Source organism: Lathyrus oleraceus, chromosome 1 (genome assembly GCF_024323335.1).
Source record: "Lathyrus oleraceus cultivar Zhongwan6 chromosome 1, CAAS_Psat_ZW6_1.0, whole genome shotgun sequence".
In the NCBI taxonomy this organism is placed as follows: Eukaryota; Viridiplantae; Streptophyta; class Magnoliopsida; order Fabales; family Fabaceae; genus Lathyrus; species Lathyrus oleraceus.
In genome coordinates this window covers 205,862,543-205,934,631 of record NC_066579.1, presented here as the reverse complement: position 1 = coordinate 205,934,631, position 72,089 = coordinate 205,862,543, and the positions used below count along the sequence as shown (strand labels likewise).

General features: G+C 38.2%; 1 protein-coding gene across 1 annotated transcript; it reads right to left on the bottom strand.

Moving 5' to 3' along the window:
- Positions 1-33,568: 33,568 nt before the first annotated feature.
- Positions 33,569-45,580, bottom strand: LOC127127800 (uncharacterized aarF domain-containing protein kinase At1g71810, chloroplastic). The gene is made up of 21 exons (XM_051057088.1): positions 45,036-45,580; positions 43,750-43,794; positions 42,860-42,898; positions 41,958-42,128; positions 41,676-41,828; positions 40,828-40,863; positions 39,815-39,858; positions 39,023-39,113; positions 38,616-38,657; positions 38,397-38,505; positions 37,437-37,551; positions 37,300-37,349; positions 37,072-37,150; positions 36,375-36,425; positions 36,163-36,304; positions 35,952-35,996; positions 35,426-35,530; positions 35,291-35,332; positions 34,342-34,512; positions 34,067-34,186; positions 33,569-33,922 (listed from the first exon to the last, which is right to left on the bottom strand). Exons 1-21 carry the CDS (start codon positions 45,417-45,419, stop codon positions 33,818-33,820), a joined length of 2,139 nt encoding a protein of 712 aa, XP_050913045.1. The 5' UTR covers positions 45,420-45,580; the 3' UTR covers positions 33,569-33,817.
- Positions 45,581-72,089: the final 26,509 nt, after the last annotated feature.

The window sequence follows — 72,089 nt, the reverse complement described above, 5'->3', positions numbered from 1 at the left end:
TAATTATGGAAATTCTACGCGATTTATTATTTTCTTCTATGCAATATGCTATGCTTATTTACATGATGAATGCATAAAAAAAAATATCCCCCTCAAGGGACTCTTCTGGGAAGCACGAGACACTGCTGAGGAACTCGCCATTGCTCCAACTCCACCCTGCTGGGGAATAGCACTGCTGTTGGGAAAAGGTAACCCTTGCTGGGGGAAGAACCTCCTTTGCACCCGATCCACTCGAAAAACTGCTGGGGATAAGCACCACCAACGCTCTGTGGGGATACAACAGTCTTTGACTTGCTGAGGATATTGATCCCGACTCTGCTTTGGGGAACCCTCACAGATACCTGACGACTTTACTGGGAAATGCTCACAGATACTCTGCTGGGAAAACAGCAACCTCCAGGCCTGGCAACTGGGGAAGCATCGATCTGACGCCTGCTAGGGATAACCATCTTGACCCTGCTAGGGAAAACGAATGCTACTCCGCTGGGGACACCCATGCAATCCATAGGTAGAATCAACTCAGCTGGGGATGCAGATATCAGTCTGCTACGAAAACTCGTCCGATCCACTGGTAGGATGCACACTACTGGAGATATATTTCATTGAAACCCGCTCCACTCGGGGAAAGCAACCTTCAGGCCTGACTGCTGAGGAAACACCATTTACCCGCCGAGGATAACCATCCTGACTCGGCTGGAGAAGTCACAGATCTCGGATCTGCAGGGAGTTGGTCCTCCGATTCTACTTGGGGACCTCGCTGGGAAATGAGAAAAGTTGATACAGAACACCTGTCGACTCTTCAAACCACGGTATCCACCTCCCAATCTCGTATCAGCTTTCCACTTTTGAGAACTCCCAGACTCGTCTGGGCCTTTTCTGCTCCATCATCTTGTATCCCAAATCGCTCCGCGCTCGACGGAAAGCGTACTCCTGGGATTTATACAGAAATTTCAATCTTTCGACTTTGAAGAGTCTTCTTGATTAATTTCAAAGGTCGTCGTACGCCTCGACGTCTTTCTACCCATTCACTCGTCCCTGACCAGACTCTGCGGGGAATTTCTACAGACTTTCCAATCTTCCGATTTTGAAGAGTCTTCTTGATTAAAATCAAGGATCGGCGTACGTCTCGACGTCTCTTCGTCATTCCTTCATACATTCGTCCCTGATCGGACTCCCTGGGGATCTGTTACAAAGCTTCCACATCACAACCTGTAAGTGAGTGAGAATACCTAACAATTCCTGCAAAACAGATCGTTAGATAAAACCGTGCCCCAGGCGTGTCAAGATTTCAACACTTGGGTCACTCATCCTTCCAAATAAGATTTCAAGCTTCAATCTTATAAGCATGCATTGGAAGGGACCTGTATGTGTTAAAAATGCAACATTCTTTATCAAAAATATTGGATGTTTTTGCAATCAAAGCGGTAAAGAAAACAAAAAACAAAATTATTTGACTGAATATGCATTTTATTGATTTGAAAGGTGTGTGGCTCAAATGAGCAATACAAAGGAAGCAATTCCTGAAAAGAGGTAATCGCACAAAAGGAAAAATCTATCCTAATGGCAATGTGAAACCCGTGATCTCATCGAGTTCCAACTCGGTTACACCCCATATGTCCTCAGACTCTCCTTGCTTTCTGCCTTCTGAACAAGACGATTCTGACTGATCCCTACCGGGTATTATCCATGATGCTTTAACCAAAGCGCAAACGATCATGCTAGACGCAGTTGTTCGTTTCAATCCCTCTTTTGCCTGGACCGCCCTTTCGGGTTTTCAGTCCACCGGGATACCCTTTTTTGCCCAAGTCGCCTTTTCAGGTTTTCGACTTGCCGGGTGTACATTTTTTCATTTATATCCCTAATTTTTGCCCGAACCTTTCTTTCTGTTTTTGGTTCGCCGGGATGCCCATTTTTGCCTGGACTATTTTATTCTTTTCGTCCAGCGGGTCAATTCATACGAAGTATTTTTTAACTGCGTCCGCATTCACAGGGGACGGAAAATCTTCGCCATCCATGGTCGTTAACAACAAGGCTCCGCCAGAGAAAACCTTCTTGACCACGAATGGACCTTCATAATTCGGTGTCCATTTGCCCCTTCGATCGTTTTGAGGAGGAAGGATCCTTTTCAGCACCATATCACCTACGTGATACACCCGAGGTCGCACCTTCTTGTCAAAAGCACGCTTCATCCTTTGTTGGTATAACTGCCCATGACAGATGGCTGCTAGCCTCTTTTCTTCAAGTAAGCTCAACTCTTCATATCGGGTCCTTACCCATTCACCCTCTTGCAACTTCACGTCCATCAGGACTCTCAAAGAGGGAATCTGAACCTCAACGGGTAACACAGCCTCCATCCCATATACCAACGAGAAAGGAGTTGCCCCAGTAGATGTACACACTGGAGATCGATACCCAGGATACCAACTTCCTACTCAGTCACACCATCGGTGTATTCAAACGTTATCCGGGCAACAAAAGCTCATTCACCTTAACCTCCCCATCAGACATCAGAATCCGTTCGGATTCAGGGTCAGGCCCCTCCTCCAGGATCGGTTACTCTCAATCTTTCGATTGGAGCACCTCGAGATGTCCTCATCAGGGAACTCAAACTTCTTTGGTTGATAATCCTCAATGGGTTGCTGGGCGAGGTAATCAGACAATACACTCCCCTCGATTGCTTTCTGAGAGATATATCGAATATCGTATTCAATCAAAATCATTGGCCCTTTCGCAACCCGTCCGATCATTGCTGGCTTTTCAGATATGTACTTGATCAGATCCATCTTGGAAATCCACAAAGTGGTATGAATCAGCATACTGTCTCAGTCGGCGAGCAGCCTATGCCAAAGTACAGCAAGTTTTCTCGAACAGTGAATGTATTGTTTCACAGTCGGTAAACTTTTTGCTTAGGTAAATTGCATGCTCTTTTCGACAAGACGCGTCATGCTGACCCAATACACCTCGTAGACCCCTCGAAGGCTGTCAAGTACAGATTAACAGTCTCTTTCCATAGGAGGCATCAGAATCGGAGGCTCCTGCAACTTTTCTTTTATTCTTTCCATGCCCCTGGGCAATCATTATTTCACCTGACCGTTTGATTTTTTTTTCAACATCTTAAATATGGGTTCACACGTGGCTGTTAGATGAGATGTGAACCATGACAGGTAGTTCAATCTATCTATGAAACCACGAACCCCTCCTTTATGTTCGGTTCAGGCATATCTTTTTTTTTTTTTTTTTTTTTTTTTTTTTTCAGCAGGATCAACCTCGATTCCTCTCTGACAATGAACCCCAACATCTTACCGGATCGCACTCTGACAGTGCACTCATCCAAATTCAACCTCAGTTTGAATTGTCTCAATCGGTCAAACGACTTGCCCCGGTCTGCCAGATGCCCCTCTCTTGTCTGGGACTTTGCTATCAAGTCATAGCATTCGATTTCATGATGAATCATATCATGAAACAAAGTCACCATGGCTTTCTGATACAGGCATCGGCGTCCTGCTTCTCCAGAGGACAGTCTTCTCTCCATGGTAGCTTGTGCACAATGACATTGGTATCCGCCCTGGCATATCCTGACACGACCAGGTGAAGGCATCCACATGCTCTTTCAACAAGGCTACCATTCTGCTCTCGACTTGCCTCTGAAGCGACCCTAATTTCACTTCCTGACCTCGGCGGTGCTTGGAATAACAATCTCAATCCGCCCCGCATGCGGCTGAATCACCCTCTCCTCTTGTTTAACATCCTGGCTAATTCCAGCAGATCACAATCTTCTTCGCCTTCTTCTTCAGCCTGATTGCTCGGATTGTCGAAGTCATATGAGGGGTAACCAAATTGTTATCAACGAGATCCGGAGAATTATTTTTGAAGTTGGGACGAGACAAATCAAAAAAGAAAAATGAAAACAAACATTGCCATTTTTATTTGTTTTTAAACTGCAAAAATAAATGAAAAACAGGGAACACCGCTTTTTGACTGAAAAACATCCATTTATTAATGATGCAGAAAATGCAAATTAAAACATGAGGCGGCCCTTACAATGGACCATTACGTGTCGGGCAACACGTATGGCTTTCATGCAAATAAAACTGAAAACAAGAAATCATTACTCTTCTGGACGAGTGTCAGTGATGATCTTGTTTAGGCCTTCCAGCTTCCTGGTACGCACGGCTTTATTCAACCATCAAACTTGCAGTCACTGTCGTTCTCTCCACCCACCGCACAGACGTGATCTGAATCTTTAGTTATTGCACTCACCATCGCCTGACCATGTGCCGGCATGGGATTAGCATTAACATTCGGAGACGGTGCAAAGTTAATAGCCTTGGAGTCTACCAGATCCTGGACAACATTCTTGAATGCTCTACAGCCCTCAATATTATGCCCCGGTGTTCCAGAATGAAATTCACACTGGGCGTTCTCATCATAGTTAGGAGGCCTCTGATCTGTTCTCATCGGAACCATCGCCCTCGGCTGAACCAACCCAAGATCCATCAATTTCTTAAACAGAACAGCGTATGTCACAGGCGGCTTGTCAAAATGGCGATCAACCCCTTTTCCCCTCACCTGGTACCCAACTCTCTGTTGAGGTGGCTGACGTTGCTGTCGTACCGACTGATTACCAGCAGGGATGGTTACAGCAGCAGTGTGCTGGTAGTAACGATCTCTACCGTGTCCTCCCTGGGCATACACAGCACTCGATTCACCCTCATTCTTGCGCTGACCATTCCCAAATGGCTTCTTCGATCCTGATGACGAAGCATTACCTTGAATCTTCCCTATTTTCAGCCAACTTTCGATTCTCTCTCCGGCCACCACAATGTCTGCAAAGTTGGTTACCGGACAGCCCACCATTCTTTCGGCAAAAACCCCCTGCAGGGTACCCATGAAGAGATCAGACATCTCTCTGTCCACTAGAGGAGGTTGCACTCTGGCAGCCAACTCCCTCCATCTTTGGGCATATTCTTTAAACCCCTCGTTATTTTTCTGAGACATACCCTGCAGCTGGGTACGACTCGGGGCCATATCAGCATTGAACTGATACTGTTTAAAGAAGGCATCGCCCAGATCTTGCCAGCTCTTGATGTCAGCAGATTTCAGCTTGGTATACCATTCCAGTGAGCCTCCAGACAGACTGTCTTGGAAGAAATACATCCAAAGCTTTTGATTTGTAGTGTATGCAGAGATCTTGCGGACAAAGGCTTGAAGATGAGTTTCCGGGCAGGAACTCCCATTGTATTTGTCAAATGCAGGCGCCTTGAACTTTTGTGGGATCACAATCCCCTCGACCAGCCCCATGTTGGACATGTTGACAAACCCCGGAGTAGCATGGCTTTCCAGAGCCCTTACCTTCTCTGCCAGCAACTGAATTTCTTTGCTCTGTGGCTGGACACCATATTGACCGAATGGCTCATTGTGCATCGAGAATTGATCAGCTTCTCGGTCCTCCTCTCTGTCATCATCCACCCCAAAGAAAGGCGGGAACAGATTATCCTTCAGATTATGCCCCAGACCGGGCCCAGGTTGACCACCAGCACCAAAACCAGCAGCATTGTCATTCACCAAACCCACGGTTGCTCTTTTTTCACCATCTCCGGATCTACCTAGCCCCTGATTGGAGACACCATCCAGATTAACAACACTGTTAGCAGCTGAGGCCCGCTCAAGCTTCTCAACTTTATCAGCCAAAGCCTTCTGATCAACTGCAAAACCCTGCATGATGTTGATCAGCTCAGTCATTTTATCCTTCAGCTCAAGAATATCTGTGTTCGGGAGATCCATCAGTCTCGGAGTATTGCGTCTGGTGTAGTATCTGTGAGGACGGGTTGAGTGCAAAGGTACAGCTCTGCGAGCACGAGCAATGATTCCTGCAAAACAGCAAACAGGTTAATATGCATGAATGCAACGTCTATCCATATGAGAAAGCTTCTGTCTTTCGATTCTGGTTTCATCGAGACAGATAATATTTTGACAATACATTCTGAAATTCAAGATGCCTCTCAACCAGATTCTCAATCAATAATGCTCCCCATATGGCTAGACGTAGGTTTGGTGCAGATGAATGCAAAATGAGAATGATGCAGATGAATGCAATGCACTGTGCCATCCTCCAAGTCATCTGATCATCTGTTGCTCTGAATCACAGCCCTGATCTCTGAACCGATCACAACCATCTGAGGAATGTGTAACCACGAATCTGACCCCCGGGTTCTGAAATAAACGGAAGACAGATACATCATCATCATCATCAGTCTCCGAGCAGACCCTCACAACCATCTGAATCGGCCCGGGGAATCCTGAAATAAACGGATCCCCACTGATAAATAACTCGGCCCAGGGAATCCTGAAATAAACGGATCCCCACTGATAAATAACTCGGACAGCACTCCGGCGTCTCGTCAATAAATGGCCATAAATCCGACTTATAAATAGGACTCTGATCCACGGAACAAAAAGTCACCATCTGAGTCACCATCTGTACCTGTAATAAAGATCATTCCCTCCCCACTCACGGGTGTCATCTAGGCCAGGGTAAGGTCGAGAGAAACGCAGCATAAATAACCTTTCGCAGAATACCATCATATACACACCCGAAGTATGTAACGATAATATCCTACCAGGGTCTGAACTGCTCGTGATGTCAATGTTCCGCTAAGTGGCGCATACCACCCGCTTCCCATGAATCACTCTATTCCTAGGTTTCCTAGATTTCACTCATAGCCTGGGTATTGGGCCTTTTACCTCGAGTAACTCCCACCCCAAACAGTGGAACCACCTGTACAGAGGACGGCAACATGATAGTATGATGCATGCAAATATTAATGCAAATATATACACAGGTTAGAATAATAAATGCAATAAATAAAGCAAGACAAGCAACCTAAACTATCCTAGAACGCTAGAAAGGACTCGCTCAGGGACGATGGACCAGCGTAGGTCTACATCACCAGCATTCCCCAGCAGAGTCGCCAGTTGTCGCATCCGCGAAAAAACAACCGGCGAAGCTCAAATAAAAACACAACACAGAGCCGCCACTGCGCGTTATTTATCCCAAGATAGGGAAAGGAAACGCTCAGAGAAACCTGGAAAGGAAATGGTCTTGCGACCAAAGAGAAAGGGTAAGGGAGTCGGTTACGCAAGGGGAAGGTATTAGCACCCCTCACGTCCGTCGTACCCGACGGGATCCACGTTCTAAAAAAGAAAAGGTTGCTAAGACATCACACACACACACAGGGGAACGCAGGTGGGGTTAAGAGAAGGGAGCTCGATAGGATGTCGCATCCTATGCCTACATATCTTGTCTGGAACAAGAATCAGAGCCATTGTAGTTCGGCTTACGCACGCCAAACAACACAAAACATACAAACAAGCAAGGGTGGCAAACATGGAGCCCGACAACCACTGGATGGAATTACGTCAGCATCCGAACCAAAACACACTCAAAACGGCAAACGTGGAGCCCGACTGCCAATCACTGGGCTTACGTCGGCATCCGAACCAAAACACAAGAAGATACATGCAAACACACGCAAAAAAGAAAAAAGGTTGCCCGGAGTGGTCTCGCACGACCACCTGCCTACATACCTTGTCTGGAACAAGGATCAGGGCGATGTAGTTCCCCTGAAAGGGACTGAATTACTAGCCAGAAACCAGGGGAAGACACACTACTAGGGAGCTGGACTCGAGCCTAGTGTTGTCATGCATCGTTACCCTAAGTTCAGTTTTCTATCCTACTTGCATAAGCAAACTACTCCTATCCAGGAAAGAAGCAAGCATACAAGCATACAAAATAATTCAAGCATACATCAAATGAGAACGAGCATCTCAAACAGATATCCACATAGCACGCACTATAACCAAACAAGTGGCTCACACAATAGGTTTGACTGCCTCAGCAAGTCATCTGTACGGGCTGTGTTTGCTCTTAACCTAGCCATTACGAGGCTAAGGTGAAGCAGATGAAAAGGTGAAGTGAGGATCAGACCTCACAGCTCTTATCCCTGACCAGGGAGAGCTTCAGACAAATGAGCATGGGTCCAGAATGGGGGAACCCTTCTATACTCGGAGACTCTGACACAATGTGCACTGCACAAGATCTTGGGCTTGTGATCTCAATGCTACAACCATGTAATGGGAGCAAGGAGAAGACTCAACTGAATAGTGGGGGATAGATTGCATATCCCTACCTTCCACCAATTGCCTTGATTAAGGACTTTACCTGCTTAGGCACAATATTAAACAATCACAAACATTGCCTCTTAAGGAGGACTTCAGACAGTTTGCCCGGTCAAATAACAGACCGGGTCTCCAGACTACATGAAGTTAGGAAGTTATACCTCAATGCAAGTTGCTTAAGCAAAGCAAAGCAAAAGTTCACAAGGAACTGAGCAACTAAAAGTACCTGGAAACAGTCAAACACAGTTAGTACTCAGACAGGCAAAAATAAACAGCAAGTATTAATCAGTCAGACTATACAAACTAATGCACAACAAAGGCAAGCTATGAGCTCAAGCCCAAACTTCACAACCTACAAAACAAAGTTATGTTAGTGTACAAACATCAAACAACATCAATTGAATTGACTTGGATCATTCTCCATAAACATTGCACCTTTTCATCCTGAAAAATCAATCAAATGTTAGAAACTAGACCACTAGGCCAAGCCTAGGGTCCAAAGGCAAGAAAAATTCCTAAACAGCAAGGGATATCCAACCAAACTCAAATTAATGTCAAACAAAAGCCAACACAATTAATCCCATGTCCATATCATTCATCATGTTCATTTTATGCACAAAACAAATCAAACTAGTTCAAATGGAACACCAAACATCCAAACAGAACTATTGCATTCAATTCCATATCAAAACAATTCCAAAAAATCTCAAATAAATTACACCTAAACAGGACATATCCTAGGTCTAGCATGTCAAATTTTAGCTTAATTGGACAAAGGAAACCATGCCAATGAAAATCAACAAAAACAGACACAATTACATGCTCCAAATCACAACATCAACACATGCATTCACTTCAAAAATTCATAATTCAATGAAAACAATAAAGAAATGACTGGGACCAAAACAGGGATGTTCTATCATGTGTCTACAACATTCATACCAAATTTCATGATCATTCAATACCATATGAGCATTTCACACAAGATCTACCAACATATGTCACACAAGCTTGCACAATTGACCAACAGAGATGAAAAATAGCAATCAATTAGAAAATGCCACATAAAATTCCACAAAAATTCACATAGCATCTCAACATGTTAATGAACATTCATGCAAAATTTCACATCAATCCTACAAGTCTAAGTCATTCAAATAAATCCAGCAAGTTGACATAATGAGGTGTGACACAAATTGTCACACCTAGGTTCCAAAATTCATAACTCAAACACCAAGAATCAAAAATCCATGAAATTTACATGTAAATAACCATCAACCAGTCTACAATTACCACAAAAATTTTCAAACATTTATTTGTAACCATGAGGATTTCACAATGGATATGGTAGAATGTATCAAAAATGCACACAAGTGAAACAACCCTAGGTCAAACTAAAAAATCACCATGCACAACTTCAATCAATAGGTCAATAAAATTCTACAGTCAATTAGGAAGTCAACACAAAAATCCCCATATTTTTATGATTTTTTATCAATTTTTGGTGAATTTTCTAAGCTTGTATGAATTTTTAATAATTTATTTGAATTAAATTAATTAAATGAAGAGTTCAGTGGCAGATTTGTAATTTTCCAGTCCAATAGTCAAAACGCTGCGTTTAAGTTTTCCGGTGGAGGCGCGCGATTGGCTAGTTTTTCGCGGCAAACAGGATTTGAAATTTTGGCCTGGCAATCGATGAATCACACAGTGAAATTTCCAGCAAATCATCTTCTTCTTCGCACAGCCTGTATGTTCATCACCTTCCGATTCCGTTTTCCTCATTTCTCAACCAAAACTCACAAACAAATAGTCATTGGAAAGGTCTCATCACGCGGAGTATGAATATGTCCTCGATTCATCCTAAATGTTCCTATATTCTTCGAATCGAGCGAATTAGGTTTTCGCGTCCTTACTTCTAATCGACCTAACTCGAGCTACACTAATCCATTGCCTAAGCTAATCACATCACGACGATCTATGATAAACAAGCTACAAAACGCACATAATCACTGGCCAAATCATTAAACTCGAGTTCTAACCTTGTTTTGAAGGCAGTGTTGGAATCGGAGCTTTCAAAGTGTTGTGATGCGAAACAGTCGAAGAACAAGCTTCAAGGAGTAGCCTGGAACACGCAGGATCAATGGCAATGGCTTCTAGAAGGAGAAATTCGATTTCACCATGGAAGGACCTTGCTTGAACAGTCGTGAATGGTGGTGAATTTGAGGTGAATCTTCACAAACAGATGAGGTAGATGATGAATGAAGTTTGCAGCAAGAAGAATTTCGAAAGTTGATCAAGAATTGAGGAAGTTCTTGTCAATTTTTGGTTTTGGTGTTCTTGAGAATTTGAGAGAATTTCAAGAATTTGAGATCTGATTTTGGGAAATGTGTTTTTCTGTTATGATTAGATGATGATTATGAATATATATGATTGCTTAATCACCACTTAACCATGTTTAATTAACCAAACGGAATGTGTTAGTGAAATGGTTAATTTTCAAGTTAGGGACAAAATGGTACTTTCACATATAAGCCAATGCCAGCTCATTGACAGCTCACACACTCTCAAAATGACATGTGTGAGCTGTTGCAACTTGTTTCACTCTCATTGGATGCATATTTCTCATTTTCACTATGTGATTGCACTTTGTCCATTTTTGCAATTTCATTTCAATGGCCAATTTCCAAACCATGAAGCCTAGCCATGTTATGATGATTCCAACAACTTTCAAATACCATTTATGAGGTGTTGCAAAAATCCCCACTCAAAAATTCCAATTATTTCACAAGTTGGACAATTTTGCCCCTGGTCCATTTTAACTGTCCAGTTGAAATTTGACTTTTTGCATTGGCCACTTTTGAGAAAATCCAATTATGCACCATGAAAGTACATGTCAAATGGAGTTTGTGCATATAAAGAACTTGCAATTTGGACAAACCATGTGGAAATTATGGCCTCCTGATTATGGGTCATTTTTGAATTTCACTGAGCCCTAACTTGACAACCATACATGGGATTTTCAAGTTCTTGGACTTTTTGGAAAGGTGAGAACAAGATCTACAACTTTCATGTTTAACAAATTTCCATTTGAAGCTCCCTTGGACACGTGGTCTTGAGGTCAAAAACTTTCCATTTTTGGAAACTTCCATTACAAGTGACTTTCTATTTTTGGCAGTTTTTGCTCTGACTTGATTTTCTTCATTCTTAAGCTTTGAGATATCAAATAACACTTGTTCCAACATGAATGAAGTGTATCCAACTCATCTCCCCCTCCAAATCCATCAGATCATGTACAGTTGACCACAGTTGACTTTTCCAGCTGATAGATGAATCTGGCAATGCATTGATCAATCTAAGCCCCAATCTCCAACTGAAATGGCTCAAAGGTGATACCCTAGCCTCAATTAGCTCAAAATAACCATAGAATGAACCCCATAACCATCACAGACCCCATCTCCTGATTATGCCCTGCTTGGCCCAATGCAACTGATTAGGGTTGACCAGTGGTCAAAACCCTAATCTCAAGGAATCTGATCCAATCACTTGATGAAATCCAACCATGATGATGATGATGTATCACTTCAATCAAGATGAAGACCAATATCCTTTGAGAATCACAAAACCCTAATTCACAGCCCAATCCTCAGATGGCCAATGATCAGTCAATAAACCCTAGGCTTGCACTTTGACTTTCTCATCTTCTGATCAAGACTTGGGAGAATGACTTGCACAATGTAATCACATGATATGCAATATGCAATGCCTAATGACCTAAAATGATATGCAATATATGATAAGCTAGTCCCAAGAGAGGAGGGCAAATTTTGAGGTGTTACAATAGCATGCAATGACTAAGTGTCATCACTCTAGCACAAAAGCTAAAGACTTCAAATGCTCAAACACACAAGCAAGAGACTTCTGACTCTACAACAAACTATTAAGAGATTTGGGTAACAATTATACTTGATATATAATTAGAGGTGTAGACAAAATACAACTTAGATAGACTCAAAAATTTAAGAACTTCTAAAGTAAACAAGTGTTAAGATGTTCTAAGTCAAGCAATTTTAACATAGTAGCTTCTCTTTGAATGTCAATGTTTTAGAGTCTGTAGAAGAGTTGTATAAGCGTGTGGTAGTCTACTTCTTTATCCCTGCAACTCCTTATATATAGAGGGAGAAAAGAGATGTTGAATACTTTCACCAAAAGGTTAGGTTTGCTTTTGTACTTGATTAGACAGATCAAACAAACACCTTTCTACAAGAGGAATTGTTCGTTGAGGCTCAGGCATCCAAGAGAGATTTTTCCTTCAGTCTTCACGTGATCAAAAACTCTTTAAGTCTATCAGAGTTTCCTTGGTAGAAGAGCATTTGCTTCAGAGGCACGTTTTCCTTCAGACTTCACTCTTTAGAGGCTGATCACACCAGAGTCCGCTTATTGGCTTTTGTAGCTTCAGAGTCTCGGTCACCAGAGGCTGACTTTCTTCAAAGTTGCCTTCTTCAAAGTCTGGATCTCCATCAAAGGCATATTCTTCAGAAGTGGTCTTCATAGTCAGAGTATGATCTTCAAATTAAGATTCCTCAAGCATTTCTTCATTTGTTCTTAATGATATAATCCTGCATACTTAAACAAATGTTAGAACACCCAATTGTTCTTTAAATACTTTGTTATCATCAAAACCCAAGGGGTATTATTGTATTGACCAATTTGGTTCCAACAATCTCCCCCCTTTTGATGATGACAAACAATAGTATTTAAGAACAATGATGGTTAATTTAATTAACTTGTTGACATCAGGATCAGAGGTCTGAAAGCTCCTCTTTAGTCTGATAGTCCAGAGGGTGAGGTTTGTAAGCTCCCCATAAGTCCTATCCAAGTTAATTAAATTCCTTTTAAACATTCAGTCACACTAACATTTATCTTTAGAAACTAAGCATAGAGTGATCATCAAAATCATGTGCTTAAATACTTTTTATCTCTTCTTCTTTTTCCATCAACAAAAAGATAGAAAAGATGCTGAAGAAAAATAATGTATGGGATAAATAATTATGAATAAAAATGAGTTTAAAATTATTCTTTACTTTCCTTTAGCCAAAGAAAAATTAAAAGAAAATTGGCCAGTATGGTTGATAAAAGCATCTTCAATTTTCAAGATGGTCAAATGTCGGTTATGACAACTGAGCATAGGGGTCAAAACTATGGAGACATGATTGGAGACCAAGACCAGCTTCTTTTTCCATTGTTTACTGGAGCATAAAGATTAAGACTGACTATGCATTATCCCAAAAAATCTATAAAGAGCATATTTGCATTATCACCAAGATCACATTCCTCTTCTTCCAAACTCCTCTCTTTTAAAGAACTATGGGAAAGCCAAAGCAAGATAAGAACTTGAGAAAGGACTTTGCTAAGGATATTAGCAAGCTTATGAAGAAGCATCAGAGGGAAGAGAAAATCAGACGTGTTAAAGCTGTAAAAGCTCAAAAAGTTGTAGAGGTTGAAGGTTCAAGCACATCTGTTGAAGCCTCCAAGACAGGGGAGGCTCTAGAGACAACCATGAGGTACCCAAAAAGGAATAAGAAGCATGCTAAAGACATTGAGTATAAAACAGATGATGATCAGAATTATATTGACTTCCTCAGAACTTATTATGAGGGTGCATCTGTTGTCTTTAGAACCTGATTTTGAATCTTGTAATCCTTTTATTTGAATAATAAAGAAGATCCTTTTTCAAAAAGCTTTTTATATAATGCTTGTTAGCCAATAACAACCTTTGATTTAACCACTGATAAATAATTCTCAGATCCGTTTTCAACTAATTCAGCCAGAATTTTGAAAAACAATTGAAAAACAAAAATTGACTAAGGAAGAATCATGATATGGTTTTGTTTTACTATAATTAAAATATTATGTCCCAGTTAATATAGTTTAGAATATGAGAAAATAAGCACAAACTGAATACTTAACAGATATAGAACCAAGTCAAAATAATTTTCAGATTTGTGATACATAAGTGAACATCAATAAGAATGACTAGAAATGCCACTTATATGCCATCAGAAACAATCAATCTAGTTATGATAATTAAAGGATAAGATGCATCAGAGGTTTCTACTCATTACAAGTTGGTTCAAAGCTTCTAATCATGTCAATCTCGGATTCTCCATTCAGAAGCAAGCATTAATCTTCCACAAATGCATGTTCAAATTATTTTTAATAAAATCAAATCTATCTATTGTAAGAGGCTTGGTAAATATACCAACCCATTGATGATCTGTATCAATGAACTGTATATCTATTTCACCTTTCTGAACATAATCTCTAATAAAATGATATTTTATCTCTAGGTGTTTGGTTCTAGAATGTTGAACTGGATTTTTTGTTAAACAAATGGCAACAGTATTATCACAAAAGATGGGAATACTATTTCCACAAATATGATAATCTTCCAACTGATATTTCATCTAGAGGAGTTATGTGTAGCATTTAACAACTGAGATGTATTATGCTTCTGCTGTGGATAAGGCAATAGTTGTTTCTCTTTTACTAGCCCCAATTATTATGTTTTCACCTATGAATTGATAGTTTCCACTAGTGGATTTCTTTTCAATTCTATCCCCAGCATAGTCAGCATCATAGAATCCAACCAATTTATAATCTAGGGATTTTTTATAAAGCAACCCAAGATAGCTCCTTACTCTACCTAACAACTTCTGACAGACTTTGGAGCTTTCCTCTTCTTTGTTCAGATTGCATGTAGGATGTATATGAGTGTTCATAACTTTGCAGTCTTTAAGCTTGAACTTCTTCATAAGTTCCTTAGTATATTTTGGCTGATGAACAAAGACTTTATCTTTGATTTGGTTGATTTGAATTCCAAGGAAGATCTTTAATTCCCCCATCATGATCATCTCAAATTCAGCCTTCATAATCTTAGAAAATTATTTGCAAAGAGATGCATTAGTAGAACAAAAAATTATGTCATTAACATAAGCTTGGACAATCAAGATTTAGTTATTCATAGTCTTTCTGAACAGTGTTGTGTCAACTTGACCTTTTTGAAAGCCATTTTCTAGCAAGAAAATACTTAGTCTCTCATACTAAGCTCTTAGAGCTTGTTTGAGTCCATCTGGTGCTTTCTTGAGTTTAAAAACAAAATCTGAGTGGATTGAATCCTCAAATCCAATAGGTTGTTTGATATACACTTCTTCATAAATGATTCTATTTAAGAAAACACTCTTGACATCCATTTGATATAAAACAATATCATGACTAATAACATAAGAGAGAAGTCAGATTGCCTATAACCTTGCAACTGGTGGAAATGTTTCAGAGAAATCTATACCTTCTTGCTGACTATAACCTTGAGCTACCAGTCTAACTTTGTTTCTTACCATGTCTCGTTGCTCATTCAACTTGTTTTCGAACACCCATTTTGTTTCAATGATTTTCTTCTAATGAGGTATGAGAACCACATCTCACACATCATTCCTCTAAAATTGGTTCGATTCTTCTTGAATTTTTATAATCCATCCATCATTTGATAAGGCTTTATAAACAAAAGTTGGTTCTATCATAGAGATAAGTCACAATATTGAGTGCTCCTTTCTGAAAGCAGATCATATTTTTTTAAGGACTATCCTTATTTCCAATGATCAACACCTCTAGATGAGAAGACTTATACTTGAAATTCCTTCTGACTTGCATAACTTCTTGAGAATAACAAGGAACGTCTTTAGAATTTGCTTGCCCATGTTATGATTTAGAAGATGGATTTGGTACTACATCATTAGCTTCTGAACAACTAGCATTTGAATATTCTTCGAGTAGGAACTAGCACTTTGTGCAGCTTCTAATCGGCATATGAGATTGTTCTTTGAGGAACCTATTTTGTTTCAACAATTTTCTTCTGATAATCAACATGGGCCTATTCAGTGGCCATATCAACTGTATGAGCTTCAGAAGATGGTTAAGCATCTAAAGCACCAACTTCTGATAATTCAGCTTTAGTCTTCTAGTACTAGTAATCTTGCCTTACTGGTTTCTTCAAGATTCCACATCTTCTTACTCCTTCTAAGTTAGGATAACATATGTTTTTATTTTGCTGAAAGTTGTAGTTACCCACTGTCCTAGAACTGTGACTATTGCCTTGTTCTTTCCTTTTAGCATATCTGCAGCAAAAAAGATCTCACTCTTTGGTACCTATACTCTTACGGGTTCTTTGAGGTTAGTTCCGATAGACTTTCTCTTATTTTTGGCGCTAACTTTGTAATAAGGATTTGGATCATTCAAGACTTTGGATTTAAAATTCTGTTGTCTTGAATGATTCATAGTCTCAGGTTCTGGACCTTTCAGAACCTTGTAACTTGATGTCTTAGGCTCTAACATTTTCAGAACCTTTGACTTTAAGGTTTCAGGTTCTGATTTTTTTAGAACCTTTGACTTTAGAGCCATTGGTTCTGATTTCTTCAGGACCTTTATTCTTGGGATCTCAGGTTCTGATTTCTTCAGGACCTTTATTCTTGGGATCTCAGGTTCTGATTTCTTCAGAATATCTGACTCTACACTTATAGGTTATGTTTGGTTTTAACCCTTTGCTTTACTAGCAGACACAAAATAAGAGGACAACCCTTTTTGAGCAGAGCTTAAAGATGAAGGATCTAATGGTTTCATCAAGATTCTAGTCCTTAGATTAATAGATTTTTGACAGTAACCCAAACCTTCTCATTTTCTCCTCCTTAAACCATAGATCATGGATACAAGTTTGATTCTTTCATGGCCAGTTGAGATCAATTCTGGTAGATCTATTTCATGCTTATCAATAATTTTATTAGACATATCTCTAACAGGAGCAATATGTTCTCTTTCAAGAGTTTCATTCTTACTTTGAACAGATTTTCAATTCTTTTTTTAAAAGATCATATTGATTTATTAATGTTCTTATGTGTCTGACTTTTTCCTGACACCTACTCATAAGTTATTGAATAAGGGTAATCAAATTAGAACTAAATAATTTAGAAAATACCCCATCTTCCTCGGATTTTGAGCCAAAATCTGAGTCAATTTCTACTTCAGAAGATGTAAGAGTCATCAATGTAAGATTAGTTTGCTCTTTATCTTTCTCAGAGTCTTATTCTTTGTCAAATTCATCCCATGTAGCCATGAAACTCTTCTTGAACTTTTTTTCTAAAGTTGTCCTTTTGGAAGCTTCCTTTCTCTGTCTTGTCCTTTTGCAGCTCTAGACATTCAGTAACAAAGTGACCAGACTTCTTGCAGTTGAAGTAACCCTTCTGATCATCTTTATTATCTCTTGAACTTGATCCTCTGAAGCCATCGCTTCTACAAGAGAATCTGTGTTTCTTCTTGGCCCAATATTAAAATCTTTTAATGATAAAAGCCATCTCCTCATTATTCGAGTCTTCTTCAAAAGCTTCTGATTGAGAAGCTTCTTCAAATTTCCAGATTTTGGGAGCCTTTGTAGATTTTGCAGAAGATTTAAAGGTAAAGGACTTTAACTTCTTGACAGGTTCATCTCCAATGAGCTCTATCTCATGAATCTGGAGATTGCTAATAAGACTTTCAAGACTTAAAGTGTTTAAGTCTTTAGTCTCCTGGACAACCATAGAGCTCTTCCAATTTACTTCCTCTCCTTTTTCTAAACTCTGGCAGACATTTTATCAAAACTCAAATACCTTTTAAAATAATTTCTTTGGAGAGGGAGTGAGAATGAGAAAAAAATAAATTGGGTTCATTAGGATAAGGTGTGTAGGCCTGTCAACGATGGAGGTTTGCGAATTAGAAATTTGAAGGTTTTTAACTTTACATTCTTGGAAAAATGGGAGCAAAAAATAAATTTTGAGAGGAGAGGCTTGTGGTATAAGACATTAGTTAATAGATATTAAGTGAGAGATGATTCAATTGTGAATGAGGTAAAGATTTCTCTAGTCGGTGGAAAACCATTTGTCACCTCAATAGTGGAAAGTGATACCAAGAGAGCACTTATTTATTACGTTAAGAAGGAAGTTTATAAGGGGCTCTTGTCGCAAACCACCAATCCATCTAACCCGATTTGGTCTAAGGTGTGGCACAAAGCTATTATGACAAAAGTATCTTTTTTAGCTTAGAGAATATTCCAAAATAGAATAATTACTAGAGATAACCTATCTAAGAGAGATGTTATTGACCTTAAATACATCTAATGTGTCAGAGAATACGGTCAAGAAGAGTCTATATCACATTTATTTTTTTAGTATCTAGTTTTTGTAGAGGTTTGGTATATTGTTTGTCGATGGTTAAACATATCTACGGTTATGCATAATGATAGTATATCGCAACTAGAGCAGTTTAGAGGATTGGTTTGCATGTGTGTGGAGTATTTGGAAAGTAAGGAACGAAAAATTATTCCAAAACAAAGGTATTGAGGTTGAAAATCTGCTGGAGAAAGTAAAAATGCATGCATGGAAATGGATGAAAGTTAAATCAAATGGCATGGAGTATGAATCCAAGGGCATGCCTTGGTTTTATAGAACCTTAATTTGATTATGATCTTATGAATAGGGGCATCATATTATAAATGTGTTAAAGTGGTCTATTTTGATAGTTAGGTGTGATAGGTTTATAGAGTAGCAATTGTCATTTTTGTTAGACATGTTCTATTTTATGTTTGTCTATAGCAGGTGTTGTGAATGATTGTTGTTGGCCATATTTCCAATTGCAAGGTTGTGCTTCGATGTTTGTTTAGGTGGTGCCAAGTGTAGCAGAGCGGTGGGGGCTGGTTGGGGTTGCTTCCGAGTTTAATCTCTGTGTGATAATGATGCCCCAAGTTTATTGTTGAAATGTTTTAATGTGTTTGTGCATTATGATAATACATCCGTTTCAGTGTTGCTGTGAGTCTTTCCAATTATAGTAGGATGCAGTTATATATTTAGAGTTTGCCTCAAGTTCACGGAGTATTTAGGTGGCTCCCAGGTTCATGGGTATTGGTTTTTTTTTTAACTATATGTATCAGATGATAACTCTAGATCAGTTATGGTTTTGGCATACCTTATGCCTTGAACAATTACTTTTATTTATCTATCTTTACCTTTAAAAGAAGTAATGGTTTATTTGGTTAACTCCAACTAATAATGTGGCATGACATGTGGAATTTTTTACGAAAATAATTCACTTTTTCAAGGAAAATTCTAAAATACCCTTGGTTTAAAAAAAAATCCCAAACTATTCCACTTTTATGAGGAGTCGCCAATTGAATTGGAGACTCCTCTTAAAAATTGAATGGAGGCGCCAATTGGATTGGCTAGGGCAGGTGCCCTAGCCAATCCAATTGGCGCCCCTGTGTAGGGTTTAAGAGGAGACGCCAATTCAATTGGAGACTCCTCCTAAAATGCAATTTATTTTGATAAATGGTATACATGATAGATAAATTTGATATAGGACCAATTGATATTAATAAAATTTGTCGTTTACACAAAGAAACCTAATGGTGATGACCGAGATCACCTAACCGACATCCGGTCCCACATCCTCTAGCTACCCTAACCCGTGGCCCTAACCCACGTTGATGATTCGGTACCGGTGTTTGAGCATCTGAGGGGCCAGGAGCGTCACTACAGGAGAAAATCTGTTGAGGTAGTCAGACAAGTCGACATAGTCTTTAGTATGCAGCGATGGTGTACCGCCGTAGCTGAGCTCATGACCCATGCCAAAGAAGTTGGGATGTGGTTGACTCATTGATGGGCGACCGGGACGGTTGAAGGGAGACATGTGTGTGAACGATGCGTCGAGGAAAGGTTGGAAAGGTTGTTGGGGTGTTTGGTAGAGATAAGGTTGTTGGATGTTTTGGTTTTGTGAGGTTTTGGCTTCTTGGCTACGGTAGGAGGAGGGGCGGTTGGTGTTGAATGATCGTTGGGTGTTCTGGCTTAGGAGACTTTGGTAGGGTGATGGGGTGGGTGCGAAGCGATGTTGAGTCTCAGGTTGATGGTCAATTTGTTGGTGGTGGTATGGGGTATGCTCTTGGTATTAGGGTTGGGTGTATGGAATGTTTTGGTTGTATGTCTGTGTGTTGGTTGAACGGAATGTTTGACGGACAGAGGTTGTGTGTATCCGGTCTGACACTGTTGTTTGGGGTTTGATGTTGAGGTGTCAGGTGTGTAAGTCATCTGGCGTGGGTCGTACAAGTACATCTCCTCGGCGATGAACTGAAAACCAACCGATCTGTACCAAGCCATATAAGTACGACTTGGTTTTTCTTCAATTGGCATGACTGCGTCAGTTAACACATGGTCATGACGGTGCTTCCATTTGCGACACTCCGATCTTGTGAAGCTTTGCCATGGATTGAAGTTCCATTGGTCGTTAACTTTGTACAGATGTCATTCTCCTAGGCTAGCTGGGGGGTCTGGGATATTTTGGGGCATACCGAACTGCAACTTCACACAATCACTGTTGTGCATCTCCACAGTTGTGAACCGTATTATCGGTGTGCATGCAGTCCATACGGCCGCGTCTTCAGCGTTGACTTGATGGTCATGATCCAAATTAAGGTATGGACGCCAAATGAACTGAAATGTAAAAGAAGATTGGATTATAGTCAAGGTAGAAGAAGTTAACAAAATATAACGGAATAATTAAGTTATTTTCCTTACGTCTGTCGGTCGAAGGTGATCCAACAGGTTGCGATACTGAGTAATACAGTGTCTTGGACATCTGTTGTAACTCATACCACGTGCAGACCATCTACACCAAAAAGTCAAAAAAATATTAGTTAGAGGTAATAATCTTTAAAGAAGTAAGTAAAAATATAGCAATTTAAACAACTTACTTTTGTGCATACGGAAATGTGAAAGGGTTGTTATTGACAGGTGCTAGAGACGGTAGTCTTGACCAACCCCATGCTTGTAGCAAAACAGCACATCCAGAAAATGTAGATGTGTCTTTGTGTGAGTTTTTGCACAAGGAGCTATAGAGATAGGCTAGACAAGCAGATCCTCAACTGTAACTTCCTATTCTATCTACATGTCTAAGTAGAGGTAAATACATGATATGCATGCTAGAACCACTACCTTCGGGAAATAAAAACGAGCCAATTAACAGCATAATGTGACACCTAGTTTTTATTATTCGAGCATCTTCGGTAGAATGCTCATCTAAGTATAAACTATTATAGTACGACTTAAGGCGTGAAAGTAGTATACCTTGACCTCTTGCGTTATCATCTGACAAATCAGTCTCCAAGAGATCCATGCAAATTGAATTCGCATAGTTGGTTTTACCATTAACAACCTTACCTTCAATGGATAGTCCCAAAAGCATGTAGACGTCTTCTAACGTCACGGTACACTCCGGTTGGGAACCAAAATGTGTGTGTCTCTGGTCTCCGTCTTTTGCATAAAGCTAGAATGAATTTGTTATCTACGGGCCAAGACAAAATCTTGCTTATATGACCAAAATCGGCGAGTTCAACATAAGGTTGAACCATCGGGTCCATATGGACATATTCGTAGACCCGAGTTCGGAACCTTGATACATCCTATAAAAGAAAGGAAAAAAAACTTGACTAAGTTGGTATGTTAAAATAAAAAGGGGTTGGTGAAGATGAAAGATAAAAAGTTAACAAAAGAAAAAACTTACATATGTTGCGATGTTTGCAATCGTTCCTCTATGTGATTCGCCCATTGTGAGGATAAACATTTTGTTGGGGGGTTGGTGTAGATGAAACTACAAGAAGTTGTTGCATATGAAATTGTAGAAGAAGTATTGTAGAAGAAGTAGTGAGAGTGATGGTGTGGAAGAAGTGTTGATGGAGTGGATGTATTTATAGACAAATGGATGGGAGCATGAAAAGTTGTGCTTGCATGGTGTCTCCACTTGAATTGGCGACCATGTACAACTTTTAAGAGGGGTCACCATTCAAATTGGCGCCTCCATAGGGACATGCATGCAAGACCTATGTCTGATTGCTTGGTTTCGAGGTCTGAATGCATGCTTTGACAAGGTGTCTCCACTTGAATTGGCGCCCATGTGCAAGGAATGAGTGGGGGCGCCAATTCATTTGGAGTGTGTGTCTGCATGTCTGACACGTGGCTGTCCTCTCTCTTGCATGCTGAACATGTCACTTCTTAGTAGCTTGCATGGTTGACACATCATTTTGGAGTAGCTTGCATGTGCGACACGTCACTTCAGAGTAGCTTGCATGTGCGACACGTCACTTAGAACTAGCTAGCATGTGAGACACTTCACTCCTCTATTTAAGTGTCTTACTATCAACATCCAAGACACTTCACTCACATTCATTTGCAGTAAGAAAATAGTTTTCATCTGCACAATGTCATCTTCATCATTATACAGTGTCAACGTTCACTGCAACGGTGAAACATACGAGTCTGAGCTATATGGTTTTTGTTTTCAAAACACCGATACCATTAGACTCACGATCAAGAGAAATGCAACCTTCTTGCATTTGAAAAAAAAGAAAACAATCCTGTATAGGATTGGGTATTGTGTCAAAGATCACATATCAAAATCCAATATTTTTTTAGAATAGTCAATACAAGTATTTCCCCCTTAAGGTACGAGACGATGAAGATGTTGAATACATGTTTGTTAGTCATGAACATTCAGGCTGCAACTGTATTGAGTTTTACATTACTCTTCAACCATGTATACCATCTCAACAGTCTCAACTAACCAGTTTGGATGAATCTGGTGAATTTGATCCGCAATGGTCAGATGACGTCAACCCAGAAGCAGAAGCAGAAGTGGACGTCATTGATGAAGAAGAAGAGGAGACCGAGATACAGGTTGATCACATGCTGAACAACGACGATGAAGATGATGATCAACCACCACCAATACCTCATAGTCATGTCTACAACCCGCCTCAACATATGACAAATATGGATCTGCACGACGATGAAACATCCAACAATGTTTTCTATAATCCGTATCCGAGCTCAGAAGGCAAATTAAAGGTGGGAGACATGTTTCGTACCAAAGAAGAATGTGTTATGGCTATCAAAAAATTCCACATGAAAACAACTCTGCTGATTTTACAGTGAAACGCACTGATTCTAGAAGGTATGTTATCGAATGTCGTAACATGATTTGTAAGTTTCGTTTGGCTGCGTCTTACAAGAAAAAAAACGACTCTTGGGAGATTGCTTCAACAGACCCACCTCACAGTTGCATTGCAACTAACGTTGAACAAGATCACCGTAAACTAAGTGCATCGTTGATATGTCAAGACATTCTGCCATTGGTTAATAAAGACCCATCAGTGAAGGTGAGTATAATTATATCCCATATTAGAACAACATATAATTATACTCCATCTTACAAGAAAGCCTGGATTGCGAGGACAAAGGTTGTTGAACAAGTTTTCGGCAACTGAGAGGATTCATACAAGGAATTGCCACGGTTTTTATGGGCACAAAAAACATATGTCCCAAGAACTGTGGCAATTATGGAGACATTGCCAGCGATGATGCCAGACGGAACCTGTGCTACAGGTAATAGAATCTTTCACCGTCTCTTTTGGGCATTTGACCCGTGCATCAAAGGTTTCGCATTCTGCAAACCTGTTATTCAAATTGATGGCACTTGGTTATATGGAAAATACAAGGGTACTTTGCTCATGGCGGTTGCACAAGACGGCAACAACAATGTCTTTCCCATTATCTTTGCTCTTGTTGAAGGTGAAACGGCTGGTGGATGAGGTTTCTTTCTTCGACATCTCAGAACGCATGTGGCTCCACAAGCCAATCTCTGTTTGATTTCTGATAGACATGCTACCATTGAGAGTGCCTACAACAACCATGACAACTGATGGCATGATCGTCCTTCTACCCATGTCTATTGCATCAGACACATTGCACAAAACTTCATGCGAGCTATAAAAGATAAGAATCTTCGCAAGAAGGTGGTGAATGTTGGGTATGCTCTAACTCAGCCGTCATTTCAATATTATCATGATGAAATTAGACTGTCTAATGAAGACGCAGGGAGATGGCTAAATAACATACCAGTAGAGCAGTGGACAAGGGCATTTGACGGAGGTTGTCGATGGGGCCACATGACAACAAACCTTGTGGAATGCATGAACGAGGTATTCAAAGGAATTCTAAATCTGCCGATAACCGCCTTGGTAAGATCAACCTATTATAGGTTGGCTTCTACGTTCGCAACCAGAGGTGAAAGATGGAGTGCGGTGTTAATGTCTGGGCAAGTATTCAATAAGTGTTGCATAAAGGTCATGAAAGAGGAGAGCATCAAAGCAAGCACACACGCTGTAACAATCTTTGACCGTCATAGGAAAAATTTCAGCGTCCAGGAAACAATGGACCACAACGAGGGGAGACCAAATTTAGCCTACACTGTTAGACTAAACAGAAGTTGGTGCGATTATGGAAAGTTCCAGGCCTTCCACATACCTTTCTCCCATGTCATTGCAGCATGCGCTTATACTCGTCAAGATGCTTATAGTCATTTATCTGATGTTTACAAGGCCAACACCGTCATGAATGTATATAATCAAAGCTTCTCGGTACTACTAATGGAAGATTACTGGCCTCTATATGAAGGTGATATTGTTTGGCACAATGATGAGATGCGTAGAAAGAAAAAAGGAAGGCTAAACAACACACGTATCAGCACAGAGATGGATTCCACAGATAAAATGATAAGATTATGTAGTATCTGTCGTTAACCAGGACACAACAAGAACAACTGTCCCAATCGAGGAGCATCATCTAGGTCTTAAGCTTTTTGTAACATTGTATTTCTGTAACCTTCAATCATTATATATCATTAAGTTTTTGTTACAACGAGGTTCACAACAAACATCAGTACAAAATAAGCTATCTGAAAACAGAAATATTTCTAACTGATTACAACAATCAAATTGATGTCGTCTCGACCGAACGTCATTTCCCTAGCATCCTTATCAGTCTTCATTCGCACCCAACCAAAGATATTGTCAAATCTCTCAATACTTCTAATTTTTCCCCTTCTGGTATTTTCCCATCTAACCAACGAACCAGCTCCCGCTTCAGTTGATCGAATGTAGTGATGTTCCAGAACAGCATCAGCATCTGAGGTTCGTCTCTCGCATAAATCACCTTACCGTATCGGCGACGAACACTAAACATGATTGCCAAATGATTGTATGAGATGTGGAATATTTACTCACACAACGCATCTATTTATAACACAAAAATTGCATTTTATGGAGGAGTCTCCAATTGAATTGGCGCCTCCTCTTAAACCCTACACAGGGGCGCCAATTGGATTGGCTAGGGCACCTACCCTAGCCAATCCATTTGGCGCCTCCATTCAATTTTTAAGAGGAGTCTCCAATTCAATTGGCGACTCCTCCTAAAAGTGGGGTAGTTTGGGATTTTTTTTGAAACCAAGGGTATTTTGGGAATTTTCTTGAAAAAGTGGATTATTTTTATAAAAATTTCTGACATGTGAATGTGGCTTTTTATTCATTTAACCGGACGGGACACATATGACATTGACCCGATGGTAAGGTCAATTTTAAAAAATTGAAAAAAAAGCATATTTAATTATTTTTATCTTATAAGTTTGGATTTAGAAAAATGAAAAAAAAATTGTTTAATCATTTTTATGTTATAACTGTTATTTTTTCTTTTTTATTTATATATAGATCGAAAATTCGGTCTCTTAGTTGAAAAGTTGAGAAGAAAAGAAAAACAACCACTTATATTTAATTAAGGAAATTTCATCAAATAAGATAATTTAGAATTGATACTTCTTCTATAACATATATTTTCTTCTATAACATATATTTATAAGTAAAAGTTAATATTTCATATTTATTCAAAAAAAATAAATTTTGTATTTTTTATTAGGTATATTTTATGGTAAGATGTAAAAATAATTTTAATTAGTTATTGTTTATTGAAAAATAAGGGAAAAATAAATTGAATTAATTTGTATTTAATTTTGTCTTTGAAAAAATATATTTTTAAAATAAAATGCTTAAATTAAATAAAATTGATGTTTTTTTTTATAATTTGTAACAAGACAAATGTGTTTTTTTTCCTGATAAATTGTTGAGAGACTATTAAAGATCGTAAAGTTACAAACTTAACCAACTTTTATAGGGGAACGCTCTTTCCGCTCTTAGGGGTGTGCCCCACACTTTTGAAAACTCGAAAAAGTTTTTTTTGCATCCGAAGATGCATCTCCGAACGCACATTGAATCACATAAGTCTTCGTAATTAAGTCACACACTTCATTTTTGTCAAAATATGGTATGGAGATGCATCTCCAAAAAAATTATTAGAGTATTGATCAACTGTCGCACACGGATCAAAAACGAGTAGAAAAATATAGTAAACGGGAAGCGATACCTCGAGTCATATCGCAAGGACTCTTGGCAAAATTAATCAAATAAGAAAACAAAATAGGTTTTTTTTACTCAATTGAGAATAAGTGATTATAAAAAGTGATTATGAAATAAGTGATTATGAAATAAGCTGATATAATGATTCGGTTTCCTAACTTATTATTGGTTAATATGGTTTTCATGTCCTAAGCGGGACTCTAATCCCTTTTCGATTACAATAACATTAACAAGCGCATTGATACTAATATATGATATGTGTTCCTAATATCTGAATTAAGTAAACATATTTCGAATTAAGCAAACGGATTAGGCAAACGCGAATTAACCAAACGCGGTTATGAAACATATACCAATCGAAACTAATCAACACATATTCTATAGAACTTGAATAAAACATACAAGACATAGAACATAATATTGAAAGGGAAAAGAAATTTGATTGAAAATTAAATAACCTCAAAGTATCGGCGGAAATCGATTACAGCAAATCAACCTTGTGAATTTTAGTTCTCCATGAAATTCGTATCCTAACCCCTATTTTTTGCAAATGCAGAATATGATTGCTATAGCAACGATAATCTTAATATAACAAAAGGGGAATTCAGGCCCTTATCGAAATCAACTCTAAAATTACAAAAAACGGGTCAAATTAACTATTTTAATTAAGTATAGAACTTCAAAGAATCATTTGATCCTTCTTCACACAGAATCATCTTTTAACTTCAACACAAAGCTTGTATCTCTTTCTCTTAGCTTTCCAACGCATATCAGAACGCATCAATCCAATTTTTGAATCTCAAGTTATGGTCTGCACAGTGACAAGGTATCAAATAACTGTTTAAGCTGAAAATAAAGTACGAAAATAAAATAAAGTCAGAAATAAAACTAAAATAGTAAAAATAATAGAATAAACTATAGAGTTGACTAAGTACAATGGTAGAAGAATGTGCATCAAAATGCACTGATCAGGTGTATCTGTTGATGCAGCTCCGAAATATCCCATGAAGTCGTTTAAAATGTATTGGAAGTGTGTTAATTGCACACATAAGATATTTCAGAGATACATCTCCGTAAACCCCCTTGAATGGTTTTAAGGCAGCAACATTGCCACAATATTGTAATTTTTTGAGGTCAAGTTATATTAAAGTAAAATAAAAGTAAAATCAAGCTATATTAAAGTAAAATAATAGTAAAAAGTCATACATTAATTAAAATAAATTCAAAAAGTCAAGACCATACATAACATTTATTCGAAAATGCAAAAAAAAAAAAATACAACCAAACATAAACTACTATGTATGCCTAACCCCTCAGATTATATGCCTGGACTCCAAGGCATTCCAGGCCTCTACAATAATGTCTTCTACGAGGGTCAACTGATGACTACCTTCCTAAAAAATTACTGCCTCTATGCTCAATCTCGCAATATCTACAATACGCCAACAGACGTTGCCCACGTCCTGGGTGTGGTTAAGATACATAACAGTCAAGATACACCTGGAATGGCTCAATCGCATTATTCCCTCAGTACAACACAAAGGCAGCAACATGTGGTCAATCATTGATATAGGTAGGCACATATTTCCACCTGGTGATGCGAGGAAAGTAGGAGATGATCCATCCTTGAAAATGGTTCATATAAAATATTAATAACAAGTGCAATAAAATAATTATGAATATATTAGTAAAAGTAAATTATCGTAAGCAGTGTGCAACTTCCTGTCACTTGCGGCCTTAGTTAGGTCAGCTCCCAAATGGGTGACCATCATCTCGACAACTTCCTCTCCACCGAGCCTTTTATGGCCCAATAATTTCTCCCTAATGGGAAGATACAAGACGCATGAGACATCATCCAGGGTGATTGTCATCTCGTCAATAGGAAGGTGGAAAGATGATGTCTCTGAAAGTCATCTCTCTGCAAATGCCACTTGCATGCCATGGTTTATGGTCATGTACGCAACAACATATAAACCGGAAATACCATAATAACGAATATCATTCTTGAACCAATCATCGTCGGGGTGTGCCAAATCTCATATCTTCGTGTCATGATTTACCAATTTTAAACATAAATGCTCCTGTAAAAAAAATATCACCATCAGTTGTGATTTAATTAGTTTAAAACATATGTAATGCAAAAGTAAATAAATATATCTCTCTTTCCCATTCATGCCTAGAAGCATGGTCTCCATAAAGATGAAGTGAGGAGATGGCAAATGGGCCTTCTTGATAACTCTCTACAGGGGCATCAACAACAGATTCCTCTTATACTTTTGGGGCTTCAATTGTTGCTTCATCATCTTGGAACTCGTGGCCCCGTAAAGAAGAGGCATGAGACATACAACTACGAGAAGTAGAATCAGATGATTGTAAACCTCGACATTGTGAACCATCAAATGAGTTATCATCGATTTGTGGCCTCGTGATCCTGGTTACAGCCCTCTCATGTCGTACAAATGCAGTTTGGGACACACGGTCGAGCCTAATTCTTTCAGGGTTGCTTTCAACCATTGCACCTGCGTTGAAACCATAAAGTCACGTCACAAATTCATCCAAAGTTCGGCTAGGTATAAATTTGGAGATATATCTTCGAAAATAGTTCATACATAATCCAGAGATGCATCTCCGAATAAAGTCACAATTTTCAACCATGACAGATACCTCATTGTCGCCCTAGCATCCAACGAAATGGCAATGCATGTTCGTTTAGGCTACCTATTTCAATTGCACTACTATCTAATGTAGCTTAAACCAATTATGTTACCTAAAAACCCATTCAAAACACACAAATCTAAAGAATTTTGAGAAACTTACCAAATTAAATGGATGAGAAAGAGAAGCTTGAATGAATGAGAAACTTGAATGGATGAGAAAGAGCTCAAATGGTAGAAGCTTGAATGGATGAGAAAGAGTTCAAATGGTATTTTTGAGTGACTTTTCAGAAAATGAAGGAGTCTGGCGCGAGTATATGAAATAAAAGTGTCCAGAGATGCATCTCCGAACAACACCCTAGTTATTAATTGAATTTTAAATTAAGGGTTCTTACGAAGATGCATCTCCGAATTAAACTTGTATGCATATAAATATGCATCTCTGAATTAAGTTTTAACAAAATAAGATGCCTCATCAATTTGTACTAGGAAGTGTGTAAAAAAGGTGTGCCCGAAAGGGCAGTTGTGACTTTTCACGATGATGGAAAAACACTCGTAAGAATGGGAAAAGTAATCCCCCTTTTCTAAGGCAATGGACATGCATTAGTCAATGCACTTAGTCTCGAGGGTTTTAGAGATGATTATCACAACATAAGTTATATATATCTTAACCAATGATGTCTTAATAAGTCACTCTTAATTTTGTGAGCTTACACTCTCCAAGTTACGCCAGATCATTAGATTCATCCTCTTTTATCATGTTGTTCTCCCACATTTAGAGATCATATGACCAATACTAAGACAAAATCAAAACAAAAGTATTTTTTTATACTCAATAGAAACTCTAAACCTTAATCTTTCAATCAATATGTGATCATGCAAAACACCCAAAAGATTGATGTAAATTAACACGCGAGCAAAGTGACCAAATGTTATGTTGGACGTGGCTTCATCAAGGCAGATAGGAATACCAAGGCTTCCTGCAAATTATTCTTGATCCGTAACATTCTTAAGGAAGATTATGTAACCATATCCAAACTCGGGGAATTTAACCTGCACCCATAAAATTATATCTAGCACCCCTAAATGGGAGCTGGCATTACCTTTATACACATACTAAATGTTTTTAGATTTTTTATTGCGTTTATTGGATTTTTCAAGAAAATACCGGATTTTTTTGATATTTTTGATAAAAAAATCACTGATTTTTAGTAAATATTTGAAGAAATACCAGATTTTTCAAAAAATCAAGTCTAATTTTCTGGATTTTTGAAAATTGTCGGTAGTTCATATTTGATAGAAATTATCTTCTTAATATTACCGAAGTTTTTGAAAAATTCAGTAAACTATTAGACTTTTTCAAAAATTTGATAAACTACAGTATTTTTCGAAAAATCCGATAGTGTTAAAAAAAATTGTTTATTGAATATGAACTACCGATTTTTTTAAAAATCCGAAAAATTATCAAAGATATTGGATTTATAAAAAAATTTGGTATGTTGAATTTATTTTTCAAAATAATCGATAAAAAATGTATACATGACTTTTGAAAATACACTACCAAAATTTTGAAATGTTATCGAAAATTCTGAATGAACTACCAAAATTTCGTTCGCACATTTTGATCCAATTTTGTTTAGGGACGGTTTTTGAATTAATGAAGTGGGGGTGGGGGTGGGGGGTTACTAGGTATAAGTTAGGGGTGGCAGGTTAAATCCTCCCAAACTTTTACATTCTTTTGTTTATGTTGTCTTGGCTTAAAGTATGGACTCCAACAAAGTAAAGACATGCAATAAATTAGGGGAATTTATTAATGTATCCTATGGAATTTACATAATATTACCCCAAATTTTAAAGATGCATCTCCGGACGCACCCAACTCAATATATTTTTGAATAAGACTCTTAGTTAATGGAGAAAAATACAGAAATACATCTTTGTGTACATTACAAAGATGCATCTTCGGGTGTTGTTTGTTCAAAATCACGTCAAAACTCTTTCTCCTTCATCACTTCTAAAAAAACAACTTCATATTTCTCAAACTCTCGCATTCTCTCAGAATCATTCAACTAACTTCAATGTTTCTTCCATCAACATCAAGTCCATCAAATAACTCATTTAACACTGAAGTAAACTCACAATTTGTAAAAAATTATTCTTCTAAACTTTTGAGTTTTTGTACAAATTTGTAGAAATTGATGATTAGGTTATGATATAGATAGTTTATACATAATGAGAAACGTGTTTGATAGGTAGTTTTATTGATCAATGCATTATTTTTCCTATTTTTTTGTGACTACATTACTGGTGATGATGAGCAAGTTGCGCATCATAAAGCATACATATTATATTTGGTTGACACTGCCATTTTTGTGGACAAGAGTGTCACTTATGTGGATGTCATCTACATGCGATACTTCGATGCCTTTGAGCGGATCCATGAGTACAACTCGAGCCCGCTTGTTTGATCTACTTGTACTCTAATTTATCTTAAGGTTGTATGTGGAAGACAAAACAGGTGACAGACATCATAACACTATTGACAGTAATATTTATTGGTCTTTTAGTGTTTGTGTCATTTTCATTACACTTTTGCAACGCCATTACTAATGATTCATATGTTTCAACACTTTACTTGCTTGAATCCTCCAACACTTCCCACGCATTTTCGACTAATCATGTGTACCAACCTATATTAAGGATATGCCGCGTACTTTTACATTCGCCCCACACAAAGGAAACCAGACGATAAAGTCGTTTAGAGTGTATCTTGACCGCTTGGTAGAAGATGATATATACTTCCGTAGGTACGTCAATCACCGTGAGACAAATCCCTTTGACGACATAGTCTTATATTGGAGACAGTTAGCTTGCGTTTCATGTCTGACGTTTCCTCATCTGCCTGAGCGCATCATGCGGTAATTCAGCTACATGCAGTATATTCCTAGAGATTCATATGTGTCTGTTCATCCCGCTATGACACGTAGAGATATCGATGTTATATTTGGTGATTATCTTAATCATCTGATACTGGATGAAGCATGAAGTACCATAACTGAGAGTGACTGAAGCTACGTAGACGGCTACATCTGATGGCTCTTCAGGGTATCACATCCTTATATGATACATGATGTTTTAGGAGATCCACCGAAGCCAGCTCATCAAAAGATACTAGAGGAGGAACAGGATAGGGCAAATCATGTTGATGTGTTGCCTAAATATCGTTGTATCATGGAGATTGGTCATGCAGAGATTGACAGATGACTCTTGCAGGATAGACCAAAGACTTTGTAGATGCCATGATGGCGAAGACATGAGAGACACTACAGTACATGAGGTCCCGAGTCTGAGTCCGTCATACATATTAGTTTATAATATTTGTACCTGGATTTATTTTCTATTGTATTTTATTTTTACTTATTTCAACTTCATTGTATACTTTGAATTTATTACTTTATATATATGTCATTTTTTGCATATCGATTGTATGATCTAATTTATCATAATATATCTTTACTGTATCGTTAATTCCATTTGAACATCACTAAAACAAACTTAAAATTTATTGTCAAGTGTGGTTACGGAGATGCATCTCTGAATTCTAGATGCATCTCCGAAATAATCTATGATAAAAATAGACGTTTCAAAGAATATGCATAAGGGATAAATTAATATTATTCTGGAGATACATCCCCGAATAAATTTTGAAAAATATATTGGATGTGACTTAGTTTTAACATTTTAACTAAAAACAATGGTGATCGGAAGTGTATCTCCGGAATCTTGATTGACAATTTTAAATACGTTTTTTCACCGAATAGGGTGTGTTTGTGTTTTAATATTTCACTAAATTAGCTATGACACTCTAAGACCCAATAGCACCTATAGGGATTAAATTAATTTTGAATGTGCTTCTCAAGTAATAACCCTTTCCTAAAGCGATCAAACTCCACTAACCTAGGAGTTTTCATAAAGAAAACATGCATCATTAGTCAACAACCTTAATGGGAACATCTCCCTTGACTTGAACGCCATGAAAATGGTTCTTACACGTCTCAAGACTAGCCTGGTATTCTTCCTCATGGATCTTGATGGAAATTTCATCTCCCTTCATACAAGGCTGAGCTAATTGGCTATAGGGTGTGAAACATGCATTACTCAATGCTTGTCTGAAGGACTTTCTCTGCAGAGTTTGATTAGGTATCGGCGAAGGGGAAGCAACAAAAGAAGGAGAAGGACAGGTGGTGGCTAGGAAACTCCAAGTTTCCATGGTGGAAGCCCGTTATGGAAGAGGACATGCAAAAACATAGAGGCTACGCAAAACCCTAGCAGAGTGTGGCATTATTCAAATCTTAATATTGACATGATATACAAAACTGAATTATATTAACCATAAATGTTTATTAGTTTTTGGTAGAAATGGAGAATAGTTTTATTATATTTACTATTTTCCAGATAAATTAATTTAAGAAAATATGAAATGGAAGGAAAATCATTGTTTGCCAAGTCAATCATTATGGCATATGACATGCAAATTCAAGTCACAATTCCTCAATGTTTTTGCAATCACCTAGGTGAGAAGCAAAAAAAATAATATCACCTCTTCCGTACTTCCATATCACAAAAACACCTTCCTAATAGTTCTTGCAGAAGCGCGGGATATTAACTGTCGAATCAAGTTGGCTGGCAATTGAAGTAATTGCTGCTGAGATTCTGGTGGGAGCTGAAATTTACATATATAGTAGTCATGCAACAGCAGTAATAAAGAATATCAAATGTGAAATTGCTTGAGTTAGAACTCTATGTGTTACTGAAAAATGGTTCGGTGGCTACATATTGTAAATAATACGCAAATGCTTATATTTACCTCAGTAATGATGGAAAGAACAGGAAGAATGTCTTGAATGGAGTCAAATTGGTTTAAAACTAGCGACAGCTCTTCCGTGTACAGTATTTGATTCTGGTCAGGACTAGCCTTTCTGTCTACCTATATGAACATTGACAGTAAGTACTTATAATTAGCGATAAGTAAATAAGAATCATCGGCGATTTATCATTTCAAAGTTTCATATATTTATTACTTATTATTGGAATATAACAATTCATAGTTGTAGCTCCTTTTAAGTAAACTACAAATCTTACTGTATTGAAGTCTTCTTTTCTTCGAGCCCCTGAAAGTAATAGCATAAGACGTTGGAAGGTCTTTAAGTTGACTAAATCTTCTTCGGTCATTAAAGACGGAATAAATAAAGTGCTGAAAGGAACTCTTGCAGCAGCTGTTTCCAAGGTAGCTAGCCCAAGCGCATCTAAACCCTACATTTGGATTGAAACAAAATTTTAACACACGGAGGGGGCAAAACTAGAAATGAAGGAAAAAGGATCTAATGAAGGAAAAAGATTAAACTAATATCTTCTAAAACATAAAATAAAGATTGAACTAATAGTCTACAACGGCCTAGAATGCACGAGGAGTTAGAAACAAGACAGAAACCCAATGTGGACTAGCCTTTCTCAACTGAGTAAAAATATTTTCTTCTAAACTTCATAAAGTTGATATTAGTTTATAGGTAGTTAGTTATAGTTAAGCTAGGCCAGGGATCTGAGGAAAATATTAAGGTTCAGATACTGATTTTGGCTAATGCAAGAAACTAAAGCAATTGAAAGATCATTTCAACTTAGGTTTTTTTCTAAAAGTGCTTGTTGGAAATTATTTATGTGCCATTGTTGCCTAAAAGCTTAAGCTTTTGGAATAGTAAATTTATGACAACACTGATATAGACTAACAGCAAAGCAATTGCTGAGAAATACGAGAATTATAAAAAATAAAAAAATAAGGTCAATGCTGTAGCTAAATTTTATCATGTCCATTCATGAATATGAACTAAGTGCCACCGTGATAGGGACATTATTAGTAATGTATTATGTATATCTATGAAAACTAATGCAATGCAAGATTTTGGAACTAGAAAAGGACATGCTAAGAGTACAATTAAATATAGCCTATCAATTTTTATAATAAACATCCAAAATTCCATTTTTCATATTCCTCACTACTATTGTAAATTTAATAAGCAAATATGAAAACATATACCTTGGCAAATTCTTGAACAATTATTTTCCTTACAAATTCACCCTGCAATGATTATCACCAAAGGCATGTTAGGAAGAAAAAGTTAAAAGCAGTTGCAAAATAACATGTAAATTGGTAATGGCAAACAATACGTACCTTTTCTGTTAGTGTGAAAGAAAGGATTTCCTTCATAACCATTTTTGAATCTGCGCCTTCAGACGGTAGCTTTACTAAGGTCTTATCTGTTTTGGCACGGAGAGACTATCATGAAACCTTATTAGGACAGGATTTTGAAGAAACTCTGCAAAAAACTGGATTTACTGGGAAGGAAATTAAAATGATTAATTCATGCCATATTGCACAAGGTAGCTGCGTTTCAATGATGCTTTTGGACTAAATATCCCCCTAAATTGCTCATTAAGAGTGATTCTACAATTGGCATAGTGTTTACTTTAGCAGATTTCAATAAAATACCAACGCATCAACCAAGTATTTTGTTTAGATATCCGAGTAAATAAATGCAATTCCTGCTTGAGAATGAAACTCTCAGTAAGTTGATAAATTATTGATTTTCTCATAGTAAAAAGAAAAATGAAGAAAGGAGAGAAAATTTAGTAAAAAGAAGAAAATACTCAAGTCGGTGTATTTTGAAAAGAAGAAAGAGAAAATCATAAAATTTTACCTCTGTCAGCAAAGACTCAAGTCGATCTATTTCGAAAACACCATCCTAACAAAGAGGTATGTCGTCAAAATTAAATGAAAAACATTTAAAAAATGTTACAACATAATTATATGTGACAGTAAGGAAAAGTAGAAAGAAAAGAAAAACAGCTACAAGAATCAAGATCACATGCACTGGTAAGAATTCCAAATCCAGGGTCTCCTATGTTTACCTTATAAAGAAGATTCATCAAAGAAGATTTAAGCTGAGGGGAGCTGTCAGTAAGCACTTTTCTGGCAATCCAAGGGTATGTACTACCCAAGACTTTGTAGTCTGGGTTAAAGCCAATTGCAATTCCCTCCAGTACAGCAAGGCTACCAACATAATATTTTGCTCAGGATTTTATAAAAGACGCAAATTTAAGCCTTGTATGGAAAGCTCTACCTTCGGATAACAAGTGAGAAGTATGAAGGTATCCTAAATTTGAATTTGTACCTAAAAAAATGTAAGCAAAATATACATGTGAAGGTAAGAGAGGTAAGAGAAAAGGATTATACATAACATGTGAAAGCAAAATATAAACAATGAGATAACTAATATCTGGAAGATAAAAAAGCAGAGAACAAAGAATAAGCTAATTAATTAATAGGTTCATAATTTGATGTCTTTATTGTTTCTGTTCCCTTGACGCTCAAAGTATTATCATCCTCTATGGCCTATCTTGTCTCCCAGGTTCCCTCATTGTTTAAGGTTTTTTTTATTTTTATTTACAACTTCCGCAATCTGAGTCGGTTCATCTCACTGTTGTGTCCTAACTGCCTCCTATAATTTCATGAGGTATGGATCTGGCTAAATGTAATCTTGGCCTTGTAATCCCATTTTAAGTTTGACCTTAGCAACAAATTAACTGTTATCCATACAAACAGTTATTTCCCCTATCTGTTGTCAATATATGAATATAATAAATAATAAATGGCTTTTGTGGTTTGCCCATGACTTTTTTCCAGAATTAATTTCCTTAATAAGAAAAGAGGTTGGATTGCTATGCAAGATAAACTATAGACCTTATTGAAATTTGAAAGAACTTTCAAATATTTTGTAGGTTCTAGTTATATATTTAATGCATCAGCGAAGAGCTTACATGGTTATTCCTAAGTTTCCCAGAAGGTCTCCAAAGCTGATATTACGAACTCCTTTGGAAACAGCATTTTGGAAGACACCTACATGGAGCAATGCAGGCCTGGAAATTAACAAATAACCTCAAGAAAAAAGGAATATTAACTGCAGCATATAAGTGCAACTACTAAACGGGAGCATATATTTCAAAAACAGTATTTTGGAGTTCACCTAAACAGTAAAAAGCAAAAACCTGTCAAAGCCTTTGTAACAGCTTCTTTCTCTGCAGTTGGTGGAAGTAGCCTGATAAAAATACAAGCAGCCAAATCTTATAGCATCAAAAATACTAAATTTGATAACTTAAAATTGAACAAAAATATAAACTAATACCCAAGAGTAACAAAGTCTGTAGCCAATGCATCAAAATCACGATTTACAAGATGTAGACAAGCTTCAATGAATCCATCACGCAATTCTTGTTTGAATTCACCAGTCATGCCAAAATCTAGCCCAAAAGTAGGAGGAATTTTAAAACATATATCTTGTTGATATATTTACCTCCTTAGATAGATCTTCTAGAGTCTAGATATACATATAACAGTAAATAAACTAAAATAAAACAAATCAGACATAAATTAGGCTACCAAATATATTTTAACATATTGAGTACCCAATTTCAAAACTAGATAGTAACATAATTCTTCCCTGCATGCACATTTTTCATTTCCCTACTGCATTAACATAGCTTCCCAATCTCTCCATATCAAACCAAAAAACTCATTTAAAATAGGCATTAGTTAAGGGTATGTTTGGATCAAAGATTTTTTAGGGGAGGATTTTGGAGGGCTAAGTCTATATGTTGGTATATATTTAAGATTTTAAAAAACATAATAGAATAACATGAAAAATGATCACATAACATTTCAATCACACTTAATTTATTTTTACAAATATCATTACCTCCCAATCCCAATGCACATTAAAATCCCTAAATAGTTGTTTGATAAGAAAATTGTCACACATTAGGGCACAAACAGGCGTTTATTTGTGTCCAAACTAGAGCAACATATAATATTAATTTTAAAAATCAAGAAAAAAATAATTGTGAAGACTTCAAAAAAATATCAGCGCTCGTCTGTTTCAATGCTATCAAGTATCACCACATATCAAGAAATGATCAAGCTATTCCTAGAGTTTAACTTGATCTCAATTATTAAATCCTCAAAACAAGGAAAATTTGTGAAAACATCAAATACAAAGCCAAAAGGATAGATGCCAAGAATACTAGGATAAAACATGTGTTTGCGAACATAAATAAGTTGGAGTATCAAATTTTCAATCTTCAATTACCTAAATATGCTAATTTGCCATCAGATGTTCGAAGAAGATTTCCAGGGTGTGGGTCTGCATGATAGAACCCACACTCAAGAAGTTGATTGAATGAGCAGTAAACCCCCACCTAGTCAGCATTAGGAAATAGAAATTAAGGTCAGGCACCATTATACAAAAACTAAGAGTTGTACAGTTTAAAATTTAGAATAACTTGTTTGCAACTAATTTGTAGATGACCTCAATCAGGTAGAGATCCTTCACTTCTGACAATTTTCTCCCCTACAATAGCAATAGTAGTAAACTAGTGTCAGCAGAAGTCATAATTTTTTAAACAGGCAACAAAAAAGAATGTAAGATATAATGGTCCTATGTAGAAAGTAGATAAAAAAAGGCACGCCATGTCAATTTGGAAGACTATTTCCTGGTGATAATCACACAGTTGTTTCTCTAGGTAAGTCAAAAGTATTCTAGCTCAGATCATTACAGAAGAGGATATTTGGGATATTTTCTAACAATTCCAGGGTTATCCATCTCAATACAAACACTGGGATATACATAAAATTTATCTAGGGTATTGAATCTATACAGACATTGAACCATCCTTGCAAAAATACACAGTGATCAAACAGTAAATGGTATAATACCTCAATCCATTCCATAACAAGGACCTTGCGAGTTGTGTACTCAGTGTACATCAAAGGAACCACCACATCTTGTATAGAACCATATAAGTTCCTGCCCACATATAACAAATAATAATGCATTCACAACATGTTATTTCATGCTAAATGAAAGCATGATACACCAAACATCATGCTACCAAATTTAATAGCAGTAAAAAAAAATTAACAAATTTAATAGTACTACTGCTACCAAATTTCATAAATCTGTGATTTAATCAAAAAGGTCCTATATTTAAGCACAGAGGTAGCATGATGTTATGATAACATTTTTTTGGCTGATGTTAAGTCATATCCCTAGATCAAACTCCACGAACAAAGGCATATTTCCACCATATTTTAACCACTTCTTCTCCAAAAGTATTTGAAGTAAACTGAAAATAAGATATCAACCTTTGACACACAACCCAATGCTACCGAGAAATACAAAAGTAGTTGCTGCCATGGCAATTCCAGTCAGTCTCAGAGTACTAATAAAACTTGTATTCAACATGTTCTAAATTCAATTACTAGTTACTCCCTCCGTCTCCAATTTTTAGTCTTTTTGGCTTTGCATTTTTGTCTCCAAACTTTGATTGCATTAGGAAACTAAGATATAATTAAGAATGCTTTCTCATTTTTACCTTTACAAAAACCAAAAGCATGCATTAAATAAATTTTATTTTCACTAAATGAATTAAGGGTAAATAGTTATATATAGGTTCAACCGTTCAAGGACAGAATCTCAAATTCAAAACCTTGATAACATGCACTCACCTGAACTTGATACCATTGCTTGCTTCATTATTGTAGTCCATCTCCTGCATTCAAGCCTGTATTCAATTTGAATTTCTAAGATATTTAATTCTGAAAGATTATATATAAAACTAATTGGTTGAAGATCTTATCTTCTCAAAAAGCAGTAAACAATTTTTTTAAAGAATTCAGTAGTGGAAAAGTAAAAAACTGAGAAAGAAAAACAGAGGAGACATTCTCTAGTAAAAATGGATTCTGTTATTTTGGAATCAATTATCAGACTAATTTGCATCAGTTCATCACATGTATGTTAACAGTTAGGCTAATAACAAACAAACTTTGCAACTATAATGCTGATTCAGCATGAGATTGATAACGAACCACCATGCAGTCTCACACGCGTAAATACTCCAATATTCCCCCAGAATCTCTAAGTGGATGGAGAAATTCTAATTAATCCAAGACCATGAATTTGATTGGATAACCACAAACCGTGAACCAAACAATGTACTTAGTCCTCTCATGAAATACTACTAGATTCCAGGCAATATATAGATAGTGTAGTTTGATTATCACAAATTAGTGCATTTGTGTAACCTCCCCAAATCTAACTTCCTAAAGTAATGACGTGGGCCAAATAAGTAATTGCTCAATATTTTGATTCATCTCTTCTTGACCTTGTAACTTCCCAATTAATTTTGTTAGTTAGTTACAGGGCAGGGATGTTAGTTACCTGTGTGGGGAGTGTAGCATAGTCTTTGAGATAGGATGAATCTACATAACTATTGAGCCATGCAATCACACATACTATAGAAATAGTTATGGTAAAAAAGCCAACAAAAATAAACACAATGCATACCAAGAAACAAGATCGTGATCAACACATGGTTTGCATAATATCGCACCATGCAATCACTTTGTTTTTGATAAATTAGAGTAGGGTGCAGAAGCATCGCAATGCAATAATTGCACCATGCATTCACATAAAATCTAGAGCATAATTTTGGTGAAAATACAAGGAAACCAATGCATACCCGGAAAAGGCTTGAGGCCCACTCATCGACAACTGCCTGCATAAATACAACGCCACACTCAACAAAGTGAAGTGATAGAGAATTGTAGAATATAAATACACTTGCATACATACAGATAAATATGAAGATTTATGAATATGATAGGAGTGTTAATGATAGAGTCTAGACAATATAAATTAAAGATTAATTTTGTGTGCAGACAATGTAATTTTTTTTATACGTGCATTCAATTAAATCACACAATAATGTCACTTAGTTACTTTTGTTCCTAAAATATTTTCACAACTATTTGTATGATAATATTATTTTTTTTATTAAAAAAAATCTACATGATGAGTTGTAGTTGAATGCATGCGTAAAAAAGATATACATTGACAATGCCTACAAATTAAATCCATAAACTATGCCCCCTAATTTCTTTAAGATTAAAATTAACATCAACCACTCTTCCAATAGGTGGCAACTATTAGAATATAAGAAAATATAATATCTTTGATATTACATGTGAATATCTTAGTTAATTCCTAGGATAAGTTTCAAATATTAGAGTATCTTAGGTTACCTTGTAGGATTAGCTTCCAGATTACTTTTATTATCATGATTTGTTTCTTTATTTTCCTATTTATTTAGAATTAGGAATCTTATATACCTATAAATAGGGGTTAGGGTTTAGCCTTATGGATCACGTTAATTATCAAATAATATTTCACATTAATTATATTTCTTCTTATTCTTCTCCTTCTTTTATCCAAAACCCCATAAATTCAACAGAAACCGTGACCATTTTAGTGTTAACATATTCTAAATTCTTAAAGCAATCTTATTCATATTGCAATTTGCAGCATCACCTGAAGATCAGTATTCAATTTGCCTACTCTTCTAGCCAGCCCTGCCATAAAACGCAAGATTAATATGTCAAGGGAAATTGCAGCTTGAACGCCTGGTCTTTGTACTTTAACAGCAACAACCTGCCCTGTTCTGCGAAGCCTAGCTTGATAAACCTGTGCTCCAGAGACAGAAGTTTTAGTTTTGATTAATAAAATTTAAAATTATGGGTAGATACATGTCATATCAAAACTCTGAAAACATCAGCTAAAAAAATACACCAATATAAGGCCGAAAGCATGAACCTGCCCGAGTGAAGCAGCAGCAACAGGCTCGGGTGAAATCTCAGAGAAAATATCAGCCAAGGGTAAACCAAGTTCTTGTTCAATCATGTTGAAAGCAACTTCAGTGGAGAATGGACTTATTCGGTCTTGCAGCAGTGAGAGCTCATCTAGATATGATGGTGGTATCAAATCCTACAAGGAAAGTTTTTGGAATTGTATATCTTAATTACAGTCGCTGAAAATTAAAGTAGCATAATCTTAACAGAAAATAATACTAGTATAAAGTTACATTTGAGCATCTAAACCACAACTGGGAAAATATCTGGAATTTCATATTCAAACAAATGACAGAAAGGAAAAACTGATTGAATAATAAATTCATTCAATTAACAACCAGATCGAGGCATAGAACGTTTGAAATACAAATATTCAGAAATACTGCAGTCTAACTTTAAATACTCAAAATTAACTTTCAGCTTTTGTTTTTTATTTTGTGGTGTGTTCTAAAGGAAAACTGATAATGATAGGCACTTGTGTATTATAGGGAGCCTAAGTCCCACACCAAGTAGTATGTGACGCTCAATGAGGCTAGTTCGGTGGTTGGTATGGAGGAGTAAGCAGATTTAAGGCTTGATCGCCACCCCCAGAATATTTCTAACTAGACTAACATTTGTCATTAAAAAAAATAGTACTTAAGTAGTTTGGTTCTTCCCTCTTGATAGCTATCTTTTAAGGGAGGGTTCCCCATGTGATTAGGTTCTTATCAAATGGAATTAGATTAAGTTGCCGACGTAATGGCTTTCCTTAAAGAGGGGCTGACATATGATGAAAGGAAAACCATAAAAGAAGAATCAAATTACCAGAGTCAAATAAAAGAAGATGGATATAATATTGAAAATTGTTACAGATAAAGTAGAACTTACAGAACGAGATGATATAGCCTGGGCAATTTTGATATATGCCTGTAACAGGAAAAAAAAATATTCTAGTCAATGAGCATGATGATTTAACAAAAACCACTAAGAAAGTAAGCTATTACACACAATCTGGTATCTATAATGTCCTTCCTAACATTAAAGACTCTTGAAGTTTAAACGTCAAAATGCCTCCAATCCAACAAAGGATAGGGAAAATAACTCGTACCAAAGGCAATGGAACAGGGAAGGAGAGCAACCTATGTGGAGTGGTAATAGATAGCTCTGGAGTAGAAAAAGTTCAAATTGATCAGGTTTAACAAAACACGGTTTAAATGACATCATCCAAAAGACCTTCCGGTTTAGATGACCAATGTCTAGAAAATCAAAACAATGATTCATGCTCCCCAGTTATTCAACAAGCTAGAAAAAAGATACAAATAAGACAAAAATGAAATAAAGATAGAAGAACGTAAAAGGAAAATTTGCAGCGAAGGAACTATGGTGAAATTCAATTTGGCATCCTTTCAAAGCTGCGAGTGAAATTTTTTTAAGCCGGTTAGCTACTTAAAATTCAAAACTCATTTATGACGTTTTGGCTCCCATTTAGATGCTAGTATGTTAAACTCACATGAACCGTTGTCTGCACTGGATGCAAACCCAACAAATTCATTAGAACAAAAATACTATGACATGAGTCAGGACGAACCCCAACAAACTAGCAACAAATTTAAGACTGCAGTCACAAAATTTATCAATCCATTTTATGACATACTGATATGGAATAACACCAATGACCCTACCAATTACCATTACTCAATCATAAGCACACCTAGTCAAGGACAGAGTACATTAAAAAATACAGTTTGGACAATTGTAAAATAACCAACAGGACATACCGGCCCAAGCTCCACCAATATCTTCCTTAGCTCTGCAGCTCTAACCTGTAAAACCGAATGATAAAATAATTTTAAAAAATTAGTTTCCTTTTCATTGCAAACTGCAAATCAAAAGTCGAAAGACCCGTCAATCTAAAATTAAAAAATCACTTCATTCATAGGTTCTAAAGTTACTCTCCATGCTAACAGCAACAGATCGGTTCCTTCAAATGTTTCAAATAACAATCATTTCCTTTTAAAAATTCCAATTCCTTATGAAATCATTTTTTGACTATCACTTTTACTCTTTGGTGTATCAATCTTCAAAAAGAAAAAGAAAAGGCTAATTTACACTCCTAGAGACATTGAGTTACACTTTTCTCAGTCTTAACCGAAGTGTAATATATATTTAGCTAAGAAAGGAAGTTTCTAGCGCATAGAAGAATCAGTTATTTTGGTCTCTAAATGTGTGCTCCTATAATACTGTCACTATAGTCCTAAGTTTTCTTAGTCTCTAAATGCATCAAAATTACAAAAACGTTCTTAAACTTTTGTTAGACCTCATATAATTTATCAATTATGTTTTTAAGTAGCAATTATTATATTATTAGAAGTGGCTAGTAGAGAATTATTATATTACTAGAAGTTGTTATGTTTTATTAATTATGTAGGTTTATGTTAGAATAAATAGGGGAAGATAGAGAGGAGATGATTATCCAGGAATTTGACCGAAAAATGGTCATTTTGGCATTAGGGGGGTTCAAGACCCTCGAAGTTTGGCGGTACTATTACGTAATTCTAAGGGATTTCTCTATCTTCTCTACTTTCTTTTGTATGAGTTGGTTTCTATCAGCTTTCTTTTTGGAGCAATTTCAAGGATCAAACTGACCGAAAGCAAAAAAAATACAAGGATTAAGCTAATTAAGGAAAAGCAAGTTCAATGACTTCAAACTCACTAACAAAATATACATTCGAGGAAATTTCTACAAATTTAATAAATTCAGTGAGTATAGTCAAGTGAAAATAACACACACAAATAAAATCACAAAACAAAGACCCGAAGAGAAACTTATGAAATTTCCATGAGCATGTTTAGAATAACTTATGAAATTTCCAGCTTACTTTTTTCATAAGTTATCCAATATAGCTTCGGAAAACAGTATATAACTTAGACCAAAAAATTTAACTTTAACTTTATAATTTTCAACAAAAAATAGCTTATACTGTTACAAATAAGCGATTACGCTACGAACAGAAACGAAGTCCATAAAAATATAGAAGCAGAGAAAAAAGAAGAGCTTCCATACCTGAAACATATCATCAGAGCGATCAAATCGAGCGTCCAGATAGCGTAAACCAAACCACTTGCCAAAAGCAGTTCCAGTCTGAAACAATCTCCTAGCAACAACAAGCGGCTTCCGGAAATAAATAGCCGCAATTTTCGATATACTATAATCGGCCAGAGAATCAGCTTCCGTCGCGCTGAGTTCAAACAAGTAACCTGACTTCGCCGTAAAGGAGTCGCCGCTATCGGAGCCAATCGAGACGGCGGTGCATGTGACGGAGCAGCGACGGGAAGAAAGTTGGTTTGAACTGTTGTGAGGTTGAAATTGAAGGGAGGAGTTGGAGTGGTTCGTTGTTGGGATGAGGAAAGGGAAGAAAGAGAGGGAAGGTGTTGAAAGGAGTCGCATTTTGATGGAGTTTTGGGATTTATAGGATTTTGGATTTTGAAATTTGGAATGAGATGAAGGATTGGAATGGGGAGTAAAATAGAGTTAGTGTAGTTTTTGCATGAGTTGTTGTTTGTTATGTTATGGTGGTGGTTATGTCTTGGCTTCTTTGTGACCTCAGAAATTATTATTTTTGGTGTTGGGTTATCTTATACGTTATCATCTTAATTAAAATTTGAAAAATATCTGTTGTAAACCATTTTGAACAACCGTCATTGTAACATTCAAACTTTTGTTCTTTTATTATTAAATAGAATAGTTCATGTAGGTATCACTATTTAGACTGCATATCTAATTTTCTATCTCTCTTAATATATCTCTTATAAAATCATTTTACTTTTAAAAATAGAGTGAAATTAAGAGAGTTAGTCGATGAATCGAGAGAAAAATGAAGAGAGGATCAAAGTCCATTAGATTCTGTTATTAGATGAATTATCTAACTAATAATGGAACATGTCTAATATTATTGAGGCTATTATACAAGATGCAAAGGTTTTTTTTTACATCATTTTTTTAATTTTCATAAGTATTTGCATTGCTTAATGATATTGTTGTTGTACAAAGGGTGACCAAATCCACGTCGTTACCCGTAACCGAGAACTTATCTTTGGAAGCAGGTCATACAAGAGCATCAAATTTATGTGATTTATAATGGAGAGTCTTTGATTAATGACCTGTCGTTGAAAGTTTGTGACAACAAACTCAAGCTTTTTTATCATTTCTGGCACTGTTATTCAAGTCATTTGGAGATTTCTTAAATGGTATTTTTGATGTTGATCGATTATATGGTAATTTCTGTTGGTGATTTTAGTATCATCAATGTATTTTAGTAGTAATGTGATTTACTGTAGGGCGATGCAATTATGCGTTAAAGCTTGGAAACGAGTTAGGGGTAGTGCGGAGTGCACGCTCATCGAGCCAACGTATAATTGAATGCGAATAATTGAAACGGGGTTCCAAGGGGCGAAGCCCCTGGCGGGGTGCGGGGCAGCGGCCCGTTCGAAATTTTCTTTTGAACAGTTGAACCATTTCCCAACCGACGTAACCGTTTCTGAACAATTGCGTCCTTTCGGTTTCTGTTATTAATCTCCTATATAAGGAGTCATTTGGCCTCAGTTTAAAAGGTATAACGAAACCAAACTTTCTCTCTACATTCCTGAACATTTCTCTTTGCCAGAAACAAATTGTTCTTCAAGAATTATCCTCACAAAGATTTCGTGAACCCAGGCAAGAATAGGGTCGAAATACTTTGTTCGGAAAGTGTACGAACACGATTCTTCGAAGTTATCCAAGATTATCATACCCGATTCTCTAACAAACGAACAAAGTATTTTCTGATAATCATGGCTGGAGGAAGCACCGTCAAGGAGATGACTACAAACTTCGGAAAATTAGACAAGTTTCAAGGATAAGACTTCAGGCGTTGGCAGAAGAAGATGCATTTCATGTTGACAACGTTGAAGGTGGTGCACGTCCTGTCTACACTGATTCCAGAACTTCTGGAGGAAGACACGGTTGAAAATCTGAGACGCAGATCAAAATGGGAGAACGACGACTACATATGCAGAGGGCACATTCTTAACGGTATGTCTGATCCCTTATTTGATATTTATCAAAACATAGAATCTGCAAAGGAATTGTGGGATTGTCTCGAATCCAAGTACATGGCAGAGGACTCATCCAGTAAAAAGTTCCTGGTAACCGATTTCAACAATTACAAAATGGTTGAATCGAGGTCTGTCATGGAACAATTCAATGAACTCCTCTGAATCCTTGGACAGTTCACACAACACGGATTGAAGATGGATGAAACAATATCTGTCTCAAGCATCATAGACAAGTTGCCTCCTTCGTGGAAGGATTTCAAACACAATCTGAAGCATGGAAAAGACGAACTGTCTTTGATCCAACTTGGAAGTCACTTGCGCATAGAAGAATCTCTAAGAGCGCAGGAGGATGACAAAGGAAAAGGCAAAGAAATTGCTGGACCCTCGGTTAATATGGTCGAAGAGGGTGGTAAGAACGGTAACAACAAAAACAAAGGAAAGAAGCGTGCTTTCAAGAACAATAAGGGCAGTTTCGGTGCTAACAAGAAACCGAAACTAGAATGCTGGAAGTGTGGCAAAACAGGCCACTTCAAGAAGGATTGTCGTTCCGGAAAAAAGCATGATAACGCGAATGCAAGTGGTTCAGGAAAGGGGTCTTAGGACCAATCTGAAAACCAAGGTCAGAAATCAATTCGTGATTTGAATAGTTTGATTAAACATTCGGTTTCACTAAATTCTGAAGCATTCTATGTGCAGGATGATGCTATCGCGTTGTGGATTGATTCTGGCGCTACAACACATGTTTGCAAGGATCGTTTCTGGTTCAAGACTCTTGTTCCAGTGGAAGATGGTTCTGTCCTCTACATGGGAGATGATCACTTCGCTCCCGTTGAAGGCAAAGGAAACGTGATGCTAGAATTCAGTTCTGGAAAGACTATTACTTTGTTTAATGTTTTGTATGTTCCTAAACTACGTAAGAATTTAATTTCTGATCCTGTATTAAATAAGCTTGGATACAAGCAAGTGTGTGAATCCGATAAATATGTTTTATCGAAGTCTGGTGTGTTTGTAGGATTTGGATATTATAATAATGGTATGTTTATGATGAATTTGAATGGAGTTCCTAATGATTCTGGTTCTGTATTTATGTCCTCTTCGAATGTTATCAATTCATTGTTATGGCATGCTCGTCTAGGACACGTACAGTATAAAAGAATGCATGAAATGTCTAAAGATGATTTAATTCCTGTTTTTGATAAAAATGTAGAAAATTGTAAAACTTGCATGTTAGCAAAGATCACTAGGCAACCTTTTAAAAGTATAACAAGGAAATCTGTCATTCTTGAGTTGATACATAGTGATTTATGTGATTTGCATGCTACTCCATCATTAGGACATAAAAAATATTTTGTCACTTTCATAGATGATGCATCCATATTCTGCTATGTTTATCTGCTGCACGCTAAGGACGAATCCTTAGATAAATTCAAAATTTATAAAACTGAAGTTGAAGTGTAACAGAATGTGTTGATTAAAACATTATGTACAAATAGAGGTGGTGAATATTATGATCCTGTATTTTTCCAATCCGTAGGAATCATTCATGAGACTACGGCACCTTATACACCTCAACAAAATGGTGTGGCTGAAAGGAAAAATAGAGTGCTTAAGGAAATGGTGAATGCCATGTTATCTTACTCTGGTTTGAGTGAAGGGTTTTGGGGAGAAGCTATGTTAACGGCTTGCTATTTGTTAAATAGGGTTCCTAATAAAAGGAACAAGACTACCCCATATGAACTTTGGTATAAGAAACGACCCAACTTAACATTTCTACGTGTTTGGGGTTGTAGGGCCGTGGTTAGACTCCCGGACCCAAAAAGGAAAACTTTGGGTGAAAAGGGTGTAGCTTGTATCTTTGTTGGATATGCTGAGCACTCCAAGGCCTATAGGTTTTATGTTATAGAACCTAATGACTTGATTTCTATTAACACGATTATAGAATCGAGAGATGCCATATTTGATAAGAATTGTTTCTCTTCTATACCTAGACCAAAGGACTCTATACCTAATTCAGATGAATCTCTAAGGGATGATCATTCAAATGATGTGCCAAGTGAGACACTTGAACCCCGTAGGAGCAAAAGAGCTAGAAAATCTAGATCTTATGGATCTGATTTTCAACTATATTTAATTGAGGGATCAAAGGATCAGATTGACACTCAATACTATTATTGCTATAGTATAGAGGAGGATCCAAGAACGTATGATGAAGCTGTGAAATCTCGAGATTCTGTTTTTTGGAAAGAAGCAATTGACAAAGAGATTGGTTCTATCATGGAAAATAATACTTGGGTATTATCTGATTTACCACCAGGTTGCAAACCATTGGGTTGCAAATGGATCTTCAAAAAGAAGATGAAAGTCGATGGTACAATTGACAAGTTTAAAGCTAGATTAGTTATCCAAGGCTTCAGACAAAAGGAAGGGATTGATTATTTCGATACCTATGCTCCTGTTGCCCGTATCACTACTATTAGATTGTTGATTGCCTTGGCGGCTATTCAAAATCTAGTGATTCATCAAATGGATGTCAAAACAGCATTTCTGAATGGTGATTTGGAGGAAGAAGTGTATATGAAGCAACCTGAAGGATTTGTAATGCCTGGTAATGAGCATAAAGTGTGTAAGCTAGTTAAGTCGTTGTATGGGCTGAAACAAGCTCCGAAGCAGTGGCATCAAAAGTTTGATGAGGTTGTTTTGTCTAATGGTTTCATTCTAAACCAAGCTGACAAATGTGTATATAGCAAATTTGATACTTCCGGTAAAGGAGTTTTCATTTGTTTATATGTTGATGACATGTTGATCTTTGGCACCGACCAAAATCAAGTTGATAAAACGAAGAATTTCTTGTCATCAAAGTTCTCCATGAAGGATATGGGAGAAGCGGACATTATTCTTGGTATTAAGATTAAACGGGAGAATAAGGGGATTGTAATTACGCAATCTCATTACATTGAGAAAATACTCAAGAAGTTCAATTATGAAAGTTGTTCTCTAGTAAGTACTCCCATGGATCCGGGAGAAAAGCTTATGCCAAATACAGGTAAACCTGTGGATCAACTCGAATATTCAAAAGCTATAGGCTCTTTGATGTATGTTATGATTAGCACTAAACCGGATATTGCTTATGCGGTTGGAAAGTTGAGCAGATTTACTAGTAATTCTAGTAGACATCATTGGCATGCGATAACTAGGGTATTCAAGTACTTGAAGGGTACAATGAATTATGGATTGTCATATATGGGATTTCCTTCGGTGTTAGAGGGTTATTCGGATGCTAGTTGGATAAATAATGCTGAAGATTCAACCTCTACAAGTGGATGGGTGTTCTTGCTTGGGGGAGGTGCCATCTCATGGGCTTCCAAGAAGCAAACATGTATAACTGGTTCCACAATGGAATCTGAGTTTGTAGCATTAGCTGCTGCTGGTAAAGAAGCGGAATAGCTAAGGAATTTGGTATATGAGATTCCGATATGGCCTAAACCGATATCACCAATTTCTATCTGTTGTGATAGTACTGCCACATTGGCTAAAGCTTATAGTCAAATATACAATTGAAAGTCTAGACATTTAGGTGTTAGACATAGTATGATTAGGGAATTAATCATGAATGGGGTGATATCTATTGAGTTTGTTCGGTCGCAACAAAACTTAGCTGACCACTTGACGAAGGGGTTAGCTAGAGACTTAGTGAAGAAGTCGGTAATTGGGATGGGATTAAAGTCCATTTAAATCTATTAGTTATGGTATACCCAATTCCCTTCTAATACAACATTAGAAGCAGAATTCAATGTGGAAAGATCATAATTAGAGATTGGAGCAATTGTGTTTATCTTCCCAAGGTATGTGCTCAGACCTGCAAGTGATGGCTAGGTTGAATAATATCTTCTTAATGGTTCTTTTGGAAAATTGCAAATGCAGGTGCAAGATTAAAAGAATCACCTATGTGAGCATGAAGTTTTGCCGCTTCAAGAAGCTTGGACTTGGCTTCCTATATGCTTATTAATGGATAAGGACACATGGCTTGTAAAGTGTCAAGTATGAATAGTAAAGTATTGTAAGAAACATATGTGTACTATATCTTCAGAAACTCAAATGGATTGACGGGTTCAATCGCTATGACACCCCGATTTTCGAGTATTTGGAATGTGTATTTGTACTAAGATGAAAATTCAATCGCAAGACATTTTCATTTATGCATTTGTTTGATCGTTATACCTGTGTGTTATACCCTTGTATATATTATTGTATATACTGAGTAAATCAAGGATTACACTAAAATGGGGGGGATTTGTTGGTGATTTTAGTATCATCAATGTATTTTAGTAGTAATGTGATTTACTGTAGGCCGATGCAATTATGCGTTAAAGCTTGGAAACGAGTTAGGGGTAGTGCGGAGTGCACGCTCGTCGAGCCAACGTATAATTGAATGCGAATAATTGAAACGGGGTTCCAAGGGGCGAAGCCCCTGGCGGGGTGCAGAGAAGCGCCCCGTTCGAAATTTTCTTTTAAACAGTTGAACCCTTTCCCAACCGACGTAACCGTTTCTGAACAATTGCGTCCTTTCGGTTTCTGTTATTGATCTCCTATATAAGGATTCATTTGGCCTCAGTTTAAAAGGTATAACGAAACCAAACTTTCTCTCTACATTCCTGAACATTTCTCTTTGCCAGAAACAAATTGTTCTTCAAGAATTATCCCCACAAAGATTTCGTGAACCCAGGCAAGAATAGGGTCGAAATACTTTGTTCGGAAAGTGTACGAACACGATTCTTCGAAGTTATCCAGGATTATCATACTCGATTCTCTAACAATTTCTGCATTACTTTAATATTCACAATGTTATCTTATTTAACAACTACATTTCACTTTTCATTATATTCTTATGTAGATGTCATGGGTGTTGTCCAACAAACTCAAAGGACCCAAGTAGCAGGAGCTGGACAAAACCTTACGTAAACCTTACGTTGTCTGATGAATGATTAGTTACAACACATTCTCCCTGCTACATTATATAATACCTTTAGATTTTAAAATGAAAACAATTGATTTGGTTACAATTTGTAATGGTTTCAGTGGGACTGAACTTGATGTTACACTTTGGGAGACATTCGCCAACCAGTTTATGGCTTTCACATCTGACAATGGACCAGTGGTTGTCATACTAACTCATTTTTGGTTTCGCCAAAGTTCATGTAAATTCATCTCTTTTACATGTTACCAACATCATGACATTTTGATTTTTCCAATGTTTGAAGATGTATTAAATTCTTGCTTGCAGCAACTGGAAAACTCAACCTATCAAATGCTTGGAATGAATCTAAATTACTTATCAACTATGACCATCCTCAAGTCATTGATTTCAAATCAAAGTAAATTGTTTACATACCTTACTTTTATGTCACTTTTGCTTGCTCATTATGTATGTTCTGCTTGCCAAAATATTTTAATACTCGGGTTTGAAGACGGTAGGCCATCTTGAGCCGTTTCGCAAGCACTATCACTCAATTCTGGTTCATATGGGGCATTTGAAGACAAACCTTTCTCCTTTGTTAAGGATATCAAAACTATTAGATGATTTATCTTAAGGATGTTAGTTCATTTTGTTACTTAATTATTATGTTCCCTTTGCCAATCTCACAATTTCTTGATGTGTCACGAATGTTATGCGTAGGACACTTTCTGCAATACCTATGGTACTAAAAAACGTTCAATCAAAATCATTTGTCCTGGTATTATGAAATTTGTTCGGCATGTAACAAAACTAACAAATCACTCGGGAACCTCTTTGGTTGCAACTGCTCCGACACAAAATCTCCACCAATAACCAAGTAAAAACTCATTATTACTAAATTGGATTCATATAATACATTCATTCATTTTATTTGAATGCGTTAGTGAAATTAATATCTATTATTTTGTATCACTACGCCAAATAAGGGAAAAGAGGGCGCTTATTTTGGCCTATAACAGCGCTTTTAAGCGCCCTCTAATCTGGCGCTGGCATAGGTAAAGACAACGCTTTGTTCTCCTGGAGAAAGCGCTGTCTAAAGTGGCCACATTATAGTGCGCTTTAAGAAAAAAGCGCCCTTTGGAGTGGTCCATTCAGGGACACCTTAGAGGGCGCTTTCTGGTAAAAGCGTCCTCTAAAGTTGTCAGTGTAAAGTGTTTAGAGGGCGCTTTCAGGAAAAAGCGCCCTCTAAAGTTGTCATTGTAAAGTGTTTAGAGGGCGCTTTCAGGAAAAAGCGCCCTCTAAAGTTGTCATTGTAAAGTGTTTAGAGGGCGCTTTCAGGAAAAAGCGCCCTCTAAAGTTGTCAATGTAAAGTATTTAGAGGGCGCTTTCAGGAAAAAGCGCCCTCTAAAGTTGTCAATGTAAAGTGTTTAGAGGGCGCTTTCTGGACAAAGCGCTCTCTAAAGTGTTAGTTATTTTAAAAAAATTTGTTTGAAAAACAGTGGATCTATATTTAATTGGTAACCTGTTCGCATGCTGCAAAAGTGTAAAATTCATATTGATTTCATCCTTTAATCCAATGTTATACACCATTAATCCATAGATATATACAACATGAATCCATTTATATACAACATTAATCCTCCATATATACAACATTAATATATGATTCTTTGATCAACAATATACAACAACATATTCTCAAAGTACTACAATTAAGAGAATAAAACATAGCAACCAACACCCAGTGACCACTGTATCCAAAAGCTGTCTAGTAGTTCTAACCAATACTAAACAAAAATGCCCATCCACCCATGGTGGCAAACATGTTCTGTATATCCAAAAGTTGTCTAGTAGTTCTATCGCACATCCATACAAAATAAGGCTCAACCAAAACAACAGATGGCAGCATAAGTAGTCCCCTGCAAAAAGAACACGTCCAAATGCAAATAACACAGAACTGTCAAAAGGCGATTGAGCAACAAATAGTAAATAATGGCATAAAGTTAAATGACATAGCTAATATTACCTGAATTCCTGCATGGCTGTTAAGGTAAAAATCAAATTCCCTAGGGTGACAAATGCCGGTGTCTACCACGGTTCCTTTGCAACCATCATACAAAGGTTTCTCTGCATCACTTACCAACCTCTCAAACATTTCGGGACAATCCTTAAGATCTCCTTCAAGTGCTTCTGCAATCTCTTCAACTCGATCACAATCGTATGTATCTGCGCCACTATAGTTTGAGGCATAGGTCGTACTATCCCCCGGTTCAACATTCTCGTTACTTTTCTCACCATGCAAATTCCAACATGTATAACTTCGATCAATTCCATGCCTCATTAGATGCGATGTCAACTGAACTGCGTCAACCCGTTTCCCATAACAACAACCCAAGCAAGGACATATCATTCTACTGGGGTCTTCGGCGTGCGCAATGGCAAACTTAACGAATTCTAATACCCCATTCTCGTACTCTCTCGACAATCGATTGGAAGACATCCATGTATTATCCATTACTAATTAGAATAAACAAAAAACAATTTCAGAAGAGTTCAAACACATTCGGACCTAGGTTTCTAATGATACTGGTGTTGACACAAAATCAGATATTCATAGGGCTTGAAATTGCCTAATAAACCCAAACAAACGTAGGGCTTGAAATTTAACGCATGCGCTATCAAATTTAAAATGACTATGAATATTGAAACTTTACAGGTTGAAACAAACGTAGCATAGACAACAATAACATAAAACTGAAATGGGGCAAAGCTAAAACAAAGCAAGAAATAGGGCAAAGCTAAAACGAAACAAACGTACCTTTGGTGCCAGAAGGAGGAAACATCGTAGATCTAACAGAGGTGGAAGGAGAACGCCTTAGAACCCTAACGTGAAAAAGAACGAAAATAACAGAGAGTGAAATAACAAAACGCGCAGTATGTTATAATTTTAATGTTTACTAAAGGGGACCTTAGAGGGCGCTTGTGGAAAAAAAGCGTCCTCTAAGGTACGCTGTCTATTGCTCCTTATTTTTTCGCTTCACTTTAGACAGCGCTTTTGTAATAAAGCGCCCTCTAAAGTGCGCTGTTGTACATGGACTTAGAGAGCGCTTTCTTAGAAGCGCCCTCTAAGGGTATCCTTAGAGGGCGCTTTCATAAACGCGCCCTCTATTGTTGTCCCTCCATTTCCTCATTATTTTTTCGCTTCACTTTAGAGGGCGCTTTGTTACACAAGCGCTCTCTAAAGTGCGCTGTTGTACATGGACTTAGAGAGCGCTTTTTTAAAAGCGCCCTCTAAGGGTACCCTTAGAGGGCGCTTTCATAAACGCGCCCTCTATTGGTGTCCCTCCATTTCCTCATTATTTTTTTGCTTCACTTTAGAGGGTGCTTTGTTTCAAAAGCGCCCTCTAAAGTGCGCTGTCTATTCCTCCTTATTTTTCTCTTCACTTTAGAGTGCGCTTCTTTAAGAAAGCGCCCTCTAAGGTGCGCTGTCTATTCCAGTTTTTGGCGTAGTGTATTATGTTTAAAATTGTGATCAAGGTGAAGCATGATAACAATTAATATCTAACATTTGTTGGTATGGCGGCTCATGATTTATGATAAATTATTAAAAAGGTTCGTGCAGCTATATCCAAATTGTCATGGAATACAGTTTTCTGATTCAATGATAAACACTTCCATTTATTCATAACACACCCATAACCCCTGTCATTGATAACCTGTTATTATATTACAGCAAAGTCTATCTTGCATGAGATATACAAGATAACACGAATAAGTCTCCTTCATTTATTACTTTTTCATATCTGTATATCATGAATGTGATTCTTGTCTGTGCATATGTAATATACTACAAATCTTATCCATATACTATTACATTAAATGTCAGCCTTTATGAATTTTAAATTCCATCCAACTACTTTTTGTTACGAATTATAAATTCCATACAACACCATTTATTTAGACGAATGAGGATCACCCAAAGATTTACCTGGCACATCTTGGCAACCTCATAGATAAGCGTTTTGCTTTTCGTATCAAGTACCAACCATATTATGGCCAGGCATCTGTCGTCAAGCTCACGGAAGATCCTCAAGTCATCCAAATGTTGAAGGATGCCATGTATCCACTTGTGGTAAGTTTTTTGACAATTTTAAGCATATCACTATTTGCAATGTCTTACTTTGTGACAACCACGCCTTCCAATCAAGTATGAACATGTTATTCTGCATTTGCTTATAGGATGATACAAAAATTGCACAAATAATCCAGATAATAAGGGAAAAACAATTGTTGTGACATAAGACATACCCTACAATGTTGTCCTGATTGAATCCTCTAATTTGTTTGTACATATTTCTTCTATCAATTTGAAACCTTTATTAAACATAATTACCTATTCTTACAATGTTCGATTACATTTTCATAATAGTCTTTCTGCTGCCCTGGTCGTAGCTTCAACAATACCATGTCTAAGAGGTTGTCACCAAATGATTCAAGTGAGGAGCCAGGATCTTCAGATTTCTTGACCCATAAGCTATCAGCAACAAAAGCTTCCAGGCCCAAGAGTGCAAGGCATTCCAAAACTAAATGAAGAAATCAAGCTTATAACTAATGATATGCGTCTACATTTTTTAGCATATCATCTTATTTTGTGTAAGGATTCATTAAGAGAATCTTAGTTGTTGAAAACTATTTAAGTGCTATGTTCAATTCGTACTCTACCTAACTTATCGTATTGTAACGAATTTTCCTACTATATGAGAATCATGGTTTATGTTCTTGATTTGTTATTTGAATCAGAATTTAGTTTGTTTCAACTTGAAATCTAATACTATAAATGTTGTTTTGTATATCGTTGTCTATTTCTGTTTAAACAACAATTCAAATGTAGGAAAATGTTTCCTGCGTATTGCAGTCAAATTAATATGGTCCATGCAGTCCGAAATCATGTTGTTTTTCTTTTGTGTTGTTGTTATGTTGCTTTTCATTTATGTTGTTGTTATATTGCTTTTCATTTATGTTTCTTTTATGTTGTTGTTATGTTGCTTTTCTTTCTGAACCATTTAATCTACAGTATTCTCAAATGCAGTCCTAATTTAATTTTTGAACTCTACTTCATATAAATAAATGTATTTTAACAAGGACATAACAAAATATGCTTTTTGTCATACCCCAAAATTTGCCCCTTAATATTTTAAGACATTTTTCAGGGCATTCCAACTCATTTTTAAGACACTGATCTTAAAGGAACAAATGCCCAGCTCACGAATGGCCCAATCCAGAAAATGGCCCAAACTGGCCTGTTCGCTACACGTTCGCTACACGCTCGCCTAGCGAACGTTCGCTACACGTTCGCTACACGCTCGCCTAGCGAACGTTCGCTACACGCTCGCCTAGCGAAGCTGACAGACAACAGAAATTTTCGGGCTTCATTCTGAGCCCATTAGGTCATCAAAGGAGTATTATAAATACCCCAACTCCAGAACGAAAAGGGAGAACGAAAAACCGAGACGGAGATGGCCGGAAACCCTGGCATAGCAACCCCGGAGAGTAGCCCAGAGAAGTCGGAGTGAAGAAACCCTGACGGCCGCTCATTCACACCGAAGTTACCGCCGCCCAACTCAACCCGATACCAAAAGTGACTTGCCAATTCAGCATTACCACTCCATTGCAAACAAGTTTGTATATCATTATTGTTTTATGCTTCCAATTTGTAAATCTCTAAATACATAATGCATCATGATTGAATTTTTGGATATGTAATTAGACTTTGCATGTGAATTCCAGTACGCCTGAATATCCTGAGTGTTTGACCATATTATTTCTGTAATTGAATGCAATAAGGCATGCAGCATGCTGAGATCATACTGTTCTGAAATTCAAAACCCGCAGCCGCTCGCTAGCACATCGCTAAGCGAGCATGTAGCGAGCATTCGCTAGGCCCTCGCTAGGCGAGGCAGAGGCGAACGGGACAGCCGTTGATATTTATTATGCCCTATGCGTAACCTGATCTATTCTATGTTAATTATGCACTGTTTTGCCTGACATTCATGCTGCTGTGTTTTTTTGCGGTGTAATCCTCGATTGCACCCTGATTGGTATTCTAACCCGTTTGCTGAATTTTGTAAAGGTTCACATATCCCAGGAAAAGAGTGTTGTTTAGGCCTTCCACTTTATTTGTGGGATACCCTTATGAAGATCCACCCTAAATTGCTTAATTAATTTTAATGTATTAATCTTAATGTATTAATTTTAATGTATTGATTTTAATGTGGAGATTCATCCTAATCACCTAATTGACTTTAAAATATGACCTTTAAACATGTGATTTTGGACCTCTCTTTGCTGCCCTACGGTATTACGGTATAACGGTCATGTCCCACGAATGTAGGGATACACTTAGCAAAGACCCTTCGGTTAAATCATCATAAAATAAATCATAGTCCCTCGGATGTTGCTTTCGAAAATACGATTTTGTCCCTCGATGACCCTTCGGTGTAGCTTACGGTTAAATGATGATCGTCCCTTCGAATGCTAAGGTATCCTTACAACTGTTGCCTTCAATGACCTATCGATGACCCTACGATGACCCTTAAACATCCAAAGGGTAAAATTACTTACTTCTCAATAGTAAGGACAGTTTTACCCTCATAAGGATAGGAAACGTTCATAACGACCTTAGGAAGGTATAACTCTCAATTACTGGATCATAACCTAAAACATTTTCCACCCCTCACACTTTGCAAGTCCTAGAAAATCACCACTTGGTATACATTCATACTAGAATCATTACCAAGTTATATCTTTCTAAACTGTTTTTCAAAATCAAACGAGATAAATACTTTGTATACATTCATACGAGAATCATTACAAAGTTAAACTCTCTTTTCGAAACATTTTTTAACAATTCACCAACACTTTTCAGACAAAAATATAAGTGATCCAGCAATTAAGAGCCCATGGATAACCATGGATACAAAGGGTGCTAATACCTTCCCTTTGTATAATGTACCTCCCGAACCCAAAATCTATTGAGGTCTTTCCTGTTCTTTTCCACCTTTCCTTATTGGATAAAAGAAAAGTCGGTGGCGACTCTTGCTATCCGCGACATTGCGATAAAAAGCAAAACACCCCAAGTCAGTTCACCGTATGACAGAACTGGCGACTCTGCTGGGGATAGTTTAAAAAGAGAGGTTACCTTAAAAACAAGATCAATTATTCCAAATTGTCTGATTTACTTTTAAGGGATTGCTTGGGTATTTTTGAGTGAAAGATCCTACACCCGGATCTAGTGTACCTTAGGTAAGTAGCAATAGATCATCGCGACTATCCGGCGTATCTTGGAATGGTTAAAATGATGGCTACGGTTAATGTGACACTTTGGATGTCCTGATGTTCCTCATGTTCACTTGAGGAAAAATTTGGCTTCCGCGTGGTGTCATTAAAGCATTAACCAGACCTTTAGAACCCTAATTGACTCATCCTGGCCATTAGAAAGTAGTGAGATAACTGACTTCGGTTCCGACTGGGGTTGGTTGAGACTCGATACTACACTCCTTGAGATTGGACTTTAGGGAAGCTTCGGTCAACCACTTGGTGTTGCACTGAAGTGGACTTGAAGGAAGGTCAATGATTGGAGATCCTTCTAGAACCCGGTTACTATTCTAGGACAGGTTGAACCAACCAAACTTCAGTGGGGAGGGTACTTACCTATGGAACTCATGCAAGCCTTAAAACCTAGGAATGATTGTATGACTGGTTTATGTTTGCTACTTGCATAACATCATAACATCATAACATCATAACATCATTGTACTAACCATTTCAAGGACTTAGGAATTTAGCTTTGCTCTGTTTTGTAAGGCTATGGCTCCCAGGAAGACCATCCGGATTAATCTTGTAGCAATCTCTCCTCAACTCAAGAACTTAGTGTCAGAACTTTCCGATCATGCGCAGTTCATCAAGAGACATGGTTCTCTTCTCAATTTAGTTACCACTGGGTTCAAAGAAGATATGATGAGAGTTTTATTCCAGTTCTTCGACCCTAAACATCATTGCTTCACATTCCCAGATTATCAGTTGGTACCTACACTGGAAGAATTCTCCAGACTGCTTGGGATACCTATCCTTGATCAAATACCTCTCAGTGGTTTAGAAAAGGTTCCGAAGTCTGAAGAAGTTGCCGCAGCTTTACACATGACGAAGTCCGACATTGAAGCTAATTGGGTAACAAGGAGTGGAGTTAAGGGTTTACTTGCCAAATTCCTGACAAATAAGGCCCGGGAATTCTTAAAAGTTATGAATGTCCGTGCTTTCGAAGACATCCTGGCATTGCTAATCTATGGCTTGGTGTTATTCCCTAATCCAGACCAATTCATAGACATGAATGCTATTAAGATATTTCTCACTCATAACCCTGTACCTACCTTGCTGGGAGACATTTTGCATTCCCTCCATACTCGTACCATGAAGAAGCAAGGGACTCTCATGTGCTGCATACCTTTGTTGTCTAGGTGGTTTATTTCGCACCTTCCTCAATCAGTCTTGAAGAACGAGCAGAATTTGAAATGGTCTCAAAGGATAATGTCGCTCTCCCACCCAGACATCTGTTGGTGTCCTCAGTTCAAGGAAAATGTTACCATCATTGACCGTTGTGGCGAGTTCCCTAATGTACCACTCCTAGGAATAAGAGGAGGTATTACTTATAATCCTGCTTTAGCTCTGCGACAGTTTGGTTGTGCTCGAAGAGATGGTCCACATGAAATGATCATCGAAGGCATCATGTTCGACTATGACAATGATTCCCAAGGCCTCCGTCAAAGATTTGTACGAGCTTGGGGCATGGTGAAGAGAGGTACGTTAGGACAGAAAAATTCTATTCCTATGGAACCTTATCTCAGATGGGTACGCGCCAGAGCTCGTGAACTTGTCATGCCATATCTTGCAATCGGACCTCAGATTGTCGAACCTGAAGCTGAAGGAGGTGCTCCTCAGATCATTCCTTATCCAGATATGCCTACCAATGTTGAGGAACTAAAGAGATCCTGGATCCAGTTGAGAGAAGAAAGGGATACTTTCGAGACTCAGTTCGTCGCAGAAAGGAAGAAAGTGTTAGAACTTACCAGTCAGCTTAATGAGGAACGAAGACTCAATGCGTATCTTCGCCCAAAAAGAAGTCGCCCCTGGGAGACTTGAGCTTTCATTGTATTTCTATTATTATTCCTTTTGTAATGAACATTGATCAAAGAAATTAGCAATAAACATTTCTCTCTTGTTGGTGATTTACGCAAAGTTAAATTCCAAAAGTCCTTGAAAACATTTCATACATTGCACAGCATAACATAACACTGCATAACAGGTATTCTACAAGTTCAATGTTCTCACGGTCTTCATTGCAAACAGAAAAATGGATCTCGAACAAACTGTCAAAGATCTCCAGACTCAGAATGCTCAATTCAAGGAGATGATGCTAAGCTTATCCAAGGGGCAGGAGGAACTGAAGGCTCTTTTGCTCGAAAAGACGAAAGACAAGAAAGCTGTGAGTTTCATTAACCCGGGAAGAAGGCGTAAAGGACAGGCCACAGGAGTCAAGTTTGGAATCCCGAATGGTCCAGAAGAGGGGGCAGAGAATGATTCAGAGGAAGAGAATGCTGATTTCTCCAACCCTGAGGATGACGATGAAGATTATGAAAATGAACAGTACTCTCCAAGAGATGATAAGTACAAGTTGCTGGAAGAACGTATGCTAGCTATGGAGGGTCAGAAGGCGCCCGATCTGGATTTCGAAAGTTTGGGTCTGGTCTCCGATGTGACCATTCCTCGCAAATTCAAAATCCCCACTTTCACTAAGTACGATGGTGCGTCTTGTCCTCAGATGCATCTGAGAGCTTATGTGAGAAAGATTCAGCCGCATACCACTGACAGGAAGCTATGGATCCATTTCTTCCAAGAGAGCTTGTCTGGCACACAGTTGGAATGGTATTATCAGCTCGAGAGCTCTGACATCCGCACCTGGACTGATTTAGCAACAGCTTTCTATAAACAGTACCAGTATAACTCTGAACTAGCACCTACCCGGCTACAGTTGCAGAATATGACTATGGGATCTAAAGAAAGCTTTAAAGAATATGCTCAAAAGTGGAGAGATTTGGCTGGCAGAGTCAAACCCCCTATGACTGACAGAGAATTGGCGGATATGTTCATGGGCACACTGACCGACCCATTCTACAGCCATCTACTGGGAAGTTCTTCATCAGGTTTCACTGAACTTATATTGACAGGTGAACGTGTTGAAAGCGGCATCCGAAGTGGAAAGATACAGGCGACTGCCTCTGCAAGCACCAAAAGGTCCTATCAGGGGAGGAATGAATCAAATGTTGTGTACGGTCAAAAGGGTCGTAACAAGAAAAACCGTGACCACGACATTGGAGCAGTTACGATTGCAGCACCACCATCTCAAAACTTCCAGCCCAAACAAGACAGGCCAAGAAGGCAGTTCACCAGGATCAATATGACCTTGGCACAGGCACTGCAGGGAATGCTAAAGGCAAATTTGATCACCCTTAGAGATCCTCCTACAAATCCCAACACTACCTCTTCTCGTTATAATCCCAATGCCAGGTGTGCATATCACTCCGATAGCCCCGGGCATGATACAAACGATTGCTGGTCATTGAAGAATAAGATTCAGGATATGATCGAAGCTGGAGAAATTGAGTTTGAGCCTCCGGAGACTCCTAATGTCATCACTGCTCCTATGCCTAACCATGACAAGACCGTTAATGCTATGGATGACGATTCTCACATTTCCAATGTGGCGGACTTAACATCTCCTCTCCCGATCATAAAGAGGAATTTATTGCAAGCTGGTTTATTTCCAGGTTGTGCTGAAGATTGCAATCTCTACATACTCCGGCCCAAGGACTGTTTGAAATTGAAGAATGGTATTCAACGGCTGATGGACGATCGTACAGTTCTCTTCGAAAGGATTCCTAAGGCGGAAAACCCTATTGAAGAAATATCTGTGATTGCTAGGTCCAAAATTCTAGTGAAGATTACCGCTACTAGGGCGCCTGTGAGGATTACTGTTGAGCCCAGGGTAGCTCCCCTAATCATTACTGCACCTGGCCCGATCCCGTATTCCTCAAGCAAAGCTATTCCGTGGAATTATGGCGGTGATGTTTACGTCCATGGCGTAAAGCAAATTGACAATTCTACTAATCCTAATGGCATCGTTGGGACTAGTAAAATTACTCGAAGTGGAAGGATCTTCTCTCCAGAAATCTCACCTCCTGTCCTTGAAACTCGAGGAAAGGAACCAGTCAATCCTTCTCAGTCAGAGACACCGGTCGAAGTTACTCCCGAAGATGTTGCCAAACAGGAAATGGAAGAAGTGCTGAAAATCATCCGCAAGAGTGATTTCGATGTGGTAGAACAGTTGGGGCATACCCCGTCTAAGATCTCGACGTTATCCTTGCTGTTATCTTCTGAATCTCATGCCAATGCATTGATAAAATTCTTGAAGACTGCTCATGTGCCTCAGGAAACATCTGTCGATCAGTTCGAAAATTATGTTGCTCACTTGGCTGTTGACAATGGCCTAGGCTTTTCTGATGCTGACCTGACACCAGCGGGAAAGAATCACAATAAAGCCCTGCATATCTCCATTGAGTGTAGGGGAATCACTTTGTCTCATGTGTTGATCGATAATGGCTCTTCCTTGAATGTGCTGCCAACAGCTGTGCTGGATAAGCTGGACTGTAAAAGCATCGAACTGAAACCTAGTGACATTGTGGTACGTGCTTACGATGGTGCGAAGAGTGTTGTCCATGGCGAAGTAGTCCTCCCTATCAAGATAGGACCTCAAGTCTTCAATACTACCTTCCATGTAATGAACATTCGTCCTGCCTATTCCTGCTTACTGGGACGCCCTTGGATTCATGGGTCAGGTGCTGTAGCTTCGTCTCTCCATCAAAAGCTGAGGTATCCCACAGAGGGCAAAATTGTCACCGTGTGTGGAGAAGAAGAGTACATTGTCAGTAGTGTGCATGCCTTCAGATACGTCGAGATGGATGGTGAATTCATTGAGACTCCTTGTCAGTCATTTGAAGTAGTTCCTCCGACCAATCCTGTCCTTAAGCCAACTTCCGGTGTGCCCAAGGTTATTCGGACTCCTCCTGCCATGATTTCTCTGAAAGATGCTCAAGCTGTGGTCGAAAATGGCGGTCGTACTGGTTGGAGTCAACTGATCAACGTACCCTACAACTCTGACAAATTTGGCCTGGGGTTCAGCTCTGACAAGAGTCAAATCAATGCTGTAGAAGATGCTGATAGCGATTGCGATCTGGATAGCTGGATTTTCCCAACAATTGGTGACGGACTCAATAATTGGAAGGCTGAAGACACTATCCCGATTTCCTTTAGTCAGGAGTAATTGTTATTGTCTATCTTAGTGTTGCAAATTTTTGTTTTTTTTTACAATTGAACTTCTCCAAGCGTTGTGTCTATGCCCGGGGCACAATAGCTAATTTGTTAAGGGTTTTGTCATTTTCATAAGCATATTCATATTCAATAAATCAATGGACTTTTTGCATTCAAATATTGCGCTCTTTGTCTTTTCTGTCATCTTCCAAACAAGTTATGTTTTCTTACACACACTCACGTAACGAATTGCAGATCCATACCCACTCTGGATCCTGTTGACAATAGTTCTACTACTGTTCATTATGACTTTGAAAATCCGATCTACCAAGCCGAAGATGGAAGTGAGGAAGATTGTGAAGTACCTGGAGAACTTGCCAGACTGTTACTGCAGGAAGAAAGGACTATACAGCCACACGAGGAGTCAGTTGAGACTGTAAATCTGGGTACTGAGGTAAACAAGAAAGAAGTCAAAATAGGAGCAGGCTTGGAAAACAGTGTCAAGAGAAGGTTGATTCAGATGTTGCATGACTATGTAGAGATTTTTGCTTGGTCTTATGAAGACATGCCAGGACTGGATACCGATATAGTAGTGCATCGACTGCCAACGAGGGAAGAATGTCGTCCTGTTAAGCAAAAGGTTCGTCGCATGCGTCCTGAAATGTCTGAGAAAATCAAAGCCGAGGTGATGAAACAATTTGATGCAGGTTTTCTGGCTGTTACTTCTTATCCTCAATGGGTTGCTAATGTGGTACCAGTGCCAAAGAAGGATGGTAAGGTGCGAATGTGTGTAGATTACCGAGACCTGAATAAAGCGAGTCCCAAGGATGACTTTCCACTCCCGCACATTGATGTTCTGGTAGATAACACCGCTCAACACAAGGTGTTCTCATTCATGGATGGATTCTCAGGTTACAACCAGATTAAGATGGCGCCTGAGGACATGGAGAAAACTACGTTTGTGACGCACTGGGGCACGTTCTGTTATAAAGTAATGCCATTTGGTTTAAAGAACGCCGGGGCAACGTACCAGCGTGCTATGGTGGTTTTGTTCCATGACATGATCCATCATGAAATAGAGGTATATGTGGATGACATGATAGCCAGATCTCATACTGAGGAGGAACATCTCGATCATTTATACAAACTGTTCGAGAGGCTGAAGAAATACAAGTTGAGGTTGAACCCGAACAAATGCACCTTTGGGGTAAGGTCCGGCAAACTCCTGGGCTTTATTGTCAGTGGTAAAGGGATTGAGGTTGACCCGGCCAAGGTGAGAGCTATTCAAGAAATGCCAGTTCCCAGTACAGATAAAGAAGTCAGAGGTTTCTTGGGACGTTTGAATTATATTGCCCAATTTATCTCCCACTTGACTGCTACCTGCAAACCCCTCTTCAAACTACTGAGGAAAAATCAAGAGATGATATGGAATGAGGAATGTCAAGAAGCTTTTGACAAAATCAAGAAGTATCTTCAAGAACCTCCAATTCTGATGCCACCAGTTGAAGGAAGACCTCTAATCATGTATTTAACCGTGTTAGAAAATTCAATGGGGTGCGTGTTGGGACAGCATGACGAGTCTGGTCGAAAAGAGCATGCCATATACTACCTTAGCAAAAAGTTTACCGACTGTGAAACAAGATACTCACTGCTCGAGAAAACTTGTTGTGCTTTGGCCTGGGCTGCTCGCCGACTGAGACAGTATATGTTGAATCACACCACTTTATTGATTTCTAAGATGGATCCTATCAAATACATATTTGAGAAACCCGCTCTCTCCGGAAGAATAGCAAGATGGCAGATGATTCTAACAGAGTACGACATCCAGTATACTACCCAGAAAGCAATCAAAGGAAGCGTGCTAGCCGATCATTTGGCTCATCAAGCAGTGGATGATTACCAATCTATGAATTTTGAGTTCCCAGATGAGGATGTCATGCTTGTTACTGATTATGAAGAACCTGGACCGGATAAAGGACCCGAAATAGGATCCCGATGGACTATGGTTTTTGATGGATCTTCTAATGCGTTGGGCAACGGTGTTGGTGTCGTAATTATTTCTCCCAGGGGTTGCCATACGCCTTTCACTGCTAGACTATGTTTTGATTGTACCAATAATATGGCTGAGTATGAAGCATGTGTTTTGGGACTCAGAGCTACCATAGACCTAAGGATCAAGTTTTTGAGTGTGTACGGAGACTCAGCATTAGTAATCAGTCAAATCAAAGGAGAATGGGACACTAAGCATCCGAATCTCATCCCTTACCGAGAACGGGTGATGACATTAATCCCATACTTTGAAGAGATTACATTCGAACATATCCCACGAGAAGAGAATCAGTTGGCAGACGCATTAGCTACCATGTCATCTATGTTCAGAGTCAGATGGGACAATGAAGCTCCCAGGATCACCATTGAGCGATTGGATGAACCAGCACATTGTTATGAGCTTAATACTGATGAAGTGGAAGAGAAACCTTGGTTCCACGAAGTAAAAAGATATTTAGAAACTCAGGAGTACCCTGAGGGGGCATCTATCAATGATAGAAAATTCCTGAGGAAGTTCTCTGCTAAATTCTTTCTGAGTAATGGAGTATTATACAAACGTAACCACGATTCGACTTTGCTTCGCTGTGTGGATAAAAAGGAAGCAGAAAAGATTATGGGAGATACGCACGACGGTATTTTTGGGACTCATTGTAGTGGACATACGATGGCCAAGAAGATTCTGAGATCAGGGTATTATTGGTCTACCATGGAAGCTGATTGCCACCATCACTCCAGAACCTGTCACAAGTGCCAGATATATGCGGATAAAGTACATGCACCTCCTGCTCCATTGAACGTGTTGACCGCACCTTGGCCCTTTGCAATGTGGGGCATTGATATGATTGGGGAGATTAAACCTACTGCTTCTAATGGACATCGCTTCATCCTTGTCGCTATTGATTACTTTACAAAGTGGGTAGAGGCCGCCTCATTTGCTTCTGTCACCAAGAATGTGGTGACACGGTTCATCAAGAATAGTCTTATTTGTCGGTATGGTATCCCTGAAAGGATTATCACCGACAATGGTACTAATTTGAACAACAAGATGATTACTGAACTCTACACGCAGTTCAACGTAAAACACCATAACTCTTCCCCGTACCGACCAAAGATGAATGGCGCTGTAGAAGCTGCTAATAAGAATATCAAGAAGATCATACAAAAGATGACGGTGACGTACAAAGACTGGCATGAGATGTTACCGTTTGCTCTTCACGGTTATCGCACTTCAGTACGCACTTCGACAGGAGCAACTCCTTTCTCTTTAGTCTACGGAATGGAAGCCGTTTTACCAGTGGAAGTTCAGATTCCCTCTCTAAGAATCATGAAAGAGGCGGGCTTAGATGAAGATGAATGGATTCAGACTCGACTCGACCAGATAAACTTGATCGATGAGAAGAGACTTGCGGCTGTTTGTCATGGACAGATATATCAGAAGCGCATGACCCAGGCATTTAACAAAAGAGTCAGGAGACAGGTGTACCATATTGGTGATTTGGTGGTAAAGCGCATCACTCTACCACAAGGTGATCCCAGAGGCAAATGGACTCCCACATACGAAGGGCCATTTGTAGTTAAGAAGGCATTCTCTGGTGGAGCCATGATGCTTACTACAATGGACGGCGAAGACTTCCCGCATCCCGTGAACGCAGACATAGTCAAAAAATACTACGCATAAAAGAGACCTGCTAGGTCGACGTACCTAGGCAAAAGTAAGGGCATCCCGACGAACCGAAAAGGTTCGGGCAAAAATTAGGGATAAACATAAAAAAATGTGCACCCGGCAAGTCGAAAACCTGAAAAGGCGGCTTGGGCAAAAAGGGGTATCCTGGTGGATTGAAAACCTGAAAAGGCGGTCCAGGCAAAAATTAGGGATTAAAGCGTATGACTATGTCCCGTTCTCAGACAACTTCATCCAGGTTCAAAGGACTGAACAAGCTAATCACTTCTATTCGACAGCAGGAGATGAGAGGCTTGAAGACATAATGGCAGTAGTGGAATTAAAGTCAATAGGACGTTTTCGGCATAACTTTCTCTTTGTTTTCTTGACAATTTCCTCTTACTAGGATTTCTGTCTCCTTGTACACAAATTGCCTGTTTATAGGCCCTCTTTCGAAATCAATATAATTTTAGTTTCAAAAAAAATAAAAAATAAAAATGCTCTTGTTTTACTTTCTCTGTTTTGTTTGCATAAGCGTCCATTGATTTAATTCGAATTAATATATGCATTTGGATATGATCGATGTTTACCAAAAATGCGTGCATAAAATAGAAATAGCGATTACTACTAGACTTCAGGATCGAGGAGAAGGTCTAATCATGCTTTCCAATGAATCCGTTGCTAATCCTATTCCCCAGCAAAGCCAGTCATTCCCAGAAGAGAGTGGCATTACTAGACAAATGGGTCATCTCTTCCACCCCCAGCCGGGCTTCTGTTGAGCATTTCTACCATCAGACAGAAATCAAGCATCCCCGACTAAGAAAGGGTCATCGATACCAGTATCTCCCAACCAGAAGATTGAGATTTATTTTCCCCAGTAGAGTCCTCAGGAAGAACTTTTCAGATGCATAATTCATTCATTACATCATTTCACAGCATACGCATGCATACATCGTTCGCAGTTATTTTCGAAAGCATAAAACATCTCATGCATCATGACATGGCATGAAGCTAACTTTATTTTTCAGGTTAATTATCTTCCTGATACAGTCAAAATAGAGAGCCATTCAGACGGACCTCTTCATCGATTACGTTCAGATTCAAATACATCTTTCAGATACACTCCATGTCAACGTTCATCCTGACGTCCTCCTAGTGATGGCATCTATAAGCCCGTCCCGGACATTTATTGCAAATACAACATATACAAATACTATCAGATATAGCCTAGCGTACGGTTCATTCTGATTCAGCTCAACATATGACTCTTTCAACTCAGATGCGATCTAACGTACGATCCATTCCGACCTTCAATAACTCCAATACGGTCCAGCATACGACCCATTTGGACCTTTAAGGCCTCGAATGCTACCTAGCGTACGGTACATTCTGAAGTGTAGTTTGGCGTATGACTACCCCTTTATTATCAGATGCAGCCTAACGGACGGCTCGTTCTGCTACTCAGAGACGGTCTAGCTTACGACCCGCTTGGATGTTCATCCCCTCAAATGCTACCTAGCGTACGGTACATTCTGAAGTGTAGTCTGGCGTATGACTACCCCCTTCATCACCAGGTACAGCCTGACGGACGGCTCAGTCTACAACTCAGATACGATCTAGCATACGATCCATTTTGATCCTTTATCCCCAGCAGTGTATGACTCATTCGGATTCTTATCTCATTTTGATTCGGCACAACATATTACTCCCCCAACAAGTCCGATACGGTCTAGCGTACGACCCATTCGAATCTTCCTTCCTCAGATACTACCTAGCGTATGGTACATCCCGAGGTGTAGTCTAGCGTACGACTACTTTTCGTCAGATACAGCCTAACAGACGGCCCATTCTGCAACTCAGATACGATCTAGCGTATGATCCATTCTGATCTGTTATCCCCAGCGGCGTATGACCCATTCTAACTCCCCAGTGAAGTCGACGGCCTAATGAATGACTCACTATACGGTCTGGCGTATGACCCAGTGACACCCATGACTTCAGATATCTTCTAACGTACGACGCACTCTGAAGCTCTCATCATCAAACTTCCTAGATGGCATCTTTAAGCCCATCTCCATGCAGACTAACTAATTGACAAGTGCAAATTTTTGGGGCGTTCTAAGTGTTCAATAATCTTCCACCTCCAGACCACGAATGGCGTACATACCATTCTGACTCTCTCGGTTCAAGAATATTGAACAGGGGCAGCTGTCATACCCCAAAATTTGCCCCTTAATATTTTAAGACATTTTTCAGGGCATTCCAACTCATTTTTATGACACTGATCTTAAAGGAACAAAGGCCCAGCTCACGAATGGCCCAATCCAGAAAATGGCCCAAACTGGCCTGTTCGCTACACGTTCGCTACACGCTCGCCTAGCGAACGTTCGCTACACGTTCGCTACACGCTCGCCTAGCGAACGTTCGCTACACGTTCGCTACACGCTCGCCTAGCGAAGCTGACAGACAACAGAAATTTTCGGGCTTCATTCTGAGCCCATTAGGTCATCAAAGGAGTATTATAAATACCCCAACTCCAGAACGAAAAGGGAGAACGAAAAACCGAGACGGAGACGGCCGGAAACCCTGGCATAGCAACCCCGGAGAGTAGCCCAGAGACGTCGGAGTGAAGAAACCCTGACGGCCGCTCATTCACACCGAAGTTACCGCCGCCCAACTCAACCCGATACCAAAAGTGACTTGCCAATTCAGCATTACCACTCCATTGCAAACAGGTTTGTGTATCATTATTGTTTTATGCTTCCAATTTGTAAATCTCTAAATACATAATGCATCATGATTGAATTTTTGGATATGTAATTAGACTTTGCATGTGAATTCCAGTACGCCTGAATATCCTGAGTGTTTGACCATATTATTTCTGTAATTGAATGCAATAAGGCATGCAGCATGCTGAGATCATACTGTTCTGCAATTCAAAATCCGCAGCCGCTCGCTAGCACATCGCTAAGCGAGCATTCGCTAGGCGAGGCAGAGGCGAACGGGACAGCCGTTGATATTTGTTATGCCCTATGCGTAACCTGATCTATTCTATGTTAATTATGCACTGTTTTGCCTGACATTCATGCTGCTGTGTTTTTTTGCGGTGTAATCCTCGATTGCACCCTGATTGGTATTCTAACCCGTTTGCTGAATTTTGTAAAGGTTCACATATCCCAGGAAAAGAGTGCTGTTTAGGCCTTCCACTTTATTTGTGGGATACCCTTATGAAGATCCACCCTAAATTGCTTAATTAATTTTAATGTATTAATCTTAATGTATTAATTTTAATGTATTGATTTTAATGTGGAGATTCATCCTAATCACCTAATTGACTTTAAAATATGACCTTTAAACATGTGATTTTGGACCTCTCTTTGCTGCCCTACGGTATTACGGTATAACGGTCATGTCCCGCGAATGTAGGGATACACTTAGCAAAGACCCTTCGGTTAAATCATCATAAAATAAATCATGGTCCCTCGGATGTTGCTTTCGAAAATACGATTTTGTCCCTCGATGACCCTTCGGTGTAGCCTACGGTTAAATGATGATCGTCCCTTCGAATGCTAAGGTATCCTTACAACTGTTGCCTTCAATGACCTATCGATGACCCTACGATGACCCTTAAACATCCAAAGGGTAAAATTACTTACTTCTCAATAGTAAGGACAGTTTTACCCTCATAAGGATAGGAAACGTTCATAACGACCTTAGGAAGGTATAACTCTCAATTACTGGATCATAACCTAAAACATTTTCCACCCCTCACACTTTGCAAGTCCTAAAAAATCACCACTTGGTATACATTCATACTAGAATCATTACCAAGTTATATCTTTCTAAACTGTTTTTCAAAATCAAACGAGATAAATACTTTGTATACATTCATACGAGAATCATTACAAAGTTAAACTCTCTTTTCGAAACATTTTTTAACA

What these genes read in the sequence shown, in the direction of transcription:
- LOC127127800 (XM_051057088.1), bottom strand. Translation starts at nt 45,419, where the DNA reads ATGCGACTCCTTTCAACACCTTCCCTCTCTTTCTTCCCTTTCCTCATC. An exon ending in TATTGGTGGAGCTTGGGCCG is followed by an intron (nt 42,899 to 43,749) that starts GTATGTCCTGTT and finishes TTCCTGTTACAG; the next exon opens with GCATATATCAAAATTGCCCA. An exon ending in CTTTCACACTAACAGAAAAG is followed by an intron (nt 35,333 to 35,425) that starts GTACGTATTGTT and finishes TAATCATTGCAG; the next exon opens with GGTGAATTTGTAAGGAAAAT.